Genomic DNA, 71,745 nt, shown 5'->3' with positions numbered 1-71,745 from the left:
TGCCCTTTCTGCCTTTTCTGAGGAGATTCCCCTCTAACCAGCGTGTCACTGTGCTGCTTGCTCCTTCCTTGCTGTAACAGCCTAAAGATGTTTCTTAATTTTCTTTCTTTGTGGCTGGGACCAAAGAAAGTTGGGATGGGCATGGGTGTGGGTGCCTTTTATTTATTTAAAGCACACAAGAAAGATTAGGCAGTTTCCCGCTGTTTGCAGTCTGTTATGAAACATAGCTCTGCTGCACAAGATGAAATGGAGAGAAAATGGAGAGCGTGACCTGGCCTCTGGAGAAGAATCCAGGGCTGGGGGTTGGAAATGCTGGGTGACAGAGATAGGGTGGTCCTGAGTGTTGTTAACTTGTTGATCTTCAGCTGTTTTATTTTCTTTCCTTTTTTTTTTTTTCTTTTCCTTTTTTTTTTTCCTCTCCTTTTTAAAAGCCATTTTTCTGAAGATGACAAAGGGAGATGCTATATTAGGCTGTCATTAATAGCACCAGTTCTGCTGTTTTTTTATCTGAGTGATGGCAACCAGGGGCTCGGAGACAGCCTGTGACTACTGGCAATTGGAAGTCCTACTGCAATGATGTGACTGGCAATGGGGCTGTGGTGGCCTGGAGAATGCTGGTTTACCCTAAAGCCATGCTGCAGGAGGGGATGAGCCTGCAGCTGTGACTGTGTTCAACAACCCCACATGGATGCACCCTTTCACTCATCTGCATGCCTCGCCTGCCTGTCCAGCAGCTCCTGGGAAGCCTGCTGTCCTCACCCTGCTGGGAACTCATCCCAGTCCTTCCTCCTTGTGGCTGTGTGTCTCAACTCCAAGAGCCCAGCCTTGCTTCTCCTTGCTTCTGTTTTTTTAGCACTAGCAGAGGTGATTATTGTGATTTCTTGCCTCAGTGTACTCACCATTTCCTCCTTCAGCTGAAACTTTTGTAGCTGCCATACTGAGGAGATAAAAAGGGAATTAAAAGCTAGTTGTATTGCCCAGAAACATGTTGTCTTCATTTGTGGTTGCTGTACTGTTTTGAAATCTGTTTTGTGAAGTTTGTGAGACACCCACTTGCCACATGGTTATAATGTAAAAATGGGCAAGATGATGGCATGATGTGAGGACTGATGTTCTGTAACCTACTGGGACCAGAAATAAGCACCTCTGGAAGGATGGGATGCTACAGCTTCCTCAAGAATTTACTGTAAACACTCAGGATATGCTATCTAAACTCTCTTCTTAGATGACCTTCAAAAGGAGAAGCCTGACACCTTTGACTTTCCCTGCCCATCAAGAAACGTTGAAAAAGTAATTAAACGAAAGAAGAAAAAGGTATGAAATGTGGGAGCTGATTAGCTGCCTTTGCATTTGAGAAAATAGCTTCCTGCTTGCTCCATATATGTCTATGTGAGAGCATAAGGGAGATTAAAAGATTGAATTGGTAGTCTGTTTCTGAAAGCCTTACTCACAGAAAAGAAAAATGGAATTATTTTTTCTCTTTCAGGGCTTTAAAATTCTGGCTCTCATTCAATAAAGCTTTTAAGTATGTGCTTACCTTGAAGAACGAGAGTATTCTGTTGACTTGAAGCATGTACTGAAATGCTTTCTTGGATTGGGGCCAGGGTGCTGTACACCTTGCTTGGTGAAACCTGGCAGGAAAAAACTTCTGCACCTTCTCTTCCTCTTTTGTTTTAAGCAAAGAAATTCCACAGGTTACAAAAAAAAAAAAAAAAAAAAAAAAAAAAAAAAAAGTCAAGAACAATAGGTACTAATACTATAATAGTAGCAATATGAAATTACTTTCTGTTTCACAGATGTATTTCTGTTCCTGTTCAGTAGTTCAACAAATGCTTGAAATTTAAAAAGGCACATTTATTAAAACAGTAACCCATTATGAGATTTTGTAATGTGTGAGGTGCAAGTAATCAGCTAGACTATAATATAGTAATGTCACAGATACTTGATTTAAAACCAGAAAAATACTACTGACTTCAGAGGAACAGCTAATAACATACTATAATATCACTCTTCTAGTACATTAAATAGTCTTCAAAAAGAATGAGGAAAATGTATTATGTTTTAGCAATAAACGTCCATGAGAAAGGAATTATCTTTAGATTTAAACTAGTTTCACGGATGGGGTCCAGCAAAAGTCATAACGTTAGCATGTTAACAGCCATTTATATTTCTTAGTCTGTTTCTCTTTCTGAATGCCATTGTCAACAGTTCCAGTTTAATATTCTTAATGCACATTTGAAATATGCCCACTATAGCTGGAGTTTTATGCCTCTAAAATAAAGGTCATCAACATCTATAAAACAGATAAATACTGACTTGATATCAAATAGTCCAGGCCATTGCTATGCTGGGATCTGGCATGGGGTCTGAATTATGCCGTTGCTGAGGGATTAAGCAGAAAAGCTTTTTGCCCTGGTAAAAATGAGCAATCTTGTCTTATTCTCTCCCTCTCTCTCTCTCTCTTTTTTTTTTTTTCCTTCCCATTTTGGATGACTTTGAAGATAATTTAATGGCTCTGTGCAAGTTTCCATAAGTTCTTCTTATCTAGAAATCCGCAAGTCCTGGATAAACAAGAGTGCTAGGCCAGAAAGTAGGGTGATATCTCATGTGGAAAAATTATGGTATAATTCAAAGGTTTTTTTTACTTTTAAATAAGAGATGACTTCCAGTATATCCCATGTATATACCTTCCGCCACTCCTTGACACCCTCACCTCTAATCCTCTGACTTCGTAGTCATGCTGGAGAAGTCTGCCATATAGGAGATGTTTTGACACAAACTTTTTATATGCTTCATCGAGAAAAAATCAATTTTGTCTTTCAGTACAAAGTCTGGATTAAAGTCTGGAAAGTAATTTCAAAAATGCTTGAAGAAAATGAAAAGTTCAGAAGTCGACTGTCTGCTTGTAGTCAGTTTAATGGAGAAGGTAGGTAATGAACTGAGTGTATTTGCTATCCTAGAGAAAACAAGTTAATAATGCAAGTCCTCGAGGTTTAAGATCTCGAGGTTTAAGGTCCACTAAGCTGTTTGTTTTGTAATATGCTTTACAACTCAGAAATTACAGAATTCATTGCATACTTCATGCTCTTCTAGCCATATTTGAACAACTCTTATTTTTCATTGAGGGCCTTATAAAAAGTGTATTACTTGGGAGGAAGGACATCAGAAGTGTTTTCTGCAGTCTTTAACATTAAAAATATGAACATAAAATATGTGCAAGTTTTCCTGAACATGTTAAGTATATACATGTAATTAAACTGTTATTCATAGACAGGTCTAAGGCTGCACTTGGATGAATAATAATTTATTCCTTCACATTGGAAAACTGGAAAATAGTGGTTGGTTTCATACTGACAATAAATAAATTAGATGCTCCCCAAAGGTAACTGTAATACAATTTAACATAACCATCAAACATGTCCTCACACTGTGCCCTGAATGCAGCTATTTCATTACTGGAAAATGACTAGGGAATTAAAAGTGGTGCTCTGTACTGAGACAACTTCAATTAGAGACATTGTAGTTGCTGCACAATTTGAGATAATACAGTGTATGCTTACAAATGTAATCAGAATTTCTGGCCTCACAGTCTGATGAGTTTTTAGGAAAGAGAATATACTAATCTGTGAAGAGTTACCAGGTAAGTTAAAAATGGCATATTCATGTGCAGTGCTTCTGCTTAGTTTACATTCATGTTGACAGAAGTTTTCCACATATACATATTAAGTTATATACCAAAATGTACATCCATTGTTGCCAATATTTTATGTTCATAATGTATTATGTTTTGTACTGGTTACATTTACACATACATAATAAGAAAATACTCCTTCAAATTTCTTCTTCATGAGAACAAAAGAAGTGCAATTTTGGTTCAGAATAGAAATACATATACCCCAGTGGCCTGTTCTCTGCAACCTACCGTGTATGTAATTGAAACAGTAGAAGAAATTTGACAGCATGTCACAACATATTCTGTGACTGTTCTGTAAATGTTCTGCATTATGTGGAAAAGCACTGCTGTTTACTTTAAAATCATTTTCTGATTAATTTTGGTATAACAAGATACTGAACATTAATTTTATGGTATTTACATTCTTTATACCAATCATGATTCCAATGGCCTTTGCCATATTTTTACATAGCTCTCTCTCAAGCTGAGAAAGTCAAGACTACTAAATCTCTCCTCATATGGAAACTTTTTCTTAGCTCTGATAATCTTTACTCTCTTATCTTGGTCATCAATTGAAATGCTGTCTCTGCTTCTCTACGTGCTGCATAGTTTATCCATATTGCTCATTTGTTTGTGGTGATAAGAGACAGCAATTATTGGCAAGCCTAAAACTGTGTCTGACTTATGCCTGTACAAGTAAATACCTGTGATATCTAAGAACTCCACAGGGTCAGGCATAGGTACCCTTCCTGCTGAACTCAACCATTCCTGCTAGCCAGGAGAGGTGTTCCTGGGCAAGGTGGGTGTCTTTCACATCAGAAGTGTCTTAAGATTTTCTCTCTCTCTAAACCTGTTGCAGAAGTCATTATAAAACTGTGCTTTACTACCTAACTTGAAGGTTTAGTCATTAATGTCTATGTGACACTTAGCAGTCAGTGAAGAAAAAACGTCTTCTAGGATTTTTGTTTGCCTGCTTTAAGAAAAAGGAGAGTGGGAGACATGGATAAAGGACTAGAAGTCTTTTAGAAAGAAACTAGAAACCAAACCATATAATGTGTGATTGCCTCCAAAATTTCAAGTTATTGTAAAAAAAAAAAAAAAAAAAAAAAAAAAAGGTCAAGATTTCTGCTGGTACAAGATCTCCTAGGTGGATTTACCATCTCAACATAATGGTTCCTAATCTGTTTTTCTGTTTGTTATGGATACGCAAAGTACTGCTTTGTCTAGCTTGTATTTATCTTGGCATTGAATAGACAAGGCCCATTCCCTTTTCAGATACTTACTTCTTTTTGTCATCAGGAGAGAAATCATTAGCTATATATGCAATTTCCACTGATTCTTTTCTTAAAAAAGAAACAAGCAAGCAAGCAAGCAAACAAAAAACAGCCAACCATGCAACCACCACCACCAAAAAACAGCCAAATACCTATTCTATCTTTAACTGTAATTGTATCTCATTTTTCAGGAGCTTTAATTGAGAATCTACTATTAAGCCCTATTTAGCTGAAAACCATCAATTCTAATACCTTCTTGCTAATTAGCAGATTTTACACAACACCAAATCAAGGAGATAAGTCTGCTATTGATCTGAATTTTTCATTAAACAAGAAGAAAATGGAATAATTCTGGAAGACATTTAGATATGGATCAACAAATCTGAATAAACTTGCTTCATTTTCTAATTTTTTTACTACATTAATAGAGCTAGAAAACTAATGCTGCATTTTATTGCCTCTATAAATAGTTCTATTGAGAGAAAAAATGTATGTGAATTCTAATGCTACCTAGTTAATCCTTGAAATGCTGCATGATTAGATTCAGTGTGACTGAAAATGGTGATGATTCTCCCACAGGCAATGATATGAAGCAAAGTTCACAGAATGAGACATTCTCCCTGGACAGGGTATGTATATAGTCCATTAATTACCAAGCAAGCTTAAAATGATAAACAAAATAATTAAATTAAAAAGATGCACTGATACTCTTTAATGTTATTAATATGTGCCAGTCTTACACTTCAGTATTACTGATGTTGGGCTCAAATATTTTTCAAGATTGTAGTCATGTTTGGGAAGCAGAAGGGTCTGTTCTCAGCAGGAAGTGTTGTATGCGTTCCCAGCACAGCGAAGTGGATTTTGCCTTCACAAAGGCATAGTCCCTGTTCCCTCACTTCAGTTCTTCATGTGTGTGTAGTAATGACTGTTCTTGCCTGTTCTGACCCAATTCTACTCTAGGGCTGGTTCCCTGATCTCTGTAGCTCATTAAAGGCTTTCTCACTGGAGTGAGGAAATGTTTCATCACATACGTTCCCTCCTTTAACCCCAAAAGATTACTAAATGTCTAAAAACTTGGGTCAGTGTACATAAAATATACTGAAATGTGCTATCAACTTACATTGCTATGCACAGCAAGTATTAGAGGGGAGATGCTCAGTCTGTAGAGCACAGAAAAGTACAGCAGGTAGAAATGGTTTAATTTGTAAACTGTATGGTCATGTGAACTCATTTTTTTTTAGCTCTATGGATGCAAAACATTCTTCTGTGATCCAGTGAACAGTGCTGGTTGTTGGCGTTAATAACACTACTTTCTCATCAGAAATACATGTAGGTCTGTTCTGGGAAGTGAGAGCATAGCAGCTTGGAGAAATAGCAAAGCTTAAGGCTACTTAGATACTATGGAAGCTTCCCATGAGCTCTAACTGTCCATGCATGTAGGTAAGTGGCCTATGTCCAGGCTGCCTACATGTGCAATGTGTGCCTTAATAAACAAAATCTTCATGTGATGAAGTACAATCTAAAGAGAGTCTATTTGTTATGCTTTGTATATGACTTTTTTTTCTGTTAATGTAATGTACCACTTCACTTTTGTTGTCTCTTTTTCTTTAGGAAGAGTCCATCTTCGGTTGGGTATAGCAAGAAAATAAAGGAAGATTCAATCCAAAAGGAAATATAAAAGTAGTGAAGTTGTTTGTTATGATCTAGTTCTTACTGAAATTGGTGGCAAGACTACAAGTGGTTTCACTGAACACTGTTTTTCTGTTGTTTGTTTGGCATATGTGTTTCTACTGTTCAAGAGGTTTGTTTTTAGAGTGGCTTAAACAGCTCTGTTGTGAAATATTTATTTGAAGTCATTAAGTCTAGTGTTTCACTTAGTTATTAGATTTGAAAGCTTTTTAATGAGCATAATATTGTGACAGTTTGCTTGCAAAAGAATAGAGACACACATTTAGTGTTGACTGTGTATATTTATTGGTTCTTTTTGTAGCTTGTCAGAATCATAAACAAACATAAATTCAGTAAAGCAGAACTCCACACAAGATATATAGAAACACTTTTGTTCCTAGTGATTTGAATAATTTTGATTTTATTATATTAAAATAACACACAATTACCCTTCTGTTCATTCATCCATTTATACATGAACCTCAGCAAGTATTTTGAATATGAAACCAGGTGAATGTTTTCTGCCTTACTGTTCATCACAAAGCACGTAATAATATCATCATAATCAGAAGGTGCTGTTTATCTAGCTGACTTCCATAACACAATATAATTTTCTTCTGTTATGGAGTTTTATAGTTGGAATCTTGATTGACTGTTAAAACCTTTTAAACTAGCAAATTGTGTAAATGGAACATGAAGACTGCATAAAAGTAGTATGTATACAGATTTCATCTCTATAGCTAAAACATTCACCTGTCACAATTAGACATCTTTGGTTTCAATAAAAGGATGGTTTTCTCATTGCATAATGTCTTAGTGTTTGCAGATATAATGACTGGAATGTCAGAGTGTTGAGCTTTAATAGTATGCCAGTGACTGTGTCATTAAGCAGCAAAGCATTTGGAAGGGTTTAATCTTTGTTTACTTAATAGTAAAACTGCAAATATGGAACTAGAATGTGCCTTTCTGATGACAGTTTGGGCATCAAGTTTTTTTTCTGATTTGTGGCTGAGTAATATTCTGATTTTACTTGAAATAGTTGACATTTCAGCTTGGAAAAGGAAGTGAGAAAGCAAAGTATTCAGTCAAGATGTGATCATTTTTCTGGCAGAAGAAAAATGTCATAGTTCTTTGGTATTTTCAAAATTCTTGTTTGGAGTCACACATTTATTTATTTATTTTTAATAAAGGAGATAGTCCTCCTCATCCCCCACAGTTGTATCAATGAATTGTTGGCGTGAAGAGTAGCTGTTTTATAATCCCAGACTGTAAATTGTGGAGCTGCTACTCTAATGTTTCTTTTCTAGTGAACTGCAGCTTCAGTTGGTACCTTTATTAGCACAGTCTTAAGTGGCCCTGGAAATGAAGCTTTTGTGTTTCTGCTGTGCTGCTACTTTTTCATCCAGGTGCGATGGCGATTTGAGGGGAGGGCTCATGCAGCATCAACCTTGCCATGTAACTTTATAGTTGTTAACATGCAGCTGATAAAGAAATGTCTACTGCGTTCCTTATTAATCCCAGCAATCTGTGTTCTTACCTGCTTGTCTTAGTCCTCGTCCAACATGCCTGTGTTCTGCCTTCACCTTGTTTCCACCTCACTCAAGAATGCAGCTCATGCCCAGAGCAGAAGGTGGTGAGCATCAGTCCTTCTCAGCCTGTGAGGTGTGTGAAAGTTCAAGGAAGGGATCAGCAGGCCCTTCCCCCAGAAACCCTGTGGTGGTGGCAATATAATTGGTTGGGATCCACTAATAGAAAAGAATCTCTGATTGGCAGCACTCTGAAAGGGATCTTACATTTGAAATCACTTTGGGTTAGATCTCCTAATGTAGCAGGGCAAAAAGATACATGGTGATTTAAGTTTAACTTCTAACTCTCTGTGTAATTTCTAACTTTTCTAGGTTCAGTTTCTAACTCTGTGCCTAGCTTTCCACTCTAGTGACCAGATTTCAAAGGTACTGTTATGAATAAGGGTAGTTAGAGTAGTTAAGCTACCAAAAAAAAGAAAAAAAGAAAAAAATTGAAGATCAAGCTCAGGATGTACAAAGTAGTCCAGCTGACATGCATACGATCATCATCCACTCAGATCCCTGCTGCATTTTTTTTTCCTTCATAAGACCAGTTAATTATAAACTGCAGAAGACAAAGTAAATGTTGTGTTGCATTAAAATATTCATATATAATCCAAGTAAGTAGCATCTTCAACATGAAAAAAGGGAGTTGTTTGTACAGGAAGAACTTTATTTAAACCCTCTTTCTTAAAAGAAATCAGAAATAAATAGGGGAGCCTCAGGGCACTAGATCATACACTTGATTCAGAAAACAACTGACCCTCCTCTGAAGTCCTTAATCATCACTGCAGAAGCAAAACCAAGGGTCATACTGTCCTGCTGTGGTTCCTGGGTAGTGGTGTTGTTCTTTCACATTCTTCAAAATGCATATCAGTTACCTGAAGTTTTTAATAACAAATCTCACTTGGAGTGTGAACTGAAGCAGATGTGCGAATATAGAGGTCATGATTTGTCTTTGCTTTGCAGCCTTTTTTCTCAGTACCTATATTACCTTTCTAAGCAGTACAAAAATTCTAGTGAATTCTAGAAGTTCAAGAACAATTTTTAAGCTCAACCCTGTGAACATATTGCAGGGGATCTGAAGAGGTACGTTGCGGTACAGAGGTGGGAGGGAGCAGCCAGGGCTTACAGAGTAGCTGAAGGCGCTGCTGCTGAATTCCTCTGATCAGTAAATGCTAGTGTCAGCCACTTGCCTCAAGTTCTTAGAGTTGGTCTGAATAAGTATTCTTTTGTAGCACATTTTTATAAATACCGATGACTCTATAGGAAGCTAAGTAATGCAGAGTAAGGCATTCAGTTACGAATTTACTGGTAAAACAAAGTTTAACTGGAAATAGCACATCTGCTGGGTCTGAAATGTTTTGATTGAAAGTTTTCCCAGATGGTGAGTTCTTGCCAAATGAGGTCCCCTGGCTCCTGGAACACTTCTTGGCAGGTCAGCCCAGGATACGCTGCCTCTTCTGTCTGCCCAGTGACACGAAGGAGTGTCCAGGGCTTGGGGGCTTGAAACTCCAGCCCTTGGTGTTAGGCTACCGCTTCCAAGCTTATGTAAAGCTGTAAAAATCATGAAAATCCAAATCTGGAAGTGCTAAGAGGCTTGGCTGGAGGCAGGACCGCTGGAGCTCCTGCACTCCCTGACATGGAGCTGTGACTTTGGGCAGGCTTCCCGGGACAGACCTCAGCGACAAGGCCTCGCCAGAGCCAGAGGGTCCTGGGAGGTCCCCCAGCTACTGCGCTGAGCTGGTGTTTGCAGATGCTGCCCTACTGCCAGACACAATGTCACTGATCAGCTGAGGCTTGGTAACTCAGGGAATTGTGTTCTGGAAGTGTTTTGATGTTTCTGAAGTGACCTTTCTGGGAATTTCCACTTTGCAGGCATTTTCAAAAGAGTTTGTTTCCTGCCTGATTTGGATCAAAGCCATGATTCAGATAAAAACCCATTTCCTGCAAACTGGCGGCTTGGCTTGCCAGGCAGCTAGCTCTTTCAGCTCATGACCCATCTGCTCTGGTGCTGAGATGAATCAGATTCCTCTGCCCTAATCCTGTGGCCTGTGAGGTTATAACTTGGCCATTACAATCACCAAAGCTAATAATGTTTCACCATTGATTCATTCCATAAAAAGATTTCAGCTTTTAAGAAAACTTGGGAGCAGGATGTGGAGTTTCTCCCATGATCAGATTTCAGGAAAGTATAAGGTGACCTTTGTCTTCACTGGATGTTTACATCAAGTAAATGTCTTTGTCTTTAGGGCCCTTGCTAGTAGTCAATGTTCATGTTTTAACTTCAAAGCTCCTAATACAATTTTGCATGGCCTCTGACTAAAGAATACCCTTCAGCAGGCAGTTCAGTTCTATTTTTTTATCTTTTGGGAAGTGACTTAAAGCAAGTTTTGGGCATATGTGACATTTTATGTATGTGTGCAATAGGTCTTTATGTATGAAACAAACATGATGCAACTTTGATTTATAGCTCTTGTAAATAATTCTTGGTGACTTAGGCAGGTTTGTGTAATATGTATATTTTCATTGCATAAGCACTTATATAACTACAACAACAGGAATTTCCATAAAACCCAAAGCATCCATACTTCAATGAGTTTAATATTATAGGCTTTTCTGCAAAGGGAAGTAGCAGGGGAACCTATCATATGAAGCATATGTTAAGGCCACAGTGAATTTTAATAAATGTTTATAGGAAGCTACCCACTCATTAGTGACAGCATCACAGAAATCTGATCTGATGGAAAAAAAAAAACTGATTGAAAGTTTTTCTGCTTGCTTTGTCGCTGGTGAAAATCGAGGTGTGTAGCTGCAGATTCATTTTGTTAGAAGTAAAAGATATGGAGGCCCCTGAGCAAGAAGGGAGCATGCCTTGATGCAAAGAGAGGCCAAATACCTGCTGGATGATGCTGCATACTTTCATGTCCTGTTGTTTGTGGCCCCTCTTAGAACAGGCTGCGTCGCATCTTCTGTGCTCCATGTACAGGGCATATTAACGAGAGCATCTCTTCTTCTTGTTCTAAATTGTGAACTCACAGGTGCGTCTCATCTGAGAGATTTTGCTGAATTGCAAACATTGCTGGGCTGCTTACGAGTGTATGTCTGATTTGTGTAGTCTTCACAGAGATCATGACAAGAACATGTTCATGCTGTGAATGTGTGAAATTTATTGCATGCCTGGCATTCCTGCACAGATGAGGAATGGAGGCAGATTAAAAGAGCTGTGCAGGAGGGTTCACTAAGGCACTGACAAATGCTTTCTCTCCTCCAGAATCTTTGTAAACTCTTGTAAACTCGTGTATTTTGAAATTAATAATAGATTAACATGGCTTTTTTTTCTTTTTTTTTTTTTTTCTTTTTTTCCTCCTGTTCTGCTATATGCTTATTTTCTTGTTCCTAATGTGTGTGTGACAGGACATCAGCAGCGCTGATGTGATTTCACATAATGGATGATCTCCTCCATAGCAAAGGCTACAAGTAGTTAACCTCAACTTAAAATATACATGATCAGTTTTTACACCCCTTGGTATTTTAAACTTCTTTAACTCCATGGAGGATAGAAATTCTTGGCTATGATACGAATTTATCTGTGGAGTGATCTCCAAAGGCAAAGAACAGAAATGCACTCCTGGCTCAGCTCTGTCATCCCAGACTGAGCAAACCAGCAGGGGATGTGCAGTGAGGAGCAGTTCAGAGCATGGGCAGGGCACAGGAACTTGCCCTTTTCTAACTTCCACAAGTCTGCGGCTCATGCAGGCAGGCATTTTAGTGGGAACAGTTCCATACTCTGGGTTTAGGTTGAGGATGTGGTGAGATTCCTTCCTGTATTGATATGCTCTGTCCAAATGTTGCTTTCTGTCACATCATGGTGTCTTTTACAGGAAAGCACAGATGTGAATTTGTGACATACGGTATTTGTTAAGTTAGAGGGCTCAGATCAGGGCTGGGTTTGGCTTGAAATGTCACCTGAACTGTGCTCCTCACTGCTTGTCACTATTCTATTAGATTAATTTTGAAATGAATTAATGGGAATGTCTGAGAGACAAACCCAATCTTTCATGAGATGAGTCTGAGGTGGCTGACGTTCTTCCTAGGCTCACCCTGCCTTAACTGGTCTGGTTTCCTGAGACTTTGTCCTTACTGTGTGTTTTCAAGTTCTGCAGTTTCTCCTCTTAGTAATTTCTACCATCTGTCCACATGCTTTCAAATACTTTTATTGAGAGCCCAATGTCAGTTTTTCAATGTGTGAGAAGAGATAAAAATAACATGTTACTTACAATAATGTACAAGAACACTATAGGGAAAGTGCATGGTTTGCAGGAAATATGTTTTATGAAGAGGCATAATGGGCATAAGGAATTTGTAGATGATGGAGCAAGTAAGGCAAATAATATTCATGAACACTGAAGTGCAGTTGATTTATATGTTCAGGCATGGAGTGGGTAGAAGTTGGACTATTTTGAGTGACATTTTGTTTACGACTTGCAGAATTCACAATACAGTGAAATGTTATACCCAAGCCCTGTTACAAATATCAAGCCTCTTAAAGACAGCCAATAATTTTCCGTGTAAACTGGTAATGTAAAAAGTAATTCTACTCTGATTTGTTTAACTGGAAATAGAAAATAATACATCATGTGAGTCTTATTAAATGAAGAAGGAGAGGCATATATTTTTGTTGACAGGAGACATACATTGTTTACTCCTCTGGAGTCTCATGTTGCTCGTACTGCTGCTTTGTCTTATTGCCAGTCACTGATCTGCTCTGTGTGGGTGGAAATGTCAGAGTTTGTATTCTCTCCATAAGAAAAGCTGTACGTTACTCTTTGCTTTGTTGTATTCACTTGGGTTTGCTTTAATGCTGTCTCCAGAGAAGGTTTGCTTTTAGGATCTTACTGGCAACTTTAAGCATCCTTTTTTTTTTTCCATAAAGCATTCTGCTCTGTAAACTCACTGCTGGTAGTTGGTGTCTGTCTGTGAAACCGGTATTTTGCAAAGAGGTATTTTCAAACTGAAATGGAGCATATGACCCGGAACGGTTACAGGGCTAGTTTGGTCTCATGGAGGAAATAAAGGAAAGTTACTGGATGTAATGCCAATGACAGCTTAGAGGGAGACAGTATCTCTCTGCACATCTCCATCTGCCATGCTGCCAGAATTCTCAGATGGTGCCATTGAGACATTGCTTAAAATGTGCTTCTGTTCTGAAAAGTTGTAAGGTAAAAGCCGCATCTGCTCACTTATCGCAGGTTCTCGCTGCTAGTACTCACAACTAAAAGCCTTCCAGTGACAAAGTGGCTCTAACTGCCAGTGCTCAAGTGCTGGCAGCATTGCTCTGTGCTCTCTGGGTTATACAGAATATCCCCAGCAGGGTTCAGTTCTGTTTAGTTATCTGTAGATTCACAGATTTGTATTTAACAGCAGAAGTAATGCACAAGAAGGTATGGGACTCACCTCATTGCTCCTTAGCTATGTTACTGTGAAGAGTATTCAGCTAGAGCCAACAAAGGTTAATGTATTAAACTCTGCAAGTCAGCCTGCAATGTCAGTGTGTTTATGTGAGCAGACATACTGAACAAGCAGGTGCCATGTTTGCAATTTTATTTTTCATGGTATAACCATGCTTACCATGGATTTGCACAAGTGATTCTGAAGCGTTAACATGACTGTGTTTGTGGAAAGTGTTGCCTAAGACATTCTATTAAGTAAGGGGGTCTATCGACTTATTGCTAATATTGTATTTTGGCTAGCAGAATATACATTACTGATGTTGATGTGCATGAAAGTGATTTGGCTTAATTATCACACAATGTATTTGCAAGCTTTGCTTTTCAACAAAGCACTCTCATAGCACTTTATAATTCCCAGATAAAGGTAGAAGACCACTATGGAATTTCTATGAAGTTACAATGCAGTTGTTTCTTTTGGATTTTTTTTTTAATAGTATTTCCCAGTTCCTCAATTGAAAATAGCCATTTTGCTGAGCGAGGAGCTAGAGCAGTTCAAAAGTGTATGTTCAGGAAAAGATAACAATGGAGTCTGTTAGTCTCTTTGGATAGTCAAATCATATGATATAATCTGTAATATATTGAAAGTTGGGGAAAGAGTTGCTGCAATTGCTTTTTTTTTTTAATTATTATTTATTTATTTTTTATTTTTTCACTTAGAGCATTTGCCATATGGGGAGAGGCAGAGAGAGTCAGGATTGCAGGATTGTTCAGCCTGGAGACAGCTCAGATCAGAGCCAGAATCTTCTCACTGTGGGCAGGCCAAGGGGCAATGAGCACAAGCTGAAACAGGGACAATTTCTTTCAAAAAAAAAAAAAGAAAAGAAAAGTTGTTTTTTTTTTTTTTTGGATTTTTGGATTTTGTGCTTTTAGATTTCCTTACAACCTCTGCATTTTGAAGGTCCTCAAACTGAGCCAAACTATCAATGCTGCATTCATCTCTGTGCAGAGCATGAGAAGGCAGGTTTTGCAGGGTTTATAACTTGCTATATATTTGCACAGATCCTAGTCCAGATGGGCATTGATGGTTAATTTCTGGTTACACTGCAATATTAAGTTATTACATGTAGTAATTTAATCAATTGTCTTTAGTGAGTGGGTTTATGCTCCTCTTAAGAGGCACATTCTCCCATCTCTTAGGGATGCAGTCTGCTGGCTTTCTTTGTAGGTATCTGTTTCTGGGCAGACTGCAGCAGCCTGGAGTTGTAGTTACAGGGAAAATCTTGTCGAGTTGAGCTGAACATGGCTAACGGATGGATCTGGGGAGGATTCTGCTACTGAGCTTAAGACGTTTTTTCAGAGCAGCATGGATATGAACTCCCCAAACCTTGCACTGTGGTCAAATGTAGCAGATGATTCTGAGCACATCGAAAAGCTACCTGGTGACAAATTATAACACGCTGAATAAGAGTGACTCCAGGTAAATGCTCACACATGGCAGAACCTTATTGTTAAAAATGGAACCTCCATTGGATGGGATTTTCTATGGAAGTTCAGCCTTATGCAGAAATGTGGCACAGCAAATTCCAACCCAAGCATTAAAAGCTGGCAAAGACAAATTATTTAAAGGACCGTGCCAGGTGTTGGTAGCAGTGAACAGTTTCAGCTGTCCCACCTCTCCTGCCTTCCTGGGACCCTTCTCACCCTAAAACCACAGCACCACGAGCGTGCTCCTGCCAGTGCCTTGAGTGCTAGGCCTTGCTCTGCCAAGCCTGGCTTTAAACACATTTTCACCATTTTATTATGGGAACAGCTCCCGCCTTTTAGGGCTATATTTAGGGCTCGAAAAGATGCCAAACCGCCAGCCCGGGAGGCAAACGCTCTGCTTACAAACCCATCAGGCTCCAGCCTCGCCCTGCAAGGGGACTGGGTCAAGAGGGATGGATCATGAACCCCCACCCTTTTGGCCCAGCGACCCCCCAAAAAACCCTTCCCGACCCCTTTTTGGTGCCCGCAGGGGGCGCCGGGGCGCGCGGCCGTGCGCGGCGGGGACGCCAGGGGGTGCCCGAGGCCGCGCAGCGGGTGCGCGCCCGGCGGGGGGGAGGGGGGGGGCTGAGGGGAAAAGAAGGGGAGGGGGCGAGGACGGGAGGAGGAGGAGGGGAGTGAGGAAGGGAGGAGAAGCGGGGGGCTGAGGGGAGGAGAAGCAGGGGGTGAGGGAAGGGAGGGAGGTGTTTGGGGGGGGGGGGGGGGAGCCGCCCCGCCCTCAGTCGCCGTTGCGGAGCCGAGCGCCGCGCAGCGCTGTCCCTTCAGCACCGCCGTCGGCACGCGGCGGCCGCCCTTAATTACAGCGAATCGAATAAATTAACCGAAAATTTCCGCCCGCCCCGCCTCCCCGCCGAGATCCCCCCCCCTCCTCCCCTCCCCCGGCCCCGCAGCAGCGCCCGGGCCGAGCCGCCGCCAGTGACCGCGTGGTTTGCAGTAAGTAAGGGCTGGGGGGAGGCGGGAGGGGTCCCCGCAGCCCACCCCCCCCACCCCACAATCAGCACCCCCACATCGCGGGGAGACCCCCGGGGGATCCCCTCAAGGCGGCCGCAAAAAATTTGGGGAGGTGTGGGGGGGGTGAAACGCACCTGGGGCCGGGAGATGCGCCCGGTCCCCGGGGTGGTGGGTGCTGGTGGGTGCTGCTGGTCGTGGTGCTGGTGCCGGGGGGTGATGCTGGTTGGGGTGCTGGTGCCGGTTGTGGTGCTGGTTGGGGTGCTGGTGCTAGTGGGTGATGCTGGTCGTGGTGCTGGTACCGGTGGGTGATGCTGTTGGTGGTGCTGGTGCCGGTTGTGATGCTGTGCTGGGGCTTGCAGCGGATGGGGGGGTTAAGGGGTGTTTGTGGGGTGTCTGTGTAAGGCGAGGAGAAATGCATGTGTGAAGTCAGCCTTGGCGTGGCATGCTGTGCGGCTAGAAACCTGGGTATAAAACCCAGGAAACCAATCCGCCAAGGCAAAGTGAGCTGGGCAAGGCAGAAATCCTCTTCCCGCTACCCTTGTGACATCGATCGTCTCGCTGGTTTTAGGTCTGGAAAGCAAGGTCCGAGAATGGTGAAGCTGGGGAGTAATTTGAACGACAAGAACAGCAAACCACCATCCGGCGAAGATGGTTTTCAGACAGTTCCTTTGATCACGCCCTTGGAAGTAAATCACCTGCAGTTCCCGGCTCCGGAAAAGGTAAAACAAAATCCAACAGCACCCCTGCATGCTTGTACACACATACGTGCCCCTTGGTTTCCCGGCCCTTATCCATTAGTGGTATTTGATGATATGGGCTGTGGCATAGTGTCTATACAATAAAGAAACAGGGGATGTCTTTCTTAGTTATTTATCTGCTTGTACATGACAACTGAGCACACAACTGTCCCCCAGCTCCTTCCCTCCTCAAAAAGTACCTAAATATTCCTTCGTATATACAACTGGAAAAGGGTTAGTGTGTTTCTCTTATAAATGCTGGAGAAATTGAGGAGCAGTTCACAATGCATAATTATTATCAGTAAGATTAGTTGTCTGCATTGAGAGTAACGCAAGAACTCTTCCAAAATAAGCAGCTATTTTAATTATCTCACTTAAGGTTTATTTTCTTCTCTGTGGCTATGCAAAGCTCATTCGGGCATTCACGATGCTGATTTCTCTGAAGAGAGCGACTGAATTCCCCCATGCACTGGGTGGTGATGGAGCAAGCCCGGGTTTTGTTCCCCCAATTGGCTCCTGCCAGGGGACAGCTTTCTCCCCTGCCCACTCTCAGCACTGAATGCAGCACTAAGATGTCCAGAAATATGCCTCAGCGATTGGCTGAGGTTTGGTGGTTGGGGTTTTTTAGATGCAGGATGTGGTTGGAAATCTTTTGTCTATAGCATTGCAGTGACGGTGCATATCGAAATAACCCAGTGAGGACATGATGAGATCGTGAAAATCTGTATGCCCCAACGGTCCTTACAAAAACAAAGCCTGTCTGCAGTGTAGTTCCCAGATACCACAGAGATGGAGCCAACTCACCCGAAAGTACAAGACAGAATGATTAGATCTCACAGGATAATGGAATAATAGTAAAATTAACACTGATGATTATTGAACATACATCCTGTTTTTACTGTAGTACAAAATGAAGTTTCTCTAAATACATTAGGAGAACATGATGATGGATGTGATAAAACTGTCAAGATAGACAAACTGAGTTTATTTTATGATAGATAGAGCTGAGTCAACTGCCTTGACATCCTGGGAACCAGCCGTGCCAGACAAAGGACCTAGGTTCATTCCCCATGGGCCTCATGGCAATCAGGAGCAACTTCACTGCATTCAGGAGTTACGCTTCCATGAATCGTTGTGAATGAGAGGATAAACTGGTCCATATCTGTGACTCTGATAAATAAGGTTAAGCAAAATAACTTGGGCAGAGCAATATGATTTATGACAAATGTCTGAGAAGCTCAGAGGAAGTTATGGATGTGTGAATATAACTCGTATGATCCTAGACAAATGGCTTATTGATACCACACACACGCATTGACACATGATGTGAAATGTAACTGGCTTGTGTATCAGGTGAGACATGGAAAACCTAACAAAAATCCTTTCAAGCTAATAAGGTGGTAATGAGTGTTCTCAAGACCACCACGTTCCAATTGCCTGTTGGTGAACAAACATTGGAGTGTATTGGTCTAGCGTGATTCCTTGCTGATTTTCCTGTTTAAACATGCCTGCATCAATAATTCACATGTTGTTAGGTTACATTACCTTCATTAACATACATTACTGTCAATGCATCTACTGACATCCATATTTCTCTTTGCTGGAAGAGTGGGATGTTTCTCCAGGAGTGCTAAGCGTGATTCAGAACTCATTACAGTCAATGGTATTGATTTCTGCAGGCTGTGGTTCAACTCCTGTGTGCAGTAGGCCTGGAGTTAATGGCGACGGAAGATTTGTTACACGGAGAGGTTATTTACGATAAAACCAAAATAATTCACAATCTGTTTCTTTTGCTCTTTGTAGAACAGATTCTGTTGGGCTGAGTTCACCCTGGGGCAGAGTAAAGACCTGCTAATAAGGAGAGGGGCCTCAGGTGAAGAGCTTGGGTGAAGGTTAAGTGGTGGGGGAAACTTCAGCTTTGTACTTGGTAAAGCAAAGCTGCAACTGAAATCAGCAATACTGTGAGCCTGAGGAAGAGTAAACATAGATTTCAAGTCATTCAGAGTGGATTTTTGTTTGGACTTGCCTTCGTGTCAGGAGACAGGGTTAAAAAAAAATATCTAAAATCAATTTTACTTTTTTTTTCTGTGTATTCCCCAAACCTGCCAGCAGTAGATTTCAGCTTGTAAGAGTGGAAACAAAAGCCAGGGCACTTTCTGTGCCTCTTGCATGGGATGTCGCATAAATCCCCAGAGACAAAACCGGTTTGGTATGAGGGTCTGTGTGTATGAGCTCAGAAGGGCTTTGCTCTCTTTTTCCTAAATGCAAATCAATTGCTGCTTGCTTTTAACCACAAGGAGGCAATGCTCCCAGCCTCCACGCTCCCATCAGGGAATCACAACGCCTATGCTACTGCAACAAAGAGCTGGTGCACCCTGGCATTTTCCTGTGATTGAAATCTAGAAGAAGAAAAACGGGGGGGCAGGAGAAAAGAAAACCTGCTTAAATGCTCCCTTTTCTGGGTTTATCTTGACCATTAGAGGGTATCGTCATTTAAGACACTGTGAGCTCTTAACCCATATCTAACCTGGATTGTCCAGGGGCACTCCAACGTGCATCAAAATGAGAGCAAGGCTCTGTGTATTTGCTCTAGCTTCAGTTTGGCTGGTAATTTGGAGTGGCACAGGCTTTGGCTTGTGATTCAAGAGGAGGCTAGGTCTGTGCTGGGCAGCCCTACTGCTGTTGTTCTCAGTGTGCAATAATGCCTTCACTTGGTGCATGTATCTCGCATGGCAAAGGTTTGCAAGCACTGTCCATTTATAGGCACCTAGTTTTTTTTTCCAGTTGAGTCTTGGACACCTGCATGCATGTGGAAGAAAACCAGACCTGTTGTTTCTCAGCATCCTTGCCTTTGCATCTCCTTGAAAGCCACCCACAAAGCCCATGGAATCTGCAGACTGAAAATAATTTTTAAGGGCTTGAACTATCAATTTTTTTCTTTGTTTTAAGGTTATTATTATAACTGGATCACTAGAGAATACCTCTAAGTGACTCTTAACATTGACCTCTATAGGTGTTTTACCATAGCTGATCTCTTTCAAGGCATTTTTTGTTCAGCTCCACTTTCAAAGGATACACAGAAAGACTATCAAAATGAAGCTTTTGCTCATGTGATGTAATTCCTGAAGCCCATCTCTTTTCAGACAGCTCCTTGATTATAGGAAATCATTTGGTGAAGGGGAGAACTTCTTAAATTCATAAACGTATTAGCTGTCCTTTTGGGGATGCTTTACTAATAGGTTTGCTTTTTGAAGTGCTGTGAGCTTTGCAGCTCCCTCTGACATCCACCTTGATACTGTTGGAAGTGAGGATGTCTCCTGCAAAGGCTCATGTTATTCCTCCTGCAGCATCAACATTCTGGTGGATCTGTCAGCGATTGTACGGCTGCAAGGGGAGAAATGTACCCAGGATGGTAATTTCTCCCCTAGGGTGTTAAGCCTGCTGTGTATTTATATTTATTGACTGTCTTCAAGCTTCAAGTTTTTTTTCCCTTGGTCCTGTCCCCACCGCTGCCCCCCTTTTCTTGATGGGGAGCATTTGCAGAAGGCAGAGAGATGCTCTTAAATCATTTTTGCATGGCTGTTTTGCTGAAATCCACCCATGTAGCAGGAATAATAACAGTCACTGGTGACAAGCCCTTGACCTGGCTTTTTATGTTTCTGAATTTAATTTCTTTTGTATTCAAAAAAAAATAAAATGTATTTTTCTCTCAGGAGCAGGGAAGAAAAGGCTAGCTGCTCACTTGTTTTCCTGGGCGTAGACAAAGTGCTTTAGCTGTAATTGTTATGTGCGTCTGCAATAATAATGCTAAAAAATACGCAACTTTTCACAGACCATACTGTTTCACTGAAATTTTAAATGAGACCAACAACTGGGGACCCCTTGGTCTCATAGGCTCGCTTCAGCAAAATCCAGCAGGAAATGCCTCTGTTCTGGCAGTAAAAATCTTAATTTTACATAATACACAAGTGCATGAAAGCTATTGTCAGGGCTGAAAAAAACATCCGGCATGTCTTTTGTGGGGAAAGCTGCAGAGGGCTTATCATGTGGTCCATTGTTCTTTATTTTGAATGCATCTGGAGGCTTAAGAAATAATTTCTCTGGTGACAAATTCCTGCCATCAACCCAAGAAAGAAAAAAAATAGATGTAAATGCTCCCTTCAAATACTTTTCCCACCCCATCCTCCGTATAGTCTGTGGCCGCACCCTGCTCTGAGTGCCCCAGACCATGCTTTTTTATACAGTGTAATCGAGAAATCCTGGAAATCAGGAGTGTCCCTTGAGCTCACAGCCTGCCCCTCTTGGTTTAGTAGAAAATAATGTTTTGTCCTGGCCAGCTGAGTAGGCATAATTAATAGTACGCTGGATGAGTGCTCTGGTACCTAGGGGACTACTTGCAGCTCTGTCCTGAAACACCGCTGTCAGCCTGCCCTCTGCCCTAGCAGTGTGCTGCAGCTCCAGGCAGCCTCAATGCATGCAGCCAGGGCAGCTTGGAGCAGGTTTTGGGGTGCAGTAGGGTACAAAGGGAAAAGAAAGCACGAATAAAAGAAATTTTCTTTCTTTTACTGCAACTATGAAGGAATGGGCAAGCTGTCCTGCCCCATCCTTTCCTTTATCCACCTGGGAAATGCTGCCTAATCCCCACAAATACCAAGTCTGAGCCTTCCTCTCCGGTGACATTTGTCCTCTAAATGCATGTTTGGATGTAAACACCACCTCTGCTCATTAAGCCACAATAAATATTTGCAGCAACGCTCACCCTGACAGTGCAGTGTTTTTGGGGTAACCTTTCTGATTTTGTTTGCGTGTCTCAGACAGCCCTGCTGGAGGTTCTTGGCAGTTTGTGCTCCTCTTCTTCAGATGCTCTTCTGATGGCTTTGCCCTCGCCCTAACATCCTGAACAACGCTGGTTACCTGTGTCCACTCCTGGCAGGGCTGTGCTGCAACCCGAGCGTGTGCTCGCAGCCTGCGCAGACACCCAGGGTAGCATTCAGCTACCTCACTTGCATACAGATAGCACGCTGCTGCTGCTGCTGCTGCTGCTGCTGCAGCTCCTGAGTACGGAACGGCTCAGGATTTGTGTAGCCTGTGCAGAAATTTCTCTCCTTAACTGCAGCGCTACCAGAGCCTGAATTAGGTGGTTTAAAGCTAGCTCATGCCTGTTTATGTGAGCTCCATTGCCTCTCATAAGCCCAGTTCTGCCTGCTCTGTGTTTCTTAGAGCTACATTCTGCAGAAACAGCTGAAATGGACACAGGAGAAATGTGTTTGGGTATGGCTGTTTGGCTAAGCCTGTTGAAATCCATTCTTTATTTCAACATGAAATGCCATTGCTGCAGGTGGAAGTTATTTCAGCAAGACTGTGGACTTAACCCCACATCCCAGTTGCTTACTGGTCTGTGAAGTAAGTCTGGGAAGGATTCTTGATTAGTGTAAATCTGTCATTTGGATGAAATCAATGGAGCTCTGCTAATTTACCCTGGCCAATTTACCATCACTATTGCTGTGTGATTGATTCTTTTGTCTGCTTTGCTGTACCCTTCCCTGGCTGAACCTACTAAAATCAGTTTTTACACCCTTTCACAGCCTCCCATGGGCTCCTGCTGGTTATGGGCACCTGGAGATTTGTAGTGAGACTTAACTGAATAATTTTCAAGCTGTCTTTGTGTTTGTGAGCTACGCTTTTCCCTTCTCAGCTGCTTTCAGCTCCCAATGCAGCTTCTGCATTCTGTGCTGCCTTTCATCGGTGGTGCCAGGGCTGATTATATTTGCTGTCTTTGTCCTTTTGTGATTTTCCTTATGCCTGGAATATCCTCCTGGCACTGATTCAAGAGACCACTTTTTTCTACCACCCTCTGTGAAGCTCATTTCTAGTACAACACCCATTAGATGAGCTGATACAGGAAAAATACAAAAAGCAGACTGTTTCCACTGGCTGGGGCTTTCTTCATTGACTATGGAGACTATGGATTCGATCCCAGGACATCCTTTTCCTTTTTTTTTTTTCTTTCTTTCTTTTTTTCTCCTCTTGTTCATTGATATTTCAGACATTTCATGCATTCAAATAATGAGTAGGGTGTCCTGGGGACTACCAGTACATACATCCTAAATGCCAATTTTCTTATTAATCTCCGGGAAGTCTGCCTCCTGAGATATGTTCATCCTGTAGATTGGGAAGCACTGCTACCTCTTCCATGGGATGTGATGTAGTTTTAATTATTTGGATAAGTTTTTGAAGACCTATTTGTCTTAAAATCTTGGAATCTGCCACAGGTAGCCTGATTACTGATCTGTCCTGTCTGATGTGTCCTGTTTCTAGCAGGAGCCAGTGCAAGACTCAGAAGGAGGTACAGGCAGTAGACAAGGAGTTGCTCTGGTCCATGAATGTTTCATCCAAAGCCTGTAAAGAAAGAGATTGTTATAAGCTCTGAAACCTGATTTTTCCATCTCTTTTCCTACACTCTCTTACTGCTAAATATTTTAACTTCAGCTGCTCTTGGCACTGTGCACAGCTCATTTGCCCTTAGAGGCTGGCTGCATGTGAGGATTAGAGCTTGGAGGTCACTGGAGATTTTTGTGTGGGAGCAGGTGGTGAATTTTAGCCATTCCTTGGCATGTATCACATAAGCATAGAAACTGCCTCAGTAACAGCAAATTTAGTGCTGAGGCTGGGGGTCACCATTTTGCTATCATTGATAACCTGGACAGCATGCTGCAGCTGGGACTTGGTCGAAGGTCTTTTTCAGATACTGATGCTCAGTTGGGTAATGATGGCAAAAGAAACCACGATGTCAACGCCAGTGTGAAGCTCTATTTTCTCTTCTCTCTTTGCAAGGAATGAAGAAAGGCATGTCTTTGGAAGCTGAGAGTCTCATTTTCACTTAAAAGTGAGCATGACTAATCCAAACGGAAAGTGATGGGTGTGTTACAACCATTTTGTGGGACTACAAAGGCCAGCTTTGAACCTGGAAGAAACCTTTCTCCTTGGTAGGAGAAGCGCATTTTGTTTATCTCTTCTGTCAATCTGAAAGCCACTCTGAGTGAGAGACTCTTCATTATTAATAATCCCGGGAAGTAGTATTTTAAATTTTTATGGTCTGCACTTTGCAGCACCTGAACCACAATATATTACATGCACTGTGGCAGTGAAGTGGGAATTATAGCAGGGCTGCATGTCCTTTTCCAGATGAATAATTTAAAGTTTTCACAATGCCAGTTATGTTAAATATTATTACTCATTTCTTCAGGGAAAACCATTGAGCTCAAACGCAAATATAAAGTGGCAATAAATGATGTTACATTTAGCCAGCCTGAGACAAGACTCAGAATTCATATCAGTTCATTTTCTGAAACACTTACTTCATCCCATTGCAGGAAAATCCTTTTTAAGTTTCCATGCTTAATGTGATATTTTTCCATTTGTCACATTTCACGTCTGCGCTGCTCCTTCTCCCTGAAAGCAAATGCTTTCAACGTGGTCCATTTGGTGAAAAGTTGCCTTTCTTTCTTTCAGCATCCAAAAATCTCTAGATTTCCCAGCACTCTCCTACTGTTTACTTTCTCAAGGTTGTCAGTGATGGATTTCCTGCTGGTACATGCAGCCTCTGAGCTGTTGTTTCTCACCTCAGCATACCTATAATTTTCCAAAGTATCACTACGGAGAAGGTGCCTGGTCCTGCATTCATTATTTGAAAAGGACAGGTTTCCTGTTAGCTCCAGTGGTCACTAGTGTTAAGCCTAGAATAGTAAGTACATTTAAGTTTAGTACTCAATAAATGTATTAGCAAACAGCATCATTAGAAAAATCTTGCTTGTATGGACCAACATTATAGATACATCTTGTCCTGTGTTTGGGATTTTATAACTTTTACAGGCTTCTGTGTAGACCATTACTGAGGTCTTGTAGAAGGGCATTTGAGGGATTGGAATGAAGAAGATGCAAGAAAGTAGATAGAAAGTAAAAACCTTTAAAGAGTTGGAGTGTGTAATCGCATCTGCTAACCTAGAGTGATTGAGGACAACAATTCTGCAGAGAGCTGCCATTTTCCATCGAGCATCTGACTTTCAACCCAGCCCAGCCATATCACTTGCCAGCCCCTAATCCCAAGAATGTTTTATTTATACGGAGCTATTACTGCTGCTCAGTTAATGAAAACCTGAGCAAAGAGGATGCACTGTAAGTAGCAGCCACAAGTTGCCGGTGTGACTCAGCACATTACTCTGCTTTTATTTATTTATTTTTTCTTGCTATTCCTTCTCTAACATGGGGATACTTGGCCCATGCTGCTCTGAGTGGTCTCGCCGAAGAACGCCAGAGGAGCCCTAAGACTTTTTATTATAACTGGCTGTGGGAAGGTGACTGAAGCAGGCTTAAGCTCTGATCTGGCCAAAACACTTAAATGCACACTTAGATTTGAATATCCAACTAATCCTGCTGATGTTAATAAGATGTCTTGCAAGCTTGAAAGCTTCACTGATTTGGAATTTGGTAAGTTCAACTGCTAGATAAATGTAGTTTTGGAGGAAGCTGCAAGGACTAGGAGTGTGGATTCTCCTAATTAAAAGTGTCTTTTTGCTGCTCCATGAAAGCCCTTTACTCTCATCTTGTTCTAATCTGCAAACTTCATCTGAGAAGCAACTTTCAAAGAACAGTTTTATCTCAGGAGTAAAATGAAAAAAGTCCCACATCATTTATTTGTGTCCTCTTTATTTTCCCTCTCATAAACTATACAGTGTCCCTGCAGTTAAAGGTGGAGTGTCTCTGGGAAACAGTGTGAAAACTTTAAGAACAGGTTATAGCAGCAACCTAATTTGCAGGGAGATCCCCTGAGATGGTATTCATCTAAACTCCATCCACGGTACAGGCTTCAAAGGTCTGCAGCTGGGCTGTACTGAGCTGGCAGGGAGTCTGCTCTCTGGTGGACAATCACAAGGCACTAAGTGAAGCACAGGCATAAGCTGGTGCTGGATCAGGGCCTAGATAAAGGAATGGAAAGGCTGACAGGTGTCCAAAAAAGTTCAAAGGGTATTCATCCAGCAATCACAAAGTCTCAGTTAATCCAAAGAGCTGATTGATGGGACTCTTCTTGCTTTTTAATATTCATTTGCAGGTGTGCAGGTTGTTTCGTGACATGAATAAAAATACTAATAATTCACTGCCCTAGCAAGCTCACAGAGTTGGGGATAGTGACCCAAAACAGCCAGACCCTCCTCACTGTGAGGAATATGAGTTAAGGCAAGGCTTAGGGAGTGTGCAGGAGGGAGGTGAGAGCTCAAGGAGGCAAGGGCAGGGAATAGGTAGAGCGATGTTGCTGTGTTAAGGGTGGCAAGGAGGCTTATTGTCTATTCTGAGATTATTCAAGAGACTTCTTGGCCATTTAAACACTGATTTGATTGTTTTGCATTTATGTTCTGTACTCATGAAGCCAGAGCACAGCCAAGCTGTGCTGCTGGCTCTGGTATTTACCCCCTTCCTGCAGTCCATTTCCACCATAACAGCATTGCAGAGGAGGGAATGAAGAGATGGCCATTTCTCCCACTTCAGTTTGCTTTGAATTGCAACCTACACAGGACCCCAATTTCATACTCCTTTTCACCAGTTTCAATCAAGAACAACTGTACTGGAGTCAGCAAAGCTGCAAAAGGTACAAAAAGAGGGAATCGGGATCATTGTGATTGCTGTGGTTTGTAATAAACGCCAGTACCTCTCTGAAGGAACCTGCCACGGAGCGAGATGAATGTACCCTGTTTGCACAGGAACAGCAGGATCCTGGTCTCTGAAGGAACTGCTCCTGGGCAGCTGGTGATAAATGAGCTCTGATCAGTGTGCTGGCTGTGGAGGCAGTGGGGTTTTTGTTACAGCACATCCAACAGCAATTTGGTTAGAATTTCTGGAAGAGTGAACTACCCCTGTTTTTTCCTTGGTAACAAAATGGAAAGAAAAGGTAAAAAAGCAGCAAAGGCAGGGAACAGGGGCAAGGCAAATCTCCTTGCCCACCCTAACAATCCCAATCAGAAAGCTGGAAAGCGAAAACAGAAATAACCAAAACAGCAACAAACAATGACGCTAAAAATATAGCAAAGATTTCTTTATAAGATTCGTTATTCTTTGTGTGTGTGTCTGTGTGTGGGTATCATCTGACTGTGTTCGCTCCTCTTTCCGGATGCTGCCGAGGTAGCCCATGCTGGGGTGTTCTCACTAGTGCAGGAGGCACGAACAGTTTGATGAACACAACTCAATTTCCAGAAGCCTTTGCGTGGGTGTCCTGATGGCAGCTTGTTGGATGGAGGGGGTGAATGTTGCTGCAAAAGTGGGATCTGTACTCAGGCTTATTTATTTAGGCTGTAGGCGACTGAAGAAGAGGTAGGTCTTTTCTTCTAAATGTGCACCCAGTGCCCTCAGCAAAATTGCATTTTTATCCTTTCTGCCACAATATTGAGTGATACCCTCACACTACAGGTTTTCAGTTTTCTGTTTGTCCTTTGTCATTTTATTTCCGTGCTCTGCTTTAAAGAGGAGACCTTACTGACTGCCCTGTCTTTCTTCTGCTGAGTAATTCCAGCAGGTGTCTGACAAAGATACTTCTAGAGAGCAGCTATTTAGCTTTTGCAATGCCAAAAGGCATTTAGCAAAGGTATGTCTTAGCTCCTCTACTAAAGCCTGCAAATTTTTCTGCAAAACACTGACCAGCAGGATGGCTGTGGCTCTACACACAGACATTTCACTGCTGGCACAGTCAGCGAATTGGGTTTCAAGTAGCTTCTGATCTGGCTGGGGACTGATCTTATTTATTTATTCACAGATATGATAGACGTTGCTACTGGACTTGAAGGCGATGCCTTGTGCACAGTTGGGTGGGTTTATTTTCAGTTTCATGGATGTATGGAGACACATTTCAAATGTCCTACTTGTAGGATATTGAATGAATGAAATGACAGTTAAAAAATACCAGTGAGAAAGCTGTGGTTAATGACAAAGAGTGGAAGAAAATGTCAACTATATATAGAAACAAGTAAGACTTAGATTTTTTTTTTCTTTTGTTTTCTGGTTTCATGGTCCTTCATTAAGACCTAATATTAGAGCTCACGGGAAAACCCTCTTATGTATATTTAAATATTTAATTGGTGATGACTTTGTGTATCAAGCAGGAGGTATGAATTTGTGACAACTGGATATTGTGGCTGGTAACTTTGAAACCAAAATGAGTGCAGTTTCTGAACTGTGGTTGGCAGGTGTTGATGGCTTACACTATAATTTACTGTACTGGGTTTAAAAGAGGCCAGCGAGGAGACTGGAAATCTAGGGCCCAGCTGTGTGTAGTCCTTGCACACCTGGTTTCTTTTGAGCAAGACAGCAAGGTTGTTATTTGTTCACGTCAGCACTAACTTGGATGAGCTTGTCCTGATTGGAGGGGGAACTTTGTTTCATTTGGTCCAAAGCGTGCTGCATTTTAGAGTATGGTAGAAGTCAGTTCATTAGTAGGGTATTAGTAGTGTTAGGTTTCATCCCAAACCTGCTGAAGAAAGCTTGTCCATGTGTCACATACCAACATCTGTGTCGTGTCATCAGAAATCCCAGGTTCCAAAATGCTAGCATGAATACGTTTAAGTGTTTTTTTATCTTGTTCTTCCGAAGTCTTAATGTTGCAAATACTACTGTAATAAATGTTATTGAGAGGGATTCACTGAAGGATGTAAATATTCATCAGTCTTTAATGATTTGCATTTGAATCCAGAAAATTGGCTTATGACTCCATGCTGATTTTCTCTCACTCTGATTTTCACATGGCATTAAGTGCAGGAGAGTTAAATACTTAGGGTTTTCTCTGCTCCAAGCCAGACTTTACTGTCTTCATTTGGATATAAATTCTTCATTAGCCAATAACTCAATCTTGTACATTGCTTTATAATCTTCCTACAAACCTACAAAACTTTGTTTCTAACAAAGATCTTTAGGATCAGTCTTGCCACACCCATATGAACTCCTGGAGTATTTTATTTTCACCTTGGCAAACCTGACAAATGCATAGTCTTGCAGTTCAGAATGGGAGGCCAAAAAGTGGAAGCGTTGGCCCTGGGATGGAGATTTTCAATGTGCTTTCTGTTCTTTTGTGCTTAACCTCTCTGAACCTTGAAAGTCACACCAAACGGTTGTATGTCTTGTGGACGTCAGATGATTTGGGAATCACAGCCACAACCCCAACTCTCCAGGGATGAGCTCCAGCTTATTGACAGTGCTGAGGACAAGGCCATTTTGCCTTCTCTGCCATTTCGCAGCTAGATTTAGACAGGGCAGCTATATTAGCATGCTCTCACATTGTTTACCTGCATAGGCTCATGGGTGGATAGTCTTTTAGGATTCTCATGTATAATGGGATGGACACGCTCACACCTCAGAAGGGATATTAGTTTCAGAACACATTCCTTTTGCTAGTCCCATCTGAGAGTTGGTATTAAGTGTTATATTTTCCATGCTTATGGTGGGTGGGTTTTACCCAAAATAGTTTACATATATATTCAATGCAGATTGAAAATGTATTTTTGGTAATTTGTCCAAACCCTTTAAAAGCCACTCACAGGCTTTTCCATTGTGTAAGCTGCCTCATTTTTATAAGATTAGTAGGAGCTGGATTAGTTAGCAAATGGCACCGAGATCTCCTGAGAAAAACCCAAGGTAATAGTATGAGATTAATATTAATAAACTGGAGTCTGAATAAATGAGAGGCCAAATGGCCTAAATTTAAATTGGCTTCAGTGGAACTTTTTAGGATGGGGCTTTTAATAAGTGAGGATCTTCTGATGGATGGGCTGTTTGTTATTCTACATGTTTTGCCCATTGAATGTGATACAAAAAATTGCATGTCTAGCCTTAAACAAAGGTGTGTGTTAAACATTTTGCTGTCAGCTACTTTAAGACTCAATGTGATAAACTCATTATCCTAGGTCTGTATTATCTGCTTGCCTATTTATCTGTCTCTTTTAGTTCCTGAGGGTATGATGAGTTTGTGTTAATTTATGGTTAGAAGATACTTCTGTAGGTTCAGGGGAAGGTTAGAATAGAAAAGCAGGGGCTTAGATAACAAAAAAAGTGCTTGCTGTGTGCAGGAACCTTAAAAGTGTTGATGTTTTCCAGGTAATTGTGAAAACAAGAACAGAGTATCAGCCTGACCAGAAGAACAAAGGAAAACTCAGAGTGCCCAAAATTGCTGAATTCACAGTCAGTTTCACTGATGGTGTAACAGAAAGACTAAAGGTAAGAAATGGTTATTTTGGTGCCTTCTGATGCAAATGCCATTCATTTTAAAGTAACTGAATCAAAGTGATGGTAAAGACACACCAAATTTAACGCTCCAGTCATCACTAAGGTCAAAGAGATATTTATCTGCATGAGTATGAAGCTCTTTTATGTTACTTGGTTTTTGTTTTGAACAGATACAAAAATACATTCATAACAAGATATACAGCAGGAAATGATTTTCTTCTCCCAGGAAAAGTTATGAAAATGTTTTCCAGCCCAAAATGGAAGTGAAAAAAGTTTGAATCTCTTTTTTTCCTCTCAAACATTTGTGTTTAAAAAGAAAAAAAAAAAAAAGCAGTGAAAATTGATGGAAACAGTTTGTCGTCTTTCACATCTTTCAAAAATTCTTTTTTTTTTGTGTAGTCAAGCAACCTTTTTAATATTTAAAATATTTTATTGTTATATAATTATTTTATTATAGATGAAAAGTCATTTCAAACTGGATAAAAGAAGATAGATTAGAACGTGTCCAAGCATATCCTGTTCTGTAAGCAGTTTTGGTTCACAGGAATTGAAATTTTCTGATGAAAAGTGGTTCCTTGAGAAATTTTCAACAGGCTCTACTGAAACATGGAAAGAAACTCATGAATTATTGAGTGCTCTCAGTTCCTGTTGACTGCAGCAAATTAGAATGGCTCAGTTCCTCCTAAAATTAGACTCCAAACATGTAGCAGCTAGTATTTTCTCCCTTTTCATTGAAAAGATGATACTTTCACTAAACCACAGAGCATGTAAGTTGAAAAAATACAAGATCTGATTTCACATTTCCAAAGTCAGAGGGAATATCAATGATGTAAGTAGAAAAAGTAGAGACTAGGCAGCGCCTAATTAATAGCCCTGCTACTTGAAAAGCTGGGATTAGGTTTATAAATTTTTACAGAAGGGTATCATCCTCAAGAATTACCAGGAATTGACCCAAGTAACTGAATAATTGACTCAAGTAACTTCAATTTGGCCCAGTTGTTCTTAATCTTGCAAGACATAGAAAAGTTTATCATAATTAGTTTCTGACAACTTAGAAGAAAACTTGTACTTTGTAATGTGATCCAGGAAAAAATGTTATCATTCTTTCTTTCTTGGAAGATGAGTCTTTAAGACCCAAATCTTCAGACCCAAACTTCAGGATGAGTCTTGTTCAACTTATTAAAAGGAGAAATTTTCAGCTACTCTTTTCTGAAATACTACAGAATGGTACTGTTTCTGTTTTTTCCAGAAACTCGTTAATATATTTCACAAAGACAATTCTGTTGCTTTCAACCAGGATATTTAAAGCCATGATTTATTCTTAAGATGTCTGTAAATAAATGTTTGTAGCTTTTTTTTCTTTTTTCTTTTTTTTTTTTTTAATGCGGATCATGTATGTTGATCTAAATTACTTAGCAGGAGCTTACATGATGCTGATTTTGTTTTAAATTCTTCCCTGATCTTATTGCATGCATAGTACCTATTTACCATCAATAGTGACGTTTCACTGGTACCACTAGTAAAGTAAACAGCTAATTAGCCAAATTTAAATCCCTGGCTTGGAAACCACAACAGACATTTTCTAGTACAAACAACGTACAAATCAGAGCCAGACACAATGTGCCTGAGAAACAACAGTAAAATGTAGAGTCTCCAGGAAGTGATGTGTTGGGTTGTGACCCACAGTAAATGACATTATTACATTATTGTTGATATTGCAAATGACAGTGCATCACTGGGTATTTAAAAGTTCTAGCCCTGTAATCTCATCCTTACACACTGTGTACTCTGGAGGCACAGAAGTTAGAGACGTAGCTCATCAACTGCAAAGGATAAATTTCCTTTAATCATCTCCTTCTATGTTTCTTATTTTTCCCATTCTTCAATCCCCCTCCCCCCCCAAATTGCTCTTGCATTCAAACTCCTCTTTTTGATATATTTTTCCTTCTTCTCTTCCTATTTTCTGTACTGTTCTGCCATTGTTTTTGTCCATGTGAGGACTGACACAGCAGCAGTCACAGATTTGGAGGTTTAAGCACTGCCATCCCCTTTGCTGCATGGTGGGGATGGCTGTGGGAGCTGTGCCTCTTCTAACACAGCCTGGCAGCATGACAGTTTCGTTTTTAAGCTATTTCCTTTCCCTAAAGTCCATATGATTTTCATTCTGTGCTCTTCAATGTCAACTTATTAATCACTCAGCCTCTAGCCTAATGCTGGATAAGATGATAAGCCTCTCCCTGCCTGCTTTTCATAAGGCTTCCATGTATCGTATTAAGTTTGTAGTATTATTTCCTGACAAAAATGAGCTGAGATAATAGGTAATATTTCATTACCTTTTGTACTTTTTTTTATTGCACCACGTTTTTATACCAGTGCATATTTTTAGTGAAATTATTAAAAATACTGCCCTCTGGTTATAAGCAGGGCTGTTATCTGGTACTGATGAAATCATTATACATTTGTTTTTTGTAAGAGGAAATCACAGTAAATACTTAACTTTTATTATCTCAGTTTTGATACAATTTTACAAGCTTAAAAAATAATATAAATGAGATCATCGTATTTTCTGTTGCTGGCTTGTTGCTTTGTATAGCTTTCCAGTATATGGTGTGTTGGAAATATCATCCACACTGTCTTGCTAATGCTCTGATTAAAGTGTTCATCTATACTTGAGCCAGGCTATTAGCTTAGTGCACTCCAAATATGTGAGTTCTGTATCCAGTAATGTGTATGGGCATGAATGTTCTTCTGCAGAATGTACAGCTAGTGTTAGTCCACAGTAATGCTTAAATTCAAAGGTTCTGATAGGGAACCATTTTGATACTACAGTTCTACTAACCTGTGTATGAGGAGTGAGTGTCTCAGCAGCTGGTATCTGTATGCTGGGGAAACAAATACAACAGAGAGAAGAAATAGCCAAGAAATCCTCTTCTATCTGCCATTACACTACTTTGGCATCTTGGAGAATACAAAGTGAGATGTCTTGTAGTTTATTTTTTCACCCAAAGGGTAAAATTGTCATCAGTTCAAACAAAAGTATGGTAAAGCAAATCTCTGTCATTAAAAAGTGTGTGTAGCAAAATGCTGCTGGGACTCCATATTTACAACTGTGCTGCCCACCCACCAGTATCTCTCTGGAGCAATTCTTAACATCTTTCCCGTTTCAATCTATGAAGTACGTTTTTTTTTTTTTTCCACTCTTCTGGTCACTTGATATGGGAACATACCCAAGGTAGAAGGAAAAACTTTTCCCAAGTTCTTTTTCTGTGCGCTGTAGCTGCATCCCAAAGAAGAGCTAGATCTCTTTGGAAAGCAGGGGACCTTACGAACATGGCAGTCAAATCCACAGATGCCCTTTATTCTGCCTTTTGGATATCTTTTATTGAAGAGGCTAATAAATTATTAGACAACTTTCTAGCATGAGCAAGCCAAAGCCAGAATCTAAGCTTATGCATGCATATTTTTCATCCATCCAGAACAGTACAGATCTGAGCTCTTTAATTATTGTAAAGAAGAGACTGTCCCTAGGCAACGGTTCTTATTTCACACTACCTCTTCCAAGAATTTTAGATAGCTTCTGCAACTTGTCACATCTCCTAATAGATGAGCGTATGATTCTCTATAGCTCAGCACACAGTGTCCTGGAAGTTTGACCAATTAGGCTTATTCTTCAGCTGGATGAGTCACCCCATACATACTTTATAACAAATGTTTAAATAGTTGTGTGTAGATGGGTTACAAGAAAGTGATGTTAAAATAGCGTTGTGGTTGAGCCATCCATATATAAAAGACATTTCTTTTATCGTTTGACTCCTCCACAGAGAAGCAATGACAACAGCTTTTCTAAGCTGACTGGCAGTGATTTGTGGATGTTGCCTCCTCCAGACTGTTTATACTTTTGGAGTGTGTCCCACTAGGAAGTTTTTGAACTGCAAAGATCTTATTTTGCAGTAATGATGTATACCAAGGTTTCTCAGTCCGAAGGGGAATAGTTTCTGGTGTTTGCTTTCCATTTTGCATGTTTTCAAGGTAGTGCATCTTGCCATGCTTTACTGTCCAGTAGTGACACCAAGGTGGACTAGAAAGGATCTGAAAATATGATGACTCCCTTATGTTCGTTTGTGGAACAGTGCATCTAGGTCTATGCAGTTGAGGTAGGTCTTACTGCTTCTTTTTGCCAATGATACCCTACGTTACAGTTTTGAGAACAATCTCTCATGCAAGTAACATTATTTCAGTGAGTTTCAGCCCTTATTTCTTTTTATCGGTGTTGAAATGAGATTAAATGCACCTTTGGTTTTGAAGCAGATCATCCATTGAATCAGAAGTCTTGTTACTTCTGGAGGACAAGGTTTCCAGTCACTCCCTTTGTCTTCCAACCGGTCAGGATAACACAGAAACCAGTCAGAAGCACTGAGGTGAGGGGTGGGTTTCTACCCATTTCCTTGACTGTCACTTAGGTGGTGTTTGGCTTCAAGCCATCAACATCCTGCTTTAGAGGATGTTGATGAAAAGGTTTCTCTTTTCTAGAGAAACAAGCTGGAGAATGGTTGCTGGTGGATTTTTGCACTTGACCTAGTCAGACCTCCGGAGTGTCAGTAGGCCTGTGCTAGCCCTGGGTTTGCCCAGATGTATCTGTCTCCTAGTAGCACCAAGGTCTGGGCTCGAGGGGCCTTTCAGCACGGGGTTATTAGAGCTTACAACACAGAGAATTGGGCTGACACATGCAACTGCTTGCCAGCTGCTTGTTTGTGCAAATGACACTTGTGAAGTTCGTGTGTAACCAGTTTGACCTCTGTTATTGCTAAATGCCACAGAGTTATCCTGTACAGCCCTTTCAGGGAGGCAATGCTTTAATGACCATTAGCTTGGTGATAGTTACCTGCCATAGTTTTATGACTTATTAAGTCTTCAACAGGTCTTTCCTTTTTATGGATTTTTTAATTTTTTTTAAAGAAAACAAGTTATCAGCCCCTCTGAGCTGGAATAATTAAACCATGTACTTTCTTCAGCAGATCAAGTTGGTAGTGGGTGTATGGGGGAGAAATTGAGATATTTAAGAAGACATTTTCTTGTGAGCAATTTATCTACCTGGAAAAAATCAGCTGCAAATATTGATGCCTGCTTCACCGAAGAAGACTGGAAACTTCACTCTTTTTGCTGCAAGTTGGCAAGATTCATTTTCAGAATCACTGACTGTGTAATCTGTTCCTGTTGAGTATGCAATGACAATATATTTCTTATCTCTAGATCAACCCTCTCCCCTCCCTCCACCCTGAAACTGCTCTAACACATACAGATCCAATATCCAGTGGATGTAATGATTCAACAGACTTTTCATCAGGTTCTTAAAATATAGTGGAACCCATTCAAATGTTTCTGTTATTGAAATACTCATACTGAAGCAATTATTTTCCTCTGACCTAATGTGAAAGATGTAGAACAAAATCTGTTTGTCTCCAGCCACACCCTACAAAACTGTGATGCAAGAACTGTTCATTATCAAAAACAAGCCAGTATCTGAAACACTTGGCTCCTAATTAAGAAAGATTTTTCTGGCCTAGGGCCAGGGCTTGATTTCCTGTTGGTAACAGCTTTGCTGGAATGGAAGATGCTTTCCGTGCTTGCACCACTAGATTGTGACCCACTGAATCCCCAAGGGTATTCAGCTGCATCTTGTAGCTGGAGGATCCTCATGTGGCAAGCACTGAAATTCAGAGGGAAAGGAAGGTCCTGGGCTTGTATGCCTGTGGAGGAAAGTGGTGAGTTTTACTCCTGAGCAGGAGCAGGTCTCGATCACTTTATTTTTGTAGGTAGGATCTGCTGAGCCCTGAGCACTAGCTGTCTTTTACAATGCGGTGCAGAGAATTGCTGTGCGGCCTCTGCAGATGTTCTGCCAAATGACTTCACCTTGAGCATCGCTTTGAGAAATGCATCATTCCCCTGAATGCATATATTTATCTACCTGTCCATCCTGCCCTTAGTTTTAAAGGGCATATCATCATTGCAGATGGATAGATGATAATTCTTCCTTGCTCTGCTGCTCTCTCTGAAAATGTTGCATTCCTCTTTTTCTGCTTCCCCCCCGCTGTTTCCCAAACTCCCTTTCCAGCCTGGTCCTGCAGATTTCTCCACAGGATGTTCTGCTTCCACTTGTAGGCTACTGCATTATGCTCACAATTCTTCCTCTAACCTGCAAAGGAATGAATCCTAGGAAAATAGCATGGGGCATTTCATCGTGCCCATTCAATAGCTAAATAAAATTAAAGGTTTCTTCAATTGTTAAGTTACCACAGGGCAGGAATAACTCATGGAGAAAGGGCTTCTCTGAATGTGAGCAGGACAATTTTCCTTACTGCTTTTTAATACTAACAAAACAATGTTACCATGGTGACTGCCACATCACATCAGTAGTTGGGAAGATGCGGAGTGGCTGCTGAAAGATCCCGTTACACTGACTAATGTGAGTGGTGCTTGAGGGAGGGAACACGCTCTTAACACACAGAGATTTTTCTTACTTTAGTGATAATTGCTAATGTGGCTGAGATCTTTCCAGGCTGTGCAGCTCTCGAATGGGCTGTGTGATCCTGGAGAGCAAGGGACAAAGTGCAGGAAAATTGGAAAGGGGGCAGTTACAGGAGAGCACATGAGCACTGACAGTACCATTTGGGGGTCTTATTGCATTGGCACCAGGGGATGCTGTAGTGGGTTCCTGCTGAGCCTCGTATTCAAAGAGGGGCTTGTGGAAGACTTCACTTAAGTCTTCTCCAGACAGTGATGGAGTGACTTATCTCTGGAGCCTGAGCTTTGGGGTGGCTTTGGAGGTTGAATATTTTTCACTGCAATGCAGAGGCTCACAGTTTCTCGTTATTCACAAATCCACTGCCTGGCCTTGTGTCTACTTTTGCCTGATGCAAACTAGCACCTGCATGGATTCAGACCCTCACTTGTGTGTATAAAAAGAAATGAGAAATGTTGCTCATCATCTTTCTGCCTCAGCTCAGCAATCATTCTTCTCCTCCTCTGGCTGTAATAGGAAGAGAAGAGGATAGGTCATATCTGTCCTAGCTGGCCTCACAGCTTGCATGGAGATAGATTGATGGAGCCATTTGTGATCATCAGTGACAATTCAGAGCTGTGAGGATGAGCTGAGTGTGGATTTGTGGCTCAGCTGCTAGAAAACAGATATTTCTGATCACATTCTAGGTATAGTACCATAAACCCTGCAAGCTTTCCATTTTCCTGTCTGGGTAGAAGTCTGAGATTTTTATGAAAGTTTCTAGCTAAGACCTAGCTCTCTGATAGAGGTTAGGTCTGAAGAAAAGCTAGGAAGAGTTTCCTCTGAAACACACAAAAGACAAGTATATTTTGATTTAACTAGAGTGTTCTGTAAGACCAGGCTGGGAACTACCAACAAAATGAAGAAAAAAAAAAGACATGTTTTTTGTATGAAATGGATCATTCCTTAATATATGTTATTGTTTTGTATTCTTTGTTAGGCACACACGCTCGCTCTTTTGCAAAGTTAGAAAAAACACCTGAAAGATATTTTATTTTTGCCACCTGTGAGCACTGACAGAATAATCAGCTGAAGAGAATTTTTCAGGGTTATTTTTTTTTTCTTTAATTGATTTTTTGGAGAGAAGAAAAAAAAAAGCTAATTGCTATGCAGAAAATGTCTAAAAATGGAAGTCACAGAGAGTATTCACATGACTAAAAGCTTGTGAGGTAGACCTGCTGAATCTGGATTTTCTAAACCATGTTATATTGGAGGAAAAAAGGAGTTATAGAGAAAAGAAAGAGAAACCTCAACTGACCCTTTGCTTTGGAACAAAATGCATCACAAAGATTTTCATAAGGGACTGCAGGGAGTAATTCTGCTAATTACAAAAAGAAATTGCAGCTTCCATTTAATTCAAATGATTTCTTACATTGCATCTTTGTCTTCAACAACACAATGCCATGGTACCTTCTGGTATCTCTGCTGCCCCACAGTAAACCCTATTTGTTAGGTAATTTTCTTGTCAGCATTTGAAATGGAATGAAAAATGCTTAACGCTAGTTTGGCTATTGTAGCAAAAGAGGATGGAATGGAGAGGGAAAAGATTTCAGCTGACTGAATCCAAGGCAAAGTTTATTGACTGTTGTGAAGTGCATTTGGAGTGTTGCAGCCAAACCACAGAATGCTAAAAAAAAAATAATCAGGGAAGTGAAATGCTTCACTCATATATTTTTTTCCATGTAATGTTTTCATTCTCTCTATTTATAAAGCAGCATGGGCTGCTGATTGAATGTTAAACAGACCTGAGCTCCCTCTTGTTAGTACTTGCAGATGTATTAAGCCTGTTGGGCCACATCCACAGTTAATGGAACTGGCCTCATGCCTTTGAAGGGATCGTAATCAGCAAGATTATTCATTTTTGTTGTTTGTTTTTAAAAGAGTAGCTTTTATAAATCATTTGCAGCAATAAAGCTTCACATTTCTAATTTAGAATAGAAAAGCTTTTAATTCATAAGTTACCTAGGGAACACCTAGCTCTCCAAGTCCTCACTTTGTCCTTGTCTGAAGCACCCACATAATAGGAATAAGTTTTTTAAGATAAATGGGTGTACTGGACCATGAATGCTGCCATATTATTAGCTTTATTTCCTGACCCATGATGATAGACATAGATGCTGAAGTGCATGTGATTATTTTGACCTTTTTGAAGGAACAAACTTTCAATTGATTTTTTTTTAACCACAAGGGTGCACTGAATGAATATGTTTCAATATGTGCAAGCTTGACCTTCCGTGGGACTGGGGAGTGGAAGGGGAAAGTTATCTTGTTCCCTGATGTATAAAGAACTTAAACTGTTTCAGGCATTTTTAAATCCAGAAATCCAGTCTCCTGTCGTGATGGCTAATGTGGAAGATGGTAGTGTCACACGTAAAATCAAAATACAGAAAAAAGATTGGAGAGGCAAATACACAGGAAAATGTGCCTGGAGGAATACCATTTTGTGCCTTAGCCTTAATACGTCAATACTGAAAGGTTTGCTTCAAGAATTGTCCTCTTTGTCCTGCCCAAAAGGGATATTTTGTAAAGGAAACAGACCTCGGGTTTTCATTAGAGCCTGGCCAATTTTCAGGTCTGGGATGGTGTCAGTGCTTGGGTGATTTTGAAGACAGGGGCCCAGAGAATGCCAAGCTTTTGGAGGAAAAGATGCTTGCAGCTTTGGGTGGATTTTGTAGAGGGTCTGTGAGTACCAGTGATACTCCAGCAAGCGCTGGAGCTGGACCTGAGTGTGTGCTAGGTCTCACAGAAAGCTGGTAGTGGAACAAGGAACACAAATGACTTTTCCCAGATCTGTTGCCATGTGCTAATCCCTGGACCTGTTTTTACTTGAGCTCCAAGTACTTTCCCTGCGCCAAATCCAGTGGAGGGAAGCAGGGAGAAGGGAAGATTTTGCATGCATGAGACTCTTCAGAGGTTGGGTCTTGGCAGGCAAAGGGTAGGCAAGGAGACATTTTATTGATGACTTGATTTATTTTGTATTCCTGTTAATGCATTTAAAAAGGGCTCTTGATGAGCTGAGGCATCCATTGTCATGTTCTGCTTGCAATGACCGGAGGAAATGTCACAGCCAGGACTTTGCACAATGCAATGGGAAATTGCAGTACGTCACTGAGGAGGGGCTAGCTGTGGAGATGATGTGGCTGTCTACTACAATCCCATTAACTGGATTAAAAAAGGAAAAAAAAATCTCAAACTAGTAATCTGAAAGGAAGCCTCTTCCAGAATTGCTCAGATCGTGTTTCCATGAAATGGCATACCATTTTGTGAAAAGGACCATGGGCTTGGGAAGAAAAGCACCACTACAAGCAGTGGTTCACCCCACTTACTTTTGTGTTTGCTTCTTTGTTATGTTCTTCTGAAATACAAATGAGAAGGGAAGGCTCATGTGGTTGAAAAAGGAAAAAAAAAAAAAATCTTGTAGAAGGAGGGAAAAAAGACATTTTAACACCTTTATGTTCTGCCCAAAAGACCATGTATTTATTTGGTGTTCCCTAAAGCAATTGTGTAGCACCTCAATATACAAGTGTATTCTGAGCATAAAGGACTGTGCTTGGAGCCTGCTGTAAGGAGAAAGGCTTTACGTTTTAACAGAAAGAGCTCAAAATATGACTTTGTTTGCACTACTGCAGCTCATGAAGAAGTCACGCAGTCTTCTGCACACATAACATGTTTGAATGATAAAAATCTGTGTGTCGTGTAACATGGGACATGTTGGAAAGTTCTTGTTGTTAGCAGGCAAAAAACCCTGTTTGGTTTGTCTTCCAATGAACTTACATTAAGGTAACAGATGTAACATTTTTAATGGCAGTAAACAGCAGAAAAGAAAAAGCAAAACAAACAGAGCTTTTTATTTACCTAAGTAGAAATTCACTAACATTCAACAGTCAAAGCATCCTCATTGAAAATGGCATTTCAGAGCTTCCATAAGGAACAGGGGCTTGTAAACTGAGCCATGAATTTTCCATTCAAGGGGTTTAACTTGGCACAGAAAGGCATCATGCAGACCGCAGCTGGCACCAGGCACAGTTAAAAAGATCTGAGGCTATTAGTGCCTAAACAGCCACTAGAAATTATATTACATGATGGAGACTGGCTAATATAATTGAGCCAGCTAGTTATTGTGCACATAATTTAATTATTTGACAAATTGCTTAGAAACATGGTGTTCTTGTTCCACACTCATGCTGCACTCACAGCTTTACAAGGCACAGAGCAGAGGAATTGCTGGTGGGTACCTAGCCATCTCGGCAGATAGATGCTTCTTTTAAAGATTTGCAAACATGAAGAGATTCCCAGGTGGGGATGTGGTGGAGTGGTGTATGGAAAAATGGGTAGAGCCAAAAGGGACGTGGTGGAGATAGCAAACTGGCTCAGAGATAACTAATGCTTTTTCAAGCAGACATCTTTGGAGCTTAGGGTAGTTGGAGAGATGACCCTCTCTTTTCTTTGTCCCTTTCTTGTAAGTCCTTTGGATTTTGGTTGCTGGGCTCTGTGGGCTGAAGGAAACCCATAAAACAGTGGAACAGATGTGAGATGGTTTTGCACCCAAAGATTGTAACATCCTCATGGCTGGTGTTCCGTGGTCTTAGGAGAATTGGGGCCAAATTGTTTTATGATAATGAATTCTAAGATGCAGGTGTAAAAACCCAAAGCCAAACCTTTAAGCTTCATGTAAAAAGCCATGTAGCATGTAGAAGTATTTTCCCATAGTTTTGAAGATTTAGGTACTTGACAAAGCATCTCCTAAAGGCTACTTGAGAATCTGGACACCATCTGGAATAAAGTTGTGCTGTTATAATGAAGGACAAATCCTACATCTTCTTGAACAGCACCAGGGAAATATGAAGACCCAATTGTGCCACTTTTTTTTTTTCCTCTTAGCCTTTCAAAATTCAGAGGCTAAGCTGTTCTCAGAAAATCAACAAAACCAGCGACTTACTACAAAAGGGTTGTTATAAATCAAGACTGAAATGCCATTTTTGAAGAAGTGCAGCCAAATGAGTTTTACCGGCAGAGCAGATCAGTCTGTATAATGGGGTGCAGTGCCCTACACTGCCTTGGCTGAATCTAGACAGTGGAGCAGCTCTTCTTGGGGCGTATTTCAGAGTCCTTGTCCTACTGGTCAGTCCATTTGAGTAACCTGTCATCTAGTGGCTCTCCCTGTGCCTATGTTTGTTTTTTCTTACAGGATTCAGATTTTGGGATGGTTCGTATTTGGATTTCATCTAGACTTACAGGTGGGAGGCAGCCAGGATAGACAGCTGAATGTGGAGCTGGGACGTGCTCCAGAGTCTTTCACTTTAGGTGTAGCTTTCATGTCAAGATTTAATGTTGTCAATCTTACATCTAATTATCGGCTGGAAGAAGTTATGGAATGAAGGGAAAAAAGTTGCTCTCCTAAATTTTTCACTGTCAGGCATAAATTGTTATAATGAGATCATGAGCATATGACAGTGTAGTGAGATGCCCTTAGCGCTCAAAAATTTCTACTGAGCAACAGGAGCTCTGGGACCGGCCCAGTGGAAAATTCATTGATGATTTTGTGATTTTATTCTAGGTTGTTAACTAGGTTGTCAATGGGTTGAGAGGTTTCCAGGTGGAATGGCATTAACATAAACTACTGAAGGAGCCTTGTAGCTTATCCAAGCATAGCTCTTACACCCTTGTATGAAAATGATCTTGATGGAATTTCTGCCGTTTTTGTTTACAACAAATTTTGCTTCATTCAGAGGCAAAATTACTTTACAAAGAAAAAAAATAAAAAACAATAGAATTTATTCAGCTGAATTGCCTATTAAAGGTCATGAAATTTCCCAATACCCAGCAACACTGAATGTATCCTGGAGAACCAGACATGGTATCTGCAGTGGCATCGTTTCCGGACAAACTTGACTGCGAAGAGAGTGAGACTGCAGTGCAGGAATGGACAGAGGCATCTGGCTCCTGAGGTCCCCTATTTCCATCACAGCTGATAAGATTAGGAAAACAGTGGAGAATTTACAGGGATTTTTCCATGGTAAATAGTCTTTACTCAGGAATTAAGCTCTGATCTTCTTGACTGTAGCACACCACTCTGTGCACTCAGAGAGCAGTAACTCTTCTCTGGGCACTGCTTGTCTGGACGGTTCCTCTGTAGATAGCGATGCTTTTCCTGGCTGTGGCATCTTCCTGGCTGCTGTCTTGAGCATATATAAGCATATATATTGAGTGCTCTGAGCAGTGGGAAAGGTAAAAGAGTCAAACAGCTATGTGCCAGGTTTAGAAAAAAACAGATATCATATTTGATGATACATAAGTGCTTGCTAACATCATACACCAATTGCATGAGCACTGGAGAGATATTCTGCAGTTTTCTTCAGACAGATTGATAGAGATCATGTTGTCTGTTTGCATTCTGCTCCGTTTTTGTGACAAATGGAGGATGGATTTAAACACCTGGGCACCTGAGGCTTGTGCCTGGTTCACAAACAGCAGGAGGTTCTTGCTGAGTTCCTCCAAAGCTGGACTCGGTGCAACTGTTTTCCCCCCAGAGAAATGGCAGCACAGTGATCTTCAAAATGGATTTCAGACAGTGGACGACAAGGCTGCTGCCTGAGTATGAGCTGTGATAGGACTGAGCCTTAGTGTTGGAGCATTGGAATTGCAGGGCTGTACTAGACGAGCTGCCCTTCTGAGTTTGAAACCCAGCTTAGTGACCCAGAACCAGAAATGTCAGAGCAATGCATGAAAGCCCAGAATGGACCGTTTCTTACCCCTCTGAAGACACCTATACATGGTGCTGAATTACTACCGTAATGTGGAAAAACAAAGGAGATTTAGACATTCGGCTGCTTTTGTGGGTCTTGGTCTGAGTTCAATATATCAAGTTTGGGAATTTGGTGGGGCTGTTCCTTTTGTTGTGTTGAGCCCTAGCTTAAGCCATGTGGAAGATCTCCATATAAATATCTAATCTTTCTGGAATCTTACTGAGCTCCCTCTGTTGACCATATTGCACAGAGCAAATCTTTTAGATTAATTATGACTGTGTTTTTGATTAGAAAAAAACAGACCTTTCCTTCTTCTATAGGACAGTTTTGTAGAACATCATTTTCTGTGTCTCATTGTGAGATGGCTTGCATTTGAGTACCCACATTCTGTCCTCACAGGGTGTAGCACGACTAGCAGAGCCTGTGAAAAATAAATAAATAAATATAAAGGTGGATTGAGAAGCCCTGACACCAGAGCCATGATTATAAGTTATATTCCTCTAGCTGGTAATGCAAGTAATATGTGGCTTATGTGGGAAAAAAACCCACGCCCCCGCAACTTACCAGCACAGGTTGGATGCTGAATACTAACAGAGAGCAGTCTGCATCCAGTCCCCACTGGGAAAAAAAATATTTGTCAACTCAGTTCAAACAGTGCATAAATTTGAGGGAGCTGCCATCTGCTGACAGCCCCTTCCCCCACCTGCACTGCCTGAAAAATGTTCCTTATGAATATCTGCTCTATGCAGTAGTATCCCCATCAGCCTCAGGATCTGCCTTTCTCTGCTTCCTTTTTTTTTTTTTTATTTTTTTCCCTGGTATTTCCAGAGGATGTAGATTTCCCAGGACTCTAAGGCTCCTTGCTGGTCTGTGTGGCAGTCAGTACCAGCCAAGTGCCAGCGTGCAGCTCTCTGCAGGCTCGGTGGCTCAGCAGGTCACCAGTAGAGCTGGCAAACCCCACTGTGCAAGTCAAAGCCCTTAAGGCTTGGGTTTTGGAGGGACCTGCTGCTCTCTGGTCTTGTTGATTCCCATAGGGAGTTAAGGGTGCATCCCCTGTGCAAACTAAGGCCACAGAATAGAGTGTTGTGTTTTTTTTTGGCTAAGAAAAATAAAAATTTGGAAAACAATAAAATAAAAATGTAGAAGGGAAGTGGCTATTAAGGAATGCCCTGCTGCTTGGATGTGGCATTGTTCTCTGGTTTGCTTTTAACTGAGGCTTTTTCACTGCAGCTAGAGAGGGGAAAAGGGAATTTCTGAGGCAAAAAGTAATAATGGGCAGTCACTGAAATCAAAGAGAACAGGAGGGACACTTCAATGGGCAGTGCGAAAAGCCAGGTTGACAGGAACACTGCTAACACCATTGCAATTTATCATCTCACTGGAGCAAAACCTTGTGGCAACCATGCCCTGTTGCTTGATGAGAATGTGTGTTGTTTTTTTTTCTTTTTAATCTGTGCTGTTGTGAAAATGCAGTATGTACTTCATCTATGGGAAGGATGGGGAAGAGCCAAGCTAAGTGTGCTCTTCTTGATGGGCAAATGAAATCATCCTTCATCGAAGTCAGGGGCCTTAGATCAAGCCTTTTTCCACGTTTTGTGGTGGATGGGGAGTTCCTTGGTGTGGTTGTGATGTTCTCTCTGCAGCACTCCCTTCCTAAGGGAACCTTTGGGAGCTGTATATGACTTCGGGGAGGGGATGGGCAAATCCCCCCCTCCAGCTACCCACTCGAGCAGTCACACGTGACAGATTCATGCCTGCGGCACTTCTAGGTTTTATCTGCTCACTAAATTTTATTTCCCCTCTGTGAGTGTTTATATTGCTTAGAGACTGCCAAGGTTCATGTTATTCATAAAAAAAAAAAAAAAGTGGAGGTTTATTAGGTATTGCAGCCCTATGATTCTTTGGTGTTTGAATGCTAACGAAGCTTTGTATTCCCTGGAATAGAGGTGGATCTTAGCTCTGGCTTGGCGAAATATCTGGGGGTGGGTTTTTTTTTTCCCTTCCCTTTCCTCTGGGTTTTAACATCTTACATGACATTTCATCCTAGAGCAATTTTACACTATGTATCATCATGTGTAATATTGTGTCACGCTGTAATTTCGCAAGTGCATGAAGCGGCAGGAGGGAGGTGAGAATGGGCTCAATTACACCCGGGAGGGAGGGGAAAGCTCAGCGGAAGGGACCTGCTCCCGGGAGGTAATGAATTGGGTGTCAGCATTTTGCTGGAACAGAGCACCGGAGCAGAGGGGAATTTATTATTTTTAGGCGCTCAGTGGGCAGACAAGAGGAAAGGAACCAGTCAAATCACATTACTAATGGCCATTTCCATAGGCTGTGCATGTACAGGGGATTTAACAAAAAAAAAAGGGACATTCGTTCTTGCTCCAGACAGCTCAGTTCTTTCCATTTTTCAAGGCTGAAGGAAAAACTTGGCCATTTTATCTGGCTCAGAATGAGAAGCCTTTAAAGCCACTTTGGTGGTAGCTCATGGGGAAGGCAGACAAATTCATTCTGAGTGAGGGAGACATCCCACAGCTGAAGGGATGTTCCTCTTTCACATCATCTTTAGGTGCAGTCAGCCCCATTCTGGAGGAAACTGTGATGCAGAGGAGGAGGAGAAAGGTGCCATGCAGACATTAGGGCAGGAGGAACTGTGTGCAGAGGGTGTGCATCCTGCAGGTGTGCATCTCTTGCTAGCCCTTGTGATGAGGGCTGTATTTTCTAAAGAAAGCCAGAGGATGAGCATCGTCTTATTTCTCAGAAAGAAGAGGTAGCTTCTCACTGAGTTATGCCCTATGCATTCCTGGGTGGTATTTGGTATAATTTTAGTGCACTTTGTCTCTTCCTTTGATGTGAGCCCAAATTTGTTCCTCCAAGTTAACCTAAGCAAGATTTCTTCATTCACTGTACGTTGTAATTACAGCAGACCAACCAAACTGGAGAACAGAGCATTTCTTACTTGCTGAATTTATAGCCAGGACTGCCCTCTAAACACTGGTAGACCAAGATGTATGTCTTGCTTTTGTGCCTTCAAACTAACCTCAAAGGAGACTTGTGTCATTGTCATCTTTGTATTACTACTTAAACTGTTATGAGAGGAGATACTAGGCCTACCATGCTCCTCTTTTAAATGGAGAAGAGTTGATGGGCGTTTAATTCTACAGAGGGAAATGCTCTTCCACATTGGCCTGCCAGAGCTGGGTCTTTCTGGAGAGGGGTCTTTTTTTGTGGCTCTGCTGTTGAATAAGGTAGAGTGTTGGCATACATAATCCAGGAAGTCTCTCCTTTTGAGTATACTTCTTCAAAGTGCTATTTTTTCATTTCTTTCAGGTGTAGTATGACTTCTCTTGGGGGCAGAAATCATGGAAAATTCTGTTTCCATCTCCTTTGAATCCACCTGAGGCTTCTTCCTCTCAAGTCCTGTGAGAAAGGACATGGCTTCCCCGGGTTGGGAACACATGAGATACAAAAAAAACTGGTCTGAAATATTTACATTTTAGCTTGCCTGCAAACGTGTTTTTCTGGAGAGGAGGTGGAGCCCTTATTTTCTTGGTCAGACTAGTGAAATTCATACAGCTGTACTTTTTTACCAGCTACCTCTTCAGCACACCAGGACTCTCTTACACGTGTTCTCTGATGGTATCCAGCAGTAAGTGCTTCTCCCTCTACAGCTGCCTTTTGCTTAATTGACCCATTTTGCAGCAGATTAGACCCCAAGGAGGAGGTTAATATGAGCAGTCATTCTAAAAGGAGAGTCAGGGCTGCAGTCAACTGGTCACCACTGGAAAAGCCCATTAGTCTCAGTCTTACCCAGTCATCTTACCCTTTTACACTTTTATTCTAAAATATTCTGACTTAACAATGAATTTATGAATTTCTCCTGCTGGATATAATCTTCATACCTCTCTCTCCTGAGTTTTGAACTGTATATGTTGGGTCAGATTTGACATCATACATGAAGATTTAATTTCATTCTTTTTTTTTTTTTTTTTTCTAAAAGGGACACCAAAATTATAGTTCTGGATCTTCCAGCATTGGCTAGGGCTGATTTCGCTTCTCTAAGTAATAGTCCCAATGTGCTACATGCTTAGGAATACATCTCACCTGGCAGTGAATCTCTGCAGGATGGATGAGGGAGAGAAGTCCCTTCCTGCACTGCAAGCAATTACAGCAGCCCCTTTGAGTCTGTGCAGGGACTGCATATCTTACAGGTTCTCAGAATTACAGCTATGTCAATGACCAAAGGAGAGAATTTGAGCAAAATTCTGTGAACTAGTATTAAACAATTAATATATTTTATTGATATGTTATATAATACTGTTGTTATATATATAATACTGTTGTTATATTAGTAATATTATACTAATGAATTCTGAGATGTATCCAGCTTATTATTTATTACCTGCTGTTCCTAACAAGCTTAGTCACTACACTATAGGAATTATCTCTGAATTTCCCCACTTTCTAACATTACCAATCAATCTCCCATACAGCTTTTGCTTGTACCTACTATTGAATTTCCTTGGACACCTGTACAAGAAAATAAAGATAATTGTGACATAATCATAACAACAGAAAGATGGGGGGACCAATAGCTAGACAGAAATGAAAAAAGTGTGTCTTTTCCTTGCTAGGGCAGTAGGTGATAATGATTGTCTTTCATACAGGAGGATGCAGCTGTGATGATACTGGGGAGAGGGTGTACTTTGGAGGTCTGTTTTGGTTATGAGGATAAGCAGATACATGGTACGGTGGGAACGTGCCTGCAGGCAGGGGTATTAGCCAGTGGTAAGCAGGCAGCCCCTTCCTCGTCCTTCCATTGTGGTTCTCCAAGTGGAACGGTTTTGATGTGACCGGGGAGAATTTGCAGCCCTGGGCTCGGCTCCTGGTGCTGTGGTGCAAAACTGGGGTTCAGGAGCAAACAGATTGAAGCTAGGGGTAGGCAAAAGCCTCGTTAATCCCTGTCCATCCTGTAAACCCATGCCTGACCTCAGTATTTTGCTGTGGGAATTTCTTCAGCGCATGGTCTCGCACAGGCTCACAGACACAGGGACACTGCGGCACCTTCTCGGTGCAGGCAAACCTCCTGTACGATCCTGGCTGCTGGTGTGCAGTGCCTGCGAGCCGGGGGAAGCTGCTGAGCTGCCTCTGCTCCCTGCCCACGCTGCTGGCTGTGCAGCAGTCTTAAGTGATCCTCTATTGCTGTTCCCACCCTCATCATCTCAGTAAGTGAGTTCATTTGATTATGAGCCCCAGTTTGCATGGTAACACTGAAGCCCCAGGGATTATGATTTTTTCATGCCAATCCAGATCAGTGTGAGACAGCAGACTCAACAGGATGGGTTGCTGTAATTTAAGCAGTAAAAGTCCAGAGCCTTTTACATGGCATTTGATGAATTACCAGCTGGGACCAAGAAAGCTTTGAGGAAGGGAAGAATGGGGGTGGGGCTGGTGCTTATCCAGGTGTTTAAACTAAAATATATACCCAGTGCAACTTCTCTGATGGGATGATTATGAACTTGAACCTCTTCCTAGATGAACGAGAGTGCATTTGGGACTCTTGCTCAGTCCTTAGGGAGGACACAAGTTTTAGCACAGCTACAATCAAGGGTCAGGGCTTCAATCCAGACATCTGAATGGGGATAGCAAACTTGCTGTTATATGAACAATCTAAGTGGGACCTGGAAGAGCTGGAAGAAGAGAGCTGCAGCAAAGAAACAGAGTGGTGCAGCCTGCTTGGGAATGAGGAGAGGGAGTATTTGGACCTGTCTGTGTCCAGTAACTCCAGCACTGACATCTGGAATGCTTACAGAGACCTCAATCACGATGCCTGCCTGCCTGCTCTTGGATATATGGTGGGACGTACATGCTGGCCTTTGTCAGTGGCTGGCTGTTCTCCCTTTATAACTTTGATAGATTGAGAAGGATTCCCTTCTGCAAGCTACTTGAGGTGCAATTTAGCCTTAAAGCATCACTCAGAAAGCACAAAGGGTCATGTTCTACAGAGGCTTCATTCTTCCTACCTACATCTGCTATCAGAAAAGCATTTCTTGCCGTGGCTGTAAAGCAGCTTATTGCACAGATCAGGCCCTAAATGTGGAGTCTCTGGCTGCTGGTGAATCCTGCTGGGCCAGCAGAGGTCTCGGCTGAGAGCATGGGAACACAAAGTCTCGGAGAAGACCAAATGCCTTAGGAGAATCTATTGCAATGGGTTAAACACAGGAACGTGCACTTCCGAAGGTCTCTAGGGGGATAGAAATGATGTGACAATTCGGGGCTATTAGATCTAGCATTCATTCAATTACCATGCTTAGTTAAGTACTGCACAGTGGAGTGAAGACTGCAGTCTGTTAGGATGGATGTTACTATAAGTCATTTAATTATGAGGTTGCTCATATGCCATTTTAACATATGTAGAGTAACATTATCCCTCTTTTGTAGGTCACTATTCTCATAAGTCTGGCTCTTGCATTCCTTGCCTGCATAGTGTTTCTTGTGGTATACAAAGCCTTTACTTACGACCACAGTTGCCCAGATGGATTTGTTTATAAGGTAAGAAACTTCAGATGGATGAATTGCCTGAGATAATGATATACTCTAATTGACTACATGGTTACAGTCTAGTCTGCTTTTTTGACCAGGCCAAACAGAACATTTGGCAAGAATGTGTTGAAATGGGAAAAGTGTTATGGGAAATTTGGACTTGCATCTGCCTCCATCAGCTACTGTTACACTGTAATTGTTGGGATTAGCATTTGGTGAACACTACAGACAGATGTTCAGGAACAATCCCTCATATTTGTGAATGGATTTATTGCAGCTGGAATCCTGCGCCTTCTTCCCACACATTTAAGCGACTGAGGTTTACTGTTGTACATTTTAATGCAAAGCAAACTCCCAGAGTGCTGGCACATGTGTCCTTTGTGAAAGAAATCCAAATTTGCCGATGGGGTTCATTTTTTTGGTGTGCTTTTGAGGTCCATCAAGAATGAAACCATGTAACCTACTTGCTAAAAAACCACTGCCCTGTGGTTTTATATCAAATATTTGCAGAGAACTATTTGCCTACTCTGTTGAGATTTAAAAAGAAAAAAAATAAAAAAATAAAAAATAAACTTTGCAAAACAGTTCAATGACACATTTGCTGCAAATAAACTCATAAACATGTAGGAGTCGTGACCACACTGAGGTTATTCTGTGAGCTGAAAAATAGAGTAAGTATGTTTGTGTGTTAGTCATTGTGAATTATTCTTTTAAGTTATATAAAAGTGAAGTTGGGACTGAGACATGAATTTCAGAAACAGATCCAAACCTGAACTTCTGAAAAGATAAAAAGCTTTGAACTCAGATTTCAGCTAGTCACATTGATGTGGGAGTTGAGGAGTCTCATCATTTAATAATAATCATACCTGAGGCCCTTTATGTCATTGGTGCTACTTTGAATCTGGTGAATACCAACCTGTCCGGCATTTTTACTATTTCATTGCTCTTTTACAGCTGTTGCAAAATGAATTATTTTATCTGTACAGTTCTTAGCACACAAGTGCCCTCAGTAGCACAGAGGAGACGCATTGGCAGTGTCTGCACGGACAAGAAGCTCTGACAAGGGCTGGCCAGCTGGGCTGTGCTTCCTACCATCCCCATCCAAGGTGGCCATCCCACAGGCCAGGGATGACATACAATAACATAGCAGAACTCTGCCTGTCCTCTGCCTGAATGAGGATTAATTCTAAATGTCACTTGACAGAGCTTTCAGTCCAGCACAGGGAAGGAGCTGCCCCGGGTACTCTGCTAGGACTCCAGCAAGGGGCCTTGATCTCTGTATGTGCCAGTAGCGTACCAAACCCCTCAGATCTTTATTTTACAGTCCTCATTTCCAATCCAGCAATGAAATCAGCCTGCAATCAGGGTTGCCAATAGCAACAGGTTTGGAAGGCTGCTGCCCGAGTCTAAACTTTGTGCATTCCCACGTGGCTGGTGAAAGGCAGTAGGGGTTGCACAGCAGATGCTCTCGCTGCAGCATATGACTCAAACATCATACCTGCAAACACCTAACCCAGAGATTTTTAAAGGGAGAACCTCAGGCTGGTGGGACCCTGCTTTACTTCTCTTGCTTTCTCCCCTTTTCCAGCATAAGCGGTGCATCCCGGCCTCACTGGACGCGTACTACTCCGCACAGGATTCCAACTCCCGGGGCAGGTTCTACACTGTCATCAGCCACTACAGCATGGCCAAGCAGACCAGCTCCCGGGCTGTATCGCCTTGGCTGTCTTCAGGGTCAGTAAACCATGAAGCCAAGGCTGCCAAGACAGAAGGTCATTAAAGTTAACAAGTGGTGATGGGCAAAGTGGGAGGGTGGGGGGACAACACCATGTCTATACTGCATTGCTCTAGTTGAGAGAGGGTGCTGTGCTAGCAGCACGGTGGGAATAAATAGAACCCAAGTGCGGGAGTCATCTTAATGGATATTTCTTTTCGTGCATTGTTCTCGTTGATTTGTAACCGAGTCGAGCTCTTGTACAAAGGCATGTTTGATGTTGACTGTACCTTACGATGTAAAAATATTTTTAAATCATTGCTTAACTATTTGTTAGAAAAAGAAATTAAAAAACAAAAAAAGCAAATTAGATAAACAGCCAGAGAGGATAAAAGCAGCAAAGAGAATCCTGCAAAGTTTCATCATTGCTGCATAGCTGTGGCACAGACTTAACATGCTGAAAAATAAGCTGAAATCCTTTTGAGATACAGGATAGAGAGAACCTGTTAGACGCTGCAGTGTTGTTTAGCTTGCCAAAGGGGGGATATTTTGCAGTCAAATCAAATCTAGTATCAATGTGCATTTACTGATAAATGCAAGCATCCCCTCCTCCCTCAAACATACACACATGCAAAGACATAGGCATGCAGCCCTGCACAGTGGCCTAAGCAAATCCAGGCAGATCTCGGTATTTGTAGAGAGCTGCACTGTGCTGGTGATCTTGGCTGGGATCTGAGGCTGAAACCCTGGCTGGAATGTGGATTTGGAGCAGGATGGAAGCTGCTGTAGAGAAGTCATGGGTATATTTCTGAGCACAGAGCTAGGAGTCAGGAGATGAGGGCTTCATTTCTGCTTCTGGCTTGGCTTTCCTGTATGACCTTTGGTAAGTTACACGAGGCCTCCCTCAGAGGGTCACCACGAGACAAAGAAATGCCATTGTAATATGTGGAGCCTTTCAAGAGTGGTGATAGTATAAAACAATATTAAACCTCTAACTTCTTGGCCCCTAATTTTCCTCTCACCCATGAAACGGGATGCTCCAGCTTCCCTCCTTCAGCTTCAGATATGTCAATATAGAGTTTCATCCCAGATAATTAGAGAGGGGTGGCCATAGCGTACTCTCAGTACAAGGGTCCCATCAAACCCCTGCTTGCATACACAGACTAGACCCCAAGCTTAGTCCAGTCCTGGCCAGTGTGAAACATCCTCTCCTCACAAATGGCATGTACAACTAGAACAGACTGATGGGATTAAAAAATAATAATAACAAAAGGATTCTCTGTTTTTTAGAGCCTCTGCTTGGCCCATTGCTGCAAAGTGGTTCTGCTGCTCAGTAATGCAGGCAGGGAAAGGCTGAGCAGCAGGATCAGAGCACACATGGAGGGCAAGATTCACGTGTTACTAAGGCTGCTTTTTCAGATTTGTGGCTAGACTGGGATGGAAATTAGGAACTGACCCCTTCTTCCCCCGCATTGGGCAGTTTTGTCCTTCATTTTGCATACATAGACACTAGAGGGTGTAAATGAGGGCAGAACTCCTCAGTCCTTACAGGCATCATGATAAATAACTGTATAGCATAGCTAAAAATGTAGTGCCAAATGCCATTGTCTGATTTCCTACCCTTCCTTCTCCTTCCACCTGTAAATTCATTTCTCACCCAAAATGTACAAACCACTCCCTCCACCAAAAATCAGAACTCCAGCAAACCACTGAACAGTTTATAATTTTGTGGTGTATTTTTTGTCAGTAGGTAGCAGAGACTGAAGTATTTTTTGGTGTAATTCTTGAACTTTTCTGACGGGATTAAAATAAAGCTAGATGTGACCGAGTGTCTCTGTGGCTTGGGCAGGTTTCTTTGGCGACGTGCGGGGATGTGGCGGTGGCGGGTGAGCGTCTGGAGCTGCAGAACGTGGCTGCAGCAGAGACTGCGCCTTTGCGTGGGGCATGTGGTGGCTCTGGCTTTCAGGAGGCATTTTCAGAGCTTGCTGTTTTCTGCTTTAATCACTGGGGGTTATTCTGTACACTCCTGCCCAATTTTTAATTGGAAACAGAAAAATTGCACTTAAAACCAAGCTGATCTTCAAAGCAGGCAGAGCACAGAGCGTGTTGCCTGACCACAACTCCTGGATCCATGACTCTATTAGAAGCCTATTTTGCTTTTCCCTAACGTTTTAACAAGAAAACTAGGCAAAAAATACTTCTCTTCAGCTTGCACCATGATGTGCTATTTTGTGTTATTCCTATCACAATGCCAGCACTCGCTTGGAAATGTGGCAGTGCAGGAGGGGTGATGGAGGAGAAATGTAATGGTTGCAAAAATGGGTCTCTATGGGTCCTTCTGGAACAGGGCACTTTTCTGGACTGTCCTGTGACCTCGAAAAAAGACCAGATGGGTTCTGATGGCCTCAGAGTAAGGATGCAGCCAAGGCATAATCTTGGCTTAAGAGCAACTTCAATCTTTTCTCCAGCATCCTCTCAAACACAGTGATAAAACTGCTGACAATAAGGGCTAATGCTTTCAATTGGTGATTCTTGGCTTTATGGAGGGACCTCTCCTCCCCTCCTATTTTAAGGCCAGTGACTGACTGATAGAAATTTTGGCTAGCAGCAACGTCTCCTTTGTCATCTACTCCTGAGGCACTTGTCCTGTCCTGCTGGAGCAGGCTTAGAAAGGAGGGCTGACACAAAAACAGTGCTGCAGGAAAGTACAGCTGACAAACCAAGAGCTGCTGCTGAACTTTGGAAAAGTTGAGCTCTGTATCCAAACTCTGCAGCTTGGTTTCTAATGAAACCACAACTGTATTCATCTCACATTGTTCAGAAAGCAGATTGTGTTTCCTCAAATCCTTCAGCTCTTTGAAATGGAATGATACCCTGGCATTAAATTGGCTCATTCCCAAGGGCTAAAGCATGTTTTATAAAAATCTTTGGATGGCTTTCCTTTAAAAAAAAAAAAAAAGTGTATTCAGAGTTGTGAAATTGAGCTACTGCAGGAGAGAAACCACTCTGGTGTTAGAGGTCACTACTGAGTACTTGTGAAATGTATTAAAAAGGATTCAGTGTGCTCTGCAGAATTGAGTCACAAGATAATTTGACCGTGGTATTTCTATTGCCACTCTCCCAGTAATACCCTAACCGTATGTTTACTTTAATAAAAATAATAATAAAAAAAACACTCAAAGGAATCAAATCATTTGAATTAAAAGGGTCTAGCTATTATTAGATAAGTGAGTCAGTGGGGATGGCTATTTCTATTTAATAAAGGAAAGATCAAAATCTATATGGAGCATAGTGGGAAAAAAAAAAAACACAAAAAAACAAGGAAGACTCATGGGAGAGCGAAAGAAAACAAACAACTCCAGCTGCAAGTTCCATGACTGCAAATGTTATTATGGTTTTTGTACAATCTGCTGTAGAGCTTCCAAGATCAACCATGGACTTTAATCACAGTAACTGAGACAGAGAGATGTTAAATTGAAATCATAGCACATCTTTTACTTATTTCAGTCTTTAAAAGCCTCCTTCAGGGTTGATCATGTGTTTTCAGTGCTGATTAAAGTTGCGTATTGGTGATAGTGCAACCTCATCTGGCTGTCATCTCTCTGTGAAGTCTGAAGCTCCTGACTGACTCTACAGAGCCACGTTTTTGCAAGCTACTGCCTGGGCTGGGGCTCCATCTCAGCTCTTAATGGAGCAAACTAGGGAGAACCTTTGCTGAGCTTCTCCCAACACTTATGTGGTGGCCAAGTCAAGTCATCTCCTGATTCATTTGGGCAATCCCCTCCCTTATACTAGATTGCTGCAGTGAACTCAGTTCCTCAAAACATCCTGTAGAGTCTTCTCTATAGATGTTCCCCGGTTGTCTCTGGCTTGTGGGAGGCTTCTTTTTTTATTTATTTTATGGAGACCACCAAAATATATGTTTGGGTCAGTGGGAGTGGGAGAGTTGATTTCTCTTCTGAGAGAGGAGATGGGTGCCAGGACTCTGTCCTAACCAGAGTGTTAGGAAGAGATGAACGAGATGTGTCAGCACAAGTGCGCTCCTCTGGAGAGACAACAGCATCCTGAGCAGGCTGCCATCCTGTAGAATTACTGGCAGAACATGTAGGAAAAAATAGCATAACTAAAGGTGTGGGGATGCCACCATGGGAATTCAGCTGCTCTCAGCCCATGCTCAGGAGGGGAAGGAAGAAATTGTGGCTGTTTGAGCCTGAGAAAGATTGAGAGCAAGAGAAAAAGGGATTGCTACCAGCTAAGACATGGAAGTCAGCGTTGCTTTTCTATTGTAACCTGATGACCCTAAAGCACTATATCCTGCTTGACTAATACAGATTGTCTTGTTTTGGAAAAGCTGCCCATTGTTGCTATGAACATCTGCTGACTGCAGCATACCCTGCGGGGAATAACTCCACCGCTACAGCAAATCCTCTTGGACTGCCTGGAAAAACAGTGTCAGAAAGACAGGGGTGGGTGCAGGACCCTGCTGGCTGGTGGGGGCACCCCTTCCAAAAACACAAGCGTCTATCAGGGGTCTTGGAGGTGACTTCACACTGTGAATCTGCGTTAGACAGACAGCCCAAGGTGCTGGCAGTGCCTCGCTCTGAGATCAGAAAAGGAACAGTTTGTGTCCCTTCGTGTGTGCATTTTTTTCCCCTTTATTCTCCTCCTCAGTGCTTGCCAGCTGTTTCTGGTTTGTAATAATACCTCAAGTGATAAGTGTAAGGGTCGTGCACTGAGCTGTCTACAATCACATTTTATACGATTAGTCAGGGTTTTTTTAAAGCACCCTAATTATTACAGTCAAACCGGATTAAGCTATTGCTCTAATAGATTTCCAGTTCCTGTAAAATAGGCCAAGAGGATGACTTACGGGAGAGGATGGGGGAAGGGAGGCGCTTTCCTGCCGTCTCTTTTGCCTTGTCTGCTTTTTAAAAAATGCTGTCCAGTACTGGGATCCCACTGGGAGCACCAGGTGACTGCCCAGCAAAGTCAGGGGGCTCTCAGGTACCCTTCTGGCCTGGGCTGGTGCCCTTCTGGGGCAAAAAAAAAAGTAAAAATCCTTTTGATCGAGACTCTTACTTTACTCAGGAGGGTGGCTGGCAAGTCATTTGATCAATTTGGGGTTGCTCCATCATGGAAAATAATCTGCAGCAAGCTGAAGTACAGGAAGGTGACAAACACAGTGGCATTATGTCTGAACCACTCTTCACCAGGAAAGGCTCAACAGGATCAGTGCTGAAGAGGCTTTTGTCCCGCAGTAGGCAGACTATGGATGCTAAAAGCAGAGCAGGAGGAAATGGAAAAGCCTCTTAACAGCAGGTTACACAGTTGATCCTGGCACGGCTGGTGCCCTGCTCTGCTCTGACCTGACGGAATTGCCTGAGGCCGCGGCAGGAGCCGGCTGCTGTGGCTGTGTATCACCTCCCTTGCTGCTGCTGACAGCCCCTTATGAGCACAGGGGCATGGGTGGGAAATGAGACACCCCACGGTGTCCCTTGCTGATAGCACAGGGTATGAGCAGCAACGAAAACGCTGAAAGCTGAGCTAGCCATTTATAAAGTATTTACACCTCACGGGCAGTGGTGTTTTAGATGAATCTTGTGCTGAGGATTCCCCGAGGGAATTGGGAATTGATGACTTTATTTACCTCTCCACTGCCCTTCTCCATGAGCATGCTTGTTGTAGACAAACATCTGCAAATGGTAAAGGAGACTCCAACAGGCCTGGGGGTTAAAAAGAGCAGAGCTCATGCTACATGGGGAGGGAAGTGACAGCAAGCATGGGTCTCCCTTAGAGTCAGCAGGTTGTGAGCTTGCTTTTTGGATGTCCTTCAGCCTCGTGAAAGCTCTCCTGGACTGGTGGTGGTTCCCTGGGGCAGTACATCCTCAGCGTTCATCTCCATTTGTACAGCACCAAGTGCAGCTGTGTAGGAGTGTGCTTTGAGCAGCAACGGGGTGCCAGGCCATGGGAGGTACTGTGTGCTGTGGCAAAAGGAACGATGCCCAGCAGCAATGCCAGCATCTCACCAAACACTGCTTGAAAGCTCTGGTGGCACCAGATCTCTGCTTGTTCCAGTGCTGGGGGCTTCACCAGTACCTTCCTCCCTGCTGGATGAGTGCACACCTAGAGGTGGCCTTCAGATAACCCCAAAACCCAAGCTCCTGAGCTCTCAGCAAGCTGCCTTGGAAGCCTATGGGTGAACCCTGCTCGGCTGGCCAACAGCCAGAGCAGGTAATTAGCTCGCCCTGTCACTCAGATGGAAGCAGCACCACAGCACTGCGCGGGTTTCTGCTGAACACTCGCTTGCTCTCAACCCCTCCAGCCGTGGCTACATTTCAATGGCGGGTAAATTGATTTCTGTGTATATTTTGTATGCCAGGTTATTACAATTACTCTTCAGGATCCTTTGGGATGAAAGGCTATTACAGAGATGAAAGCTCATTAACAATAAATATAAAGGGTCAAAACTCCCCATAAAAATGTATTAGAAACAGATTCTAGTTTGGAAATGTAAATATAGCATTTGGCAGAGGTCCGGACTGGCTAGTCTGGTGAGTAAGACAGCTTAATCCACTGGGAAGATGTGGCTATTTTAATAGCAGTACGCAGAATTACTGTGTGAATTATGGAGTTTTGCCTCACTGGAAAGACAACTCCTCCCTGCCAGAAAGAAGAAAAGAAATTGTTTTGTGGTGGTGGAGTAAGATCAAAAAATAAAAAGAAAGGTGAAGGGAATTTTTAAATGATAGAGATAGAAATGAAAATACCTAAAGGTGACCCCCACCTTTTTTTTTTTTTTTTAAGATTTCTTTTCAAAAATTTGTAAATGAGGGGGAACCTGAACTTCTCCGTGGCTCACCAGTATTCTCCAGCTCCCCTAGACACAGCAGGATGTGATTGAGCCCACATCACACCAGGTTGTGGCCCCACCCTGCACCAAGAAACCTATTGTAGGTGCCAGTTTGGTTTGCAGAGTCTCAGCTGTTACTGTGGAGGAGCCATGGTTGTATCCGTGCTCTTATAACAAAAGGAGGATGCAAGCAAACACTCATGGCATGGTGGGGAGATAGAGATGGCTCCATGCATTTAAGCAGGACCAGTGTTTCAAACACAAGCTCACGAGCTGTCAGAAGATCTAGCAGAATGCCTAAGAAGAGGTCGCAGGTTGCACGAGCTCGTTTGAGTTGAGTTTTGGTTTGATGCTGCGAGTAAGGGTTTTTTCACAGGAGCCATTTTTCTCAATCTGATCCTCAGGCTGAAGGTCTAGAAGAGAATAACAGGGCAAGATCAGTGGGTTTGTGATTTCTGTTGAAGAATGGGGAAGCAGCAGCAGCAGCGGGCTCCTGCGGGCTCTGGCACTGCTCAGCAGGAGCTGGCCCAGCCTCAGTGCAGCGAGGTGTCACAGTCACCTCCCCTTTGAGAATGCAGCATCCCTCTTTGCTCCACCTTATCCCCTGAGAAGGTATTTTGATGGTGGTTTTGATCAATTGGCATAATCACGGAGAGTTTCAGATGAGGAATTAATGCATTAAAGTCTTTGGATCGTACAAATATCAATTTGTGCATGCTCCATGGGCTGTCACCCCAGATTGCTGCATACCCCATTATTTGCTTATTTCCATGTCTTGATATTGCTTAAAAAAAAACCCTGACAATTTATTTATTTATTTATTTATTTATTTATTTATTTATTTATTCATTTATTTTAATAATGAGTAAGACTTGTTACTTTAACTTTCTCAAATAAAATAAGCAAAGAAGGGGAGAAAAATCTACTCTGTTTCTCATGCAGCACAACAGTTTTGCTGCTTTTCCCTTGCTGCATTCAATCTGTGTGGCAAAGTGCTGACTGTCTGTAAGGAAGGGATGCCTGGCCCCCTCTTCAGCCCTTCTATTTCCAGTAATATTTTGGCATGTGTATGATGGAAAAGCTGTTGATTTTTGCACAAACCCGTATTAATAACCTGCCTGACAGAGGGAGCACAAGAAAGGTCAGGAGAGTACAGAGAGTAGAAGGAAATAAAACATTCAGGTTCCTGCAACAGCTGACATTTAGGAGGTATCACTGGTTGCTTCTGTGAAAAGTTATTATGAGGCCCATTAAAAATGCAGCAGGACTGGAAGGGTTCAAGCATGCCGTCAGAGTCTGACAGAAGGAAATGAAGTATGAAAGGGCATACCCAGGCTGCTACCCGGCGTCTCTGCCGACATGTGTGAATGGCATGCATACACCTATCTACGTCTCTGCCTCTCTGTCTAGCTCGATATATACAAATACTCCCCACAAAAATCCACATACGAGCAAGAAGATTTAACTCTGATAACCCATAAGTTTAAATCATTCAAGAAAACACCTCCTGCCATTACTATTATTACCCCTTTAAGGAACGTACATACTGCCATCATCCACCTGCTAGAACTAATTCTGATTCAAGGTGGATTTACTATCATTAAAATGCCATCACCCTTCAAGAAATGGGCCCTATGCTGCTTTCTGAAGGCCCCACATATACATTATTGCTTCATAAAATGAGACCTGAAAGTCCTAGGCTAGCTCAGGGTCTTGCAGCTGTCTGAGAGACCCTCCCACCACCCAGTAGACGTGTGCTGTGAGCTGCACCCAGCATCTGCAATTTCTGGCTTATCCATAGAGTCTCAGCAAGGGTTCATCTGTGTGAATTGTCTTCTGCACAGTGGTCATTCTGGTGGTCAAGTACTACAAGGAGAAAATAAACTGCAGGCACAATAAGCCCTGAATACCTGACTTCAGATGTGTCTGTGGGCAAGCAGTGAACTGAAATGTCAGCTCAGGAAGCAAAGTGTATCCAGGACTGTTCTCCTTGCTTATCACGCCACCAGCAGTGGCTAATCTTCCACCCAATTAAAATCACAGAACAAAGTTATCTGTAACAATTTGCTCTTGTTTATTAAAATAAATAAATGAACGGCACTGGATGAGACAGAGCCTCCCACTAACTGGTTGGGGTTGCAGGGAATGGTGAGTAGGTTGCAGCCTGATGACACATTTTAAACATCGAGAATATAATTAATGCAGCCACAGACCATGTTGATTCTGGTGCAAAACAAGGTGAAAAACAACTGGGTTTTAAAAAGAAAAGATAAATAAATGGGAACATTTCTTCTTCCTCCCACCAGGCTAAAGAGAGGGAGATGCTAAATGGAGCAATTAATTTATCCTTCTTCTTCCTTTTCTTTCGGGGATGGTGGTGGTCGTGGGGAAATGCTGGGTTGTTTCTTGTACTGGGGCAGGCTGCATGCCCACCACACAGTGCTGGCTGTGATGGGGACAGTCCCACGGCAGCACTGCTCAGGCACCTGCCCCAGCTTCCCATGGGAGGGAAATGGATGAATTGTGCAGGGCTTCAGAAGGAGGATTTGTTCATGGTGGTGAGCCATATGTCAAGGACTGAAACACTGGAAGACATTGCTGTGGGCTTTGTGTAATGTCAGTGTGTGCCTCTGGGAAGTGACAAGGAATTAAGGAGCTGCAGGTTTTTAGGAAGCACCGTGTAACCTACAAAGAGACAACAAAGTCCTCCGTAAGCTAAGATCAAACACCTTTTTTCTAAGCTTTTGCACAAACATAGGGTAGAATAGACAGCGCATTTCCCCTAGACTGGTTTCTTCTGAATACTGAATCTGTCCATTGGGAAGTTTTCACTTTATTTCTGCAGGTTCCCCTACTCCCAAGCTGCTGTATCCCCGCACCAGTGAGGGCTCCTGCCAGCAGCGCAGTGGCTGGGCAGAGGCAGGACACGGGGTCAGCCCCCGTGGGACATCTTGGGGCTCCGGCACTGCTGGTGGGGACATCCCCAGACCCTGTGCACAGCCAGGCCACACGTGTTACCCCAAAAAGCAGCAGCAGCCAGGAGCCGTGCCCAAGCTGCACACAGAAAAAAGTCCTTCAAAGAACATCAGAGGCTCCCGGAGCTTTTCATCTCCCAGCTGGAAGTCAGGAGCACTCGGCAGCTCCTCTGTACTTCCAGTATCTATTGACTTCCCATTTGTTCCTCGGGTTATTTAATCCTTTCTGTCCAAGTCTCTGTGAGAGAGGTCTTTATTAGAGATGTGTCACTAGCAGCTAGGGCACTGTGCATGCAGCATTTGCTGAGCTTTGCAGCTGGTTTCGGCAGTGTAGGAGTCGAGAAGCGCTGCAAGTCCCATGGCATCCTAGACCTGTATGGAAATGTGTGGGGCTGAGCACACATTCCTGATTTACCACCAAGCATCACAACCCAGCCATACATCATCTAGCTCATTAAACAGATTTTCCCCTCCTTCCCTTTAAAGTCTGTGTGTCTATGAAGGAAAGGCACCAAATTCAGCCTCAAAACCCTGTGCCGGCTCCCTGCAATCAGGCCCTCTGGGAGAGCCATACAAGCAAAATGCACAGCCCCGTTGTGGAAAACGGCCTGTTCTGGGACTCCGAATGACAAACTCAGCTGAGAGTATTTAAATCTGCATCTAAGCTGCCACGATAATAAAAGTGTTCCTGTGGGAACTCTCTAAAATTGGCACAAGACAGACAAATGCAGGAGAGTGACTGAAGTTTTGGGAATAGAGCGAGAATAGGAGAATGGCTGGAGAGCAGACAGGGCAGTATGGAGCTTTAAATTTCAGCGGTACAGGTGTCTGGATGTGCCAGTAAGCGAGGTACCAGCGATGTTACAGAGCAGAGAGTGCACAGCCCTGTGCAGGGACACAGCCTGAGGGCACTGCTGGCTGCCAGTGGGGCATGGCTTGGTTCCCCCTGCCCATCAGGACCAGCTGTGCTTACATTTACCTGTAGGTCTGTTCCCAGCCCTCCTTTGCTTGGCTTCCTCCTGCAGGAAGGACTCACCCTCTGCACAGACTGGGCATGAACACCTGAGCCCAGAGCCAGGCATTGGAGGTGGCACCAAAGCAGAGCCCCAAAATGTGACCCAGAGAGAGGAAGCAGCACCTGAGCCATGTCAGCAGTGCTGGTGATCTGACCACCTTTGTCCCAGTGGCTCTTTAAATCAGATTCACTTGCTCCCATGAGAATACAGGCATATAAGTGATAGCCTGTTGTTTTTTTCCCCCTTTTTTGTTACCGAAAGGCAGCTGTTGTCTTCTGCTCATTCAGAGCTGCTGAGGCAGAACTGTGCCCTGCAGAGTGGGCAGTGCAGTGTACCTGAGGGCCGCTAGCCCCAGGCTTTAGTGTGTGCCCAAAACTGAAGAGGACAAACAAGCTCTTGAGGCCCCAGCGAGGCAGCTTTTATCCGGGCTGCGTCTGCTGTGAGTAATTCCAGCACTTGCAGAAGCAAGAGCCTCTCTGTAATCACTCGTGCAGGGACTAAACAAGACAACCTAATTACTTTCAGAGAGAGCATTTTGCATCACATAATTGGGCGGAAAGATGAGAGAAAGTCGGTGTGGTTTGGCTGTGGGTCTGGGATCCCTGATTGCCTCTTCCTGAGACTCACTTTGTGCTGGGAGCTGCCTGCTGCAAGAAATGAAAACTGTCACCGTCATTTTGGGGCCAGCGCCTGATGCCACGTTCTTTGTTGGTTGATGGAGGAATGATGCCTCGAGGTGAGAGGCTTGTGGGGCCCATAGGGGCTGCTGCTCCTCACTCCTGGGGCCCCTTTGTAATGTGTAGGACCCGTTGGGCTGCAGAGCATCCCCACACTGCGCTGTTAGCTGCTGCGAGCAGGAGCTACAAAATCTCCATTTTATTTCTCTGGACTGTCATTAGATTCAGCTTCCACTGGAAAGAAGAGCATTGTCATTGAGATGAAATGTTGCTCTGATTTTTTTTTTTTTTCCCTCCCTGTATAGCACAGCTTCATGGGCTTCAGCAGAAATCACTTTGGCATTGCCCTCCTCTTGCTTCTGTTCTAAAGTCTGTTCTTTGTTTCCTTTCCCTGTTTTAAGGGCACAAAGAAAGCAAGGAAAATTGCATGTTTCAAACCCAAACAGAAGGCCTCCCGGTCACCAACTCCTTCAGACACAGAGGGATGAGAAAACACAAGCTCACACCCCGCGGCTGGCTCCTGCAGGCTGAGCTGCCCTGGGGCTTTCCTGCTGCCAGGCCCAGGCTCACTGCTCTTCCCTGCTGAAGACAAGGCGTGATCTAGTGAAGGATCTCACCTAAGGCTGCCTTTAAGGTCCAACTTCACATTTTTAATTCTGTGAGATTTGAAATTAGCCTGTGAGGCTGCTGGTTGAGACCACATAAATTATGATGTATTTCCCTGTGTTCGCCTGCCCAGGCAGGCTGTCTGATGCTTTGCTTCAGTTCAAGCACTTGGTAAGGGCTGGAGACCACACTCTCTTCACCCATACTCTCTGCTTTCACTAAAAAGCCAAACTCTCTCTCACTTATCTTCCAGCCCACGACCCAGTCCACTTGCACTAGGAATACTACCACCAGCCATAAGAATGAGGTTAGATTGCACAATTGAAAAACCACATTAAAAAAATTAAAATACTGGCTATAATCTTGTGCCAACCGTGGAGTCTGGCTGGAAGGAGTTAGTGAAGTTTAGGGGAGTTTCATCATTGCTGTAAGACAATGAATGGTGAGGTGTGCTAATGGCTTACTGCTCTGGCTGCATGTTCCTCTGAGATAACAGCAGACATATAGGCATTATCGGATTAATTATCATTGTAATGGGTCTGTACTATAAAAAAAGACCTGATACTATATAACCCAGGGTAAGTGCAAGCACCTGCTGACAAATGGCTCTACGGAGAAATAAGAGGATGTAAATGTCTGATCCCCTGGAATACAGAGCGTGTCCAGGCTAGAAAATGTGTCCTAAACCAACCCTGCCTCCAAATTGTCATAATGGAAAACGGGTGGGTGCAGACTGCCAAGGCATGTAGGAAGGAGAGAAGTGCTGACGCCTAGGGATTTTTGGTGCTAGCCCTTACAGTGTCCACCAGTCAGCTCCTAATTTGAATTCAGGCTGGCAGTTCCCAGGGTTTCCTTTCCAATGTGTAAAAGGCAAGCCCCGCTGGCAGCAGCTTGCTGCCTTGTGCCTGTGGGATCATCGATGGCACCCCCGAGTCCCTGAGCTGGCTGGGGAAGGTGTGCATCCCCTCTGCTGTGGCTGGGACTCTTCTGGGTATTCATGATGATAATTGGTGTACTGAGAAATAGTGAATTTTCTTCAAGAAATCCCACTATATTTGCGGGCCATTATCCCACATCTATTCTCAGTTTCAAAGTAGGCATCCACGTTTTTGGAAAACTTGAACCACCACGTTTAGACTTGATGCCACTTGGGAACTGGACTCTTTGGAGAAAGCCCTCTGTAGCTCCATCGCTGGGGGAAGGTCTCAGCTCCCTGAGGAGCTGTCAGCCAGGTACCTGCCAGGTACCCACCGCTGTGGCTGCTGACTCTGAGCATGTTCCTGGAGGTGCTGAGACAGGCAACACATCTCCCATTGACTGGAAAGCCCCAGATGTTTACTTAGGTAACTTGCAGATATAGAACAGCTATTTTAAAGTAATTCAGGTGTTTCAAATGCTTGTCTCTGAGTCCTGTTCAATGCCAAGAAATCTTGCTTTAGGGTTTAGCAGTAAATAGCACCAACAATATATTTTTAGCCTTCTAAAATAGTTTTCAAACTGCCTTTGGTACAACAAACAATATATATGGTGGAGCAGAGTGGCTTAGGGGAATTTTCAGCTTGTTGTTGTATCAGTCAGAATGATTTAATCCCAGCTTCACCACTACTGAATACTATATTCATCCCAAATTACAATGAGACAGCTTTTTGTTTCATCGTTTTACTACCTTCAAAATTGTCTAGCTAAATGCACTTACAGTTCTCTATATATTCCAGAGATGCTAAGAACCGCACCAGTTCTTATTAATGGAAGGTCTGTCCCTCTGCTTTTTAATAATTCACACCCCTGTTTTTTTACTCTGTCTGTATTCCTGCAGTCACCTGCAGGTTTTGGAAATTACGACGTAAACCCAGGCAGTTGCTGGGCTGCACCAAGATCTATTTTTCCAATACAGTTCTATCATTTCTCTCCTCAATGGTCTGTTTATGCCAGCTATAACTCTCTTTAATAGTCTTGTCCATTTTCAGCAATTTTCCTACTCAGGAGCTAAGCAAACTGAAAGAAATGATTTAATTTAGGGAGGCACAGAATAAAGAACAACTATTTCAGCTGTTCATTAAAGTTTTTTATTCTTCACTGTCAGCACCTACATTTTGTCAAAACGTACAAGGTACCAGAGTAAACACTTTTATCCCACCTTAATTGCACTAATGTTCAAGATTGAATCTGTGGCACTGCAGAGGGGAGGTGTAGTTAAAGGACTGCTGATGAGACCTGATTCATGACACGTTTCCTTTGACCTTGGTCTGCTGGCTCCAACCATGGGAGTGTCAAACCAACCGTCACCTCCTCTGCTCCCCAGAGAAGATTTCCCAGCATATGAAGTCTTCTCTTCCCAAACTTTGGTACCATGGCAAGTCAGGGGGTGCGGTTTCAGCCCAAGACTCACTGCTTTTGTTAAGAACAACTGTTGTTTTTTTATCATCTGATGATTTTGTTGGAGATAGTGCGTGAGGAGGAGGAGGTGCTGAAAAGGACAAAGTCAGAGGAGGAGTTGGAAATGGAGGATGTTTCGGTGACACTCCTCTTCATATGATCATTCCCCTCTTTCCCAGTACAGGGAAGTTTGGCACTTCCACCCCTGGGTGGGGAGCTTATGAATAAGAGAAAGATTTTGGTTTTGCCTTTGTTCCAGCCAGCTCTGCCATGCAGACCTTATCAGCATTAATGTCCCCCAGCTGTTAATCAGGGCGATACACACACACAGGATATTAAAAAGCATTTGTGCTACTTGTCATGGCGGGAGGCTCCCCACACATTTGGACCACCATCTCTCCCAGTTAGGCTCTGCTGCAGCTCCCAGCAGCTGGTGGGAACACAGCGACATGCTGCTCTGACAGAGGTCACCTCGACAGCTTGCCTAGGACAGCATAAAGCTTCCTGCCATACTCTGTCTGTCCCTCTGGGGGAGGTGACCTTGTCTGGGGAGGTTGTGCCCCAGCCTGTTGGCATCTGGTGGGATCACCCCCCAAAAGCCACATTGGGCTACAGTGATATTGTGCTTGATCAGGGAGGATGGCAGGGAAAATATACCAGATCCTCCCTTTCATCCTTCAAACAGTGTGAGTCAAATGCAGAGGTTTGCTATAGGGAACCAAGTGCCTCTGTCGTGTGTGGCTGTGGGAGCAAAAGAAGTGATCCCACCCCCAGGAAGAATCCTGACCCACACGGTCCTACCTTTGGCTTTCGGTGACTCTGCAAGACAAGGTGATGTACTCTTTTTGGAGTGTACAGTATACCTCTTTATTAACCCAGCTTGCAGCAAAAGCCTGCCATTTTTGTACAAGCACATCTATAATTTAACAGAGTCCTTTTCAAAATAGAGTGTGCAATGGGAAGCCCTGACCCCCAAAGCACTTGGCTGATATTTATAATCCAAACAAAGGATGCACTATCACTGCCCTTTTGTTTACAAATCAGATGTTAGTGCACCTCGCATAGGCTGCTAAATGTGGTTTTGAGGATAAGGCTGCAGTAAATTGTACCAGCCAGCAAAATATGAATTGCTGAGCACGGATTCTCATGATATTGAAGCCTGAGTCTAATAGCTTGGCTAGAGTCAAAAGGAATGGCTGTAAATATGTAGTGTGGCAACATGCTTGGGATGAGAGATCCTCCAGTGATGCTGGTCCTGACATTCCCTTTTCAGTCTGTGACATTACCATGACATAACCATGATGATATTGTTATTACCAGTCATTGACTTTTATGGGATACACAATGGTAGGGCAAGCCACAAGATCCCTTCAAATGCTTTTCTTCTAAATTTCAGACACTGCTGTCAATATAGCTCACAGAAGGACTTGGTAGATCCAGTTTCTCAGTTGTGATACCTCCTCCTACAGATCCCAGGCCTCTGTGAATAAGTGGTACAATTTTTAGACTTCCCATCTTTTTTACAGTCCTTACCAGGTTACATTCATAGCTGCAGATTTTTATATATATATTCTGTTTCCAATGAAATACGCGCACTGAGTGGCAAAGACCACAGTGAAGCATGATCATACTTATGCTTAAGCTAAACTTGCCAGACCTTTAGGAAATACTTTAAGAAAAGCAATGAACAAGAAATTCCATTATTCTTATCTTCTTATTCCCCTATCATTTTGTCAGGCTCGCAGTGGAATATGTATCTCATAGTGGCAGACTGTCCAGTGCTCAGTGCTGCTATTGTCACATTGTGCTTCATCCCTACCTCTGGCTTCCCTTGTACATCCTCCTGTAATACAACTGATACGCCCTGCAGCATGGCTGCACATTCAGGATTACATCTTTCTACCTTTTATCTTTTCTTTTGCATATTGGTGCCGACATGACTATACTTGTAGTATCTCCTTTTAATCCAGCTTTGACTAGACTCTCATTTGCCACGTTCTTTTCTAACATGATCTTTCCAAAGACAACTATCACCACCTTTTTTTCCCCCAATTCTTTAATTATGTATTTCTTGCCATTATCTATCTAATGACTGCCTCAATTACAACGTAGTCCTCATTTAGTTGTGATATTAGAGAACCAGTCAGTCTCATGCCGATGTCTTGCATAGCTTACCATCACATTATATGGTCCTATTCTGCAACACCTGCACACCCTGACCTTCCCATCAGCATAAAACGTATCTTTGTACATGTGTAACTTCACAGCTGTGATTTTAAACATTGCTAATTTCTTCCTAATCCCTCTGTTTACCCTGTCCAGTTTACTATTGCATTTAAATATCATATATATGCTTCTTCCCTTGTCAATGTGTATGTAGAGCTGAACTGAGTTTAACTAACGTTTTAACCCCAATCATTTTTCTTCTTTAATACTACATTTTATTTTACTTCACAGTTGTTTTCCTTTTGAAGAGCTTCTAAATTATTACAGAAATCAATTCTCTCACTGTCTCTTAATACCCTGTTAAGTGGTCCTATCCTCCATCACATTCATGAAGGTCTTAATACCTCAGAATACCCCCACTTGCTTCATCTCAATACTCTTTCTCTATATTTTTTTTGGAATTTAAAAAGAAAACGTCTGCAGTTTTAGCCATAAAACTCACATCAGCCCTGTAATTCCAGATCCACTATTAAAAGAAATGCAAAATAGGCCCTTTTAGAATTAAATACTCTTCCTTTGCATGTAGCAGCACTGAATCTCGTATTTAACTTTGCACAAATATTGCTATTATGAATGCTGCTGTGGTTGTTATTTCCCGCAAGGAAAGTCAAGAAAAAATCCTACCCATTTCTATTCTTGGTATAATTTACCTCCCTTTCAGTGAGAGCCCATCACTATGGTAATGCACCGGGAGAGATCTGCTATGGCAAGGAGACAACATGGAGGGGAAAAGGCATGGCCCCACCGGAGCAGCTTACTCTGACCCAGCTGCCTTGGGACAGGTGGTGAGCAGCAATGTGGGCACTGCATTTCCCTATCTGCAGGCACTGAGGGACAATTTGCACAGCTTTAAGAAGCTGGTCTCTTTAGTTGGATGTCTCTCTGGAAACCGAGTTAGCTTAATAATTGTGATTGGTAATGACTGCTGCTTGCTGGGGAGAGTACAAACGAGTTCTGCTTATCAAGGGCACACTTGGGCACTGCCCTACTGGTGACAGTGGTATTTGCTCAGTGGTGCAGAAAAACAGCACCACTGCTTTGTAATGTCCCTATTCCATTGCACCCAGATGTTGTGCCAGAAAACCCCAAAATTATTATTTATAATAATAATTTATAATAATAATTTATAATAATAATTTATAATAATAATCTATATTCATATATATAAAGTGTGAAAACAGTCAAACTGAGCTGTCCAGCACAAACAGCCAGGGAGGTTTCAGGGATGGCTTGTTGAAAGAGTAAGACATGTGAAGAAGTGACAGCTTAGTTTGATTCCTATTCATAATTCCCTTTTCTCTCTGATTTATAGGTTGTTGCTTTTGTTTGTTTGTTTTGTTTTGTTTTTCCCTGTGGCCTAAATACCGCAGCTTTTTAAAGGCCTCCTCTTTCAGGCTCAGCAAAACCTCACAGTGCATTCTTACCCCTATGCCTGAACTGAACACACATTTAATCCAGAGCTGAAGCAGATCCCTAACACAGAAGGGGAGCTGGGGCTGCTGGCTAGCTGGGGAAGCCAAGGACAGGGCATGATGTCTGCAGCAGAGTGAAGTCCCGAGCTGCTGCCTTGTGCCATGCGAGGCGGAGCATCCCCCAGCACAGAACCTGGGATCCTGCTCTGCAGTCTGGAAAGCAGAGTGGGACCAGACATGAGGCACTGCACCATCACCCTCAAGGATGGAGGGGAGACCATTGCTGTCCTCTGCCTCTGACAGATGCCAGAAGGAGTCCAGGTTTCTTTGTTTTGGAAGGGACTGGGGAGCAAGATGCTCAGGGTGGAGGATGCAGTTGTGATCTCCTCCAAGTAGTGGGGACCATGGGGGCATCCCATCCAGTGTTTCATGCAGCAAGGTAGCCCCCAGCAAGAAACAGCCATGTTCAACAGATATATGGTAAAGGAGGGGAAGAGATGTAAGGCTGTGAGAAGAGGCAGACTTGGGGTTAAGCAGAAATGAGAGCTGGTAGAAGGTTTCCCTACCTTGTCCCTACAGGACACTGTCCTGGTCATGAAATAACAGTGTCTCCTAATGCATGGCTGTACTCGACTGCCTGTAAGTGTGATTTTCCTGCAAGATCTGTTTCAGTTTGGCTGTCAGCTGTGCACTGGTGGATGCTGCACTTGCAGCCTAAGGCTGCTGATTTCAGCCTGGGGGTCTTTGCTTCTTGCAGAAGCAGAAACTTGTTATTTCAGAAGGTAATGGGAAATAGCTTGGGCTGAAGAAAAGCAAACTGTGGCATTGGGTTCAGGGGATCTGAAAATGAGTGCCTCCAATCAGCTGGTATTTCTGCAAGGTAGGGATGAATGAGGAAAACTCAGACCTGACTGAAATGTTTGCTGCAATGCCTTTTACCCAATGTCTTTGAATTGTGCCATCCATTACTGAAATATCATTCATTCAAAACCTCCTCTTGCTCATGATGATTCCTCTGGATTAGGAAGAAGCAGGACGATCTTTTACCACCTCAGTTCAGTTGGTACCTTCTGAGCCAAGCACCAGAACAGTCCTTATAAAGAGAGGGAACATCAAAATTCGTCACAGCACTTGGAATACAAAATGAAAAATGTAAACCATTTCCCTGCAACTTTCAGGACAGTTAACGATGAGAGCATGGATTTATTGCTGGGCCACTTTGATCATTTACTTCACACACCGTCTCATCCTGCACAGGGCTGAATGCCTCCTGCTAGGAGCAGAGGACCTTAGAGTCCCTGTGCAGGGCTGAGGACACTCAACATCACACAGAGAGGGGTCCCCAGAACTAGTTTCATCCTGACAACAAATTCATGTAGAGAAATAGCCCTACAGAGCTCTGCATGCAATAAGGTAATTAACAGATCATAGGACCACTTGGGACATTAAAGACTCAGAGAACCCAGCAGACCAAAGGGCCATAAATTCTGCCAAGGCTAATTCAACTGTGATGCTTTAAAATAAGAAGTGAGAGAACAGAAATAAGTAGGCTTAGAGTTTCTCACATAGCAGCTCTGAGCTATTGTTTTTCTCTGCCATCTGAAACCTTATTAACCTATGAGCGATTTTTCTATTTTTTTTACACCCCTTTCCCCCCTCCCTTTTTGATTGCTTGGTTTGTGTCACATCCAAGAGACCCTGGAGTGTATAACTTCCAAGAAAGCTTTTGAAGTAGTTTGTAAATGTGGAGGAAAATGGTTGTAAACAGTAATTGAAAAAGGTAAGAAAGCATTGTCTGCCTTTTTTAAAAAGCATTGCTCACTAGGCAGCTCAAATGTATATTCAGCTAATTTTACATGAAGGACTTAGGAATTTGGAGGGAATCCTCTCGGTCTGTGGGCTGCCTGTCCAGGTCAGACATC

At 42.5% G+C, this 71,745-nt stretch overlaps 2 protein-coding genes across 3 annotated transcripts in view; both read left to right on the top strand.

Annotated features, from left to right (window-relative positions):
* Positions 1-10,348, top strand: part of C14H5orf47 (chromosome 14 C5orf47 homolog) — a 12,629-nt gene extending 2,281 nt beyond the window's left edge. For both annotated transcript variants that reach the window (XR_011803361.1, XM_072023313.1), the window contains exons 2-5: positions 1,226-1,314; positions 2,824-2,926; positions 5,527-5,576; positions 6,559-10,348. Coding sequence is in view for 1 of the 2 variants with exons in the window: in XM_072023313.1 (XP_071879414.1) it covers positions 1,226-1,314; positions 2,824-2,926; positions 5,527-5,576; positions 6,559-6,585 (269 nt within the window). In the remaining variant the exon portion in view is untranslated. The remainder of the gene's footprint in view (positions 1-1,225; positions 1,315-2,823; positions 2,927-5,526; positions 5,577-6,558) is intronic.
* Positions 10,349-15,891: 5,543 nt separating this feature from the next.
* NSG2 (neuronal vesicle trafficking associated 2) lies at positions 15,892-53,514 on the top strand. The gene is made up of 5 exons (XM_027468542.3): positions 15,892-16,108; positions 16,695-16,845; positions 29,995-30,114; positions 49,870-49,980; positions 51,560-53,514. The coding sequence occupies exons 2-5, from the start codon at positions 16,717-16,719 to the stop codon at positions 51,749-51,751; spliced, it is 552 nt and encodes a 183-aa protein (XP_027324343.1). The 5' UTR covers positions 15,892-16,108; positions 16,695-16,716; the 3' UTR covers positions 51,752-53,514.
* The last annotated feature ends 18,231 nt before the right edge of the window (positions 53,515-71,745 follow it).

The sequence above is a fragment of the Anas platyrhynchos genome, chromosome 14 (genome assembly GCF_047663525.1).
Source record: "Anas platyrhynchos isolate ZD024472 breed Pekin duck chromosome 14, IASCAAS_PekinDuck_T2T, whole genome shotgun sequence".
In the NCBI taxonomy this organism is placed as follows: Eukaryota; Metazoa; Chordata; class Aves; order Anseriformes; family Anatidae; genus Anas; species Anas platyrhynchos.
Note: the sequence above shows the minus strand (reverse complement) of the source record. Positions and strands in the feature narration are given on the sequence as shown.

Excerpts from the sequence above, each read along its gene's own strand:
- NSG2 (XM_027468542.3), top strand. The coding sequence starts at position 16,717 with ATGGTGAAGCTGGGGAGTAATTTGAACGACAAGAACAGCAAACCACCA. Across the intron at positions 16,846-29,994 it reads AGTTCCCGGCTCCGGAAAAG|GTAATTGTGAAAACAAGAAC; the intron begins GTAAAACAAAAT and ends GATGTTTTCCAG. Across the intron at positions 30,115-49,869 it reads GTGTAACAGAAAGACTAAAG|GTCACTATTCTCATAAGTCT; the intron begins GTAAGAAATGGT and ends CCTCTTTTGTAG.